Source organism: Thunnus albacares, chromosome 8 (genome assembly GCF_914725855.1).
Source record: "Thunnus albacares chromosome 8, fThuAlb1.1, whole genome shotgun sequence".
Classification (NCBI taxonomy): domain Eukaryota; kingdom Metazoa; phylum Chordata; class Actinopteri; order Scombriformes; family Scombridae; genus Thunnus; species Thunnus albacares.
Window position 1 is genome coordinate 14,827,139 of NC_058113.1, and position 56,468 is coordinate 14,883,606.

Here is a 56,468-nt window from a genome sequence, read left to right on the forward strand (position 1 = left end):
AATGGTTCTTAGATGTCACTCTGACAGAGGTAGAAAAATAAACAAGTGTTAATGTAAAAGGTTTTAACTTTTTTTTCCCTAACAAAAGGCCTCACATATTGATGTTAAAAGTGTTTCATACTAATTTATAAGAATAGATATGTAAAGTTAAAAACTGAGCCAGGATACTGTGTCTCTTAACCGTCATTGCGGTTTCACTTCTCCTTTTAATATTTTAACTTTAAATATAATACCTCAAATATACTTTAAATATAATAAATTACCCCCAGTCGTCCAAGAATATTGGTGTCATTCTTAAAACTGCTTCCATTTCTTGGATATTATATTAGGATTGCAAAGCATTTAGATTTGATTTCCTGATACAGAAACAAGAATGCACATGGAAATACAGTAAGATACTCTGACAGAGAAATACTAGAGAAGACATATTGTTATGACAGATACAGATAGACATGATAAAAACCATAATATCTTTGAGCATGGGTGTAATCTTTGTATCTAAGTAGGCCTATCTTATTACTGGCATTTCTGTTATAAGGAACTTGATTCTTGTCTTTGGAAGAAAGAAAGACAGAGAGAAAGATCTTCAGACACTGAAAACTCTGAAAACTCCCTTTTCTTTGGCCTTTACTTTATTCTCTCTGTTTACTTACTACCACACTAGTACTTGATGGTGTTGTTACTGAAATTTTTAATTGCTTTTAAGATTCTTTAGTAATTTGAGTACCTGCATGTGTTCACTATAGCTACACGTAGTCAAATTAAAGTTGTAAGCATATGAGAGATATTATCTTGACTATCATTATATATGAAATATATGTTTAATGTGGTTATATGTAAAATAAACTACATGTAATATAAAGAAAATATATTTTTTTCTTTATTTGAACTAATCAAATTCAAAACACATATTCAAAGTACACTAACATATGAACATGTATAACATCAAAAAGAAAGAAAAGAATTAAAAGAAAGGAAAGGGATTAAATGATAACATTAGACAAATAAACATTCAATAGAAATAAAATAATGTATAGGTATAGATATTTTTTTTTAAGGGTTAAAGATTGATATTCAAGAATTTTATAGTTTTTTTTTGTTTGGGTGTTTTTTTTAAATTTTGCAACTTCAGTGTTGTAATACAGCTGAATATCATTAAGACAGAGAATAAAGTTGGGTTTTCTATTTGTCCATTTTTCATGCATATAGAATTTGCTAAAAATTACAAACAGTTGAATAAAAAAAAAAACAACAAAAAAACATTATTGTCTGATTTATATTCAAAATAAATTAAAATACTACTGCCATACAGCATGACCTTTTGAGCAGCTATACATATATATAGATATACACACCATTTGCATACACACCACACAACCATTTTTTGTACATATATATATATATGTGTGTGTGTGTGTGTGTGTGTATGTGTGTGTGTGTGTGTGTGTGTGTGTGTGTGTATGTGTGTATACAATACATAGGCGTTGTCTCAATAATCCAGACTACAGAGATTGGTTTGACCGATGAGCACCCTGAACAAACACAAAGCATATGCGTCACCAGAAAATACCTTTAAAAATGACACATTATAACAATAATAAAAAAGCCGATAAATCTAAAAGCAACATCCAGGTAACTCCCAAGCTCTCCAAAGATCAAAAAACATACTACTATATCATGAATCTTACAGTGTTATCAAACATTAAATACTTTCTATCAAAAAGTCAAAATGAGATGTAAATTGAGGACAAAAGTTGAAGACAAAATATTTTATTTATTTTTAAAATATTTTAACTTCATCTCAGGAAGCGGATCTGACGTTGTTTCTGAACGCCGTTCCAATGACGTAAGGTGTCTCGGAATAAACAATCATGGCGGACTCTGAAGAAGCTGTATCTCCTGTGTATTTAGTAATTAGCAACATTCCAGCCGCTTTTCGTTCAGCGGACCTCAGAAACTATTTCAGTCAGTTCATAGAAAGCGGCGGTTTTAAGTGTTTCCACTATCGACACCGGCCGGAGGTTCTCAGGGAGTCCGAGGGCCAAAACTCGGTGTGTGATGACAGCGAGGAGAGCAGCTCCAGACCCCCGGAGAGCGACCGAGTAACGGCTAATAGCAGCTCCAGACCCCCGGAGAGCGACCGAGTAACGGCAGACAGCAGCTCCAGACCCCCGGAGAGCGACCGAGTAATGGCAGACAGCAGCTCCGTGAAGAAGCAGCAGCAGGCGGTGAAAACGGGCTGTTGTGTGATCTCAGTTCAGGCTAAAGACGCCGACAGATTCATCAGGATGTATTCGGGGAACCACTGGATTGACTCGAAGGGCAGCTGGCTGTCCAGACGTTGTGTTATCAAAAGAGTAAAAGTTTCACATGAAAATGGTTAGTAGAGACACATCCTGCCTTAACTTAGACCCGTAGTAGATTCAACATTCAAGATTTCTTTATTGTCATTTCTGAGTAACCTTTCAAATACATTGAAATGAAATTCTGTTTCTCCCGGACAAACCCCCCCCCCCCCAAAAAAAAACATAAACAAAAAAAGCGTGCACTTGTAGCATAGCCGATTTAATTACACTGAACTCTTCAAGAAAAAAAAAAACTTAGTAAATATATTAAGAAAGTTTCAGAAACAAAAAGTGAAGGAACTATATAACTACATGCAGGTACACAAAAGTATAAAAGCCTTAAAATAGCAGCAAAGGTAAACATGAGTTAGTGCAGTTTGCAGCAAGGCATCTTACTGTTGTGAAAATGACTGATGCAGTATGGAGATATTGCACTTAAAGTCCATTGTTAGATCACATCGCTCCACGGTTTGTCTGGACTATTTTCTTGCGCCTCAGCCTGTTATCAGAGCCCAGTTTGTCATTTCCCTGATTCACAGAATTTGCAATCAAATGAAATAGGGAAGAGCAAATAAATCTTCACTGTCTATTACTGAAGCTGTCATCAGCAAATGTTTATTGCATTTACATGATAAATAAGTTGAGCAGTAACTTAATGATAAAAATCACACTTCTGTCATCTTCAGTCAGAAAACTAATTGAGTCATAGATTAGTTGTTGAGGTACTTTTCCTGAATGGGAACCTCTCAGTTATATAAAGAGCTACACTCTTTCTAATCTAATGCAGAAGCAATTTTTTGGCTTCTAGGAGAGTTGTTGTATGTTGACTTGTATTTTGCCTTGATGTGGGTGTTGCATTGTATGTTGTTGCTGTAATTTTATTGTGTTTTCTCTTGTTAAAGTGTAATATCATTGCATTGTCATGTCTTTGTGCATCTTCAGATGAGGAGCCATTCCCCTATAAGACAAAGTATGAGCAGCGGCACCGCTCGTCCTTAACGGAGCATTTCACAGAGACGGACCTCAAAAGCTTATCTGAGCTGAATCCACCTGCTCTGATGCGGAATGGAAACGTGGGAACACCAGTGAAAGTGTTCCTCCAGCTCATCCAGTCCTGTCGCCTGCCTCCTCGCCTCATCCGGAAGTTGGGCCTCACGTTCCCCAAGACCAGTTCCAACCGTCGTTACGGCAACGTGCATTTCCAGTATAAGGATTCTTACATGTTTCCAGCCACAGAGGAGACTGTGCTAACAGCTGCCGGGCATGAAATATCAGGGCCGGGCACTTTAGCGGCACCATCCTCAGGACGGAGGTTGCTGGTTGATCACACAGAAACAACAGAGACTGATGAGCCACGGAAAGAAGAAGAGGAGGAGGATGCACAGTCAAATGCAGATGATGTAGGTTTAAACCCATCAATATTTAATAATTTGTCAAATACAAATGCTTTTTTATTGTCAATATGTGATATAAGACTGGCTGAATTGTCATGATCTACCCTGCACATATGGTTTTCCAATTATTCATGTTGTCGGTTGTAGGATGATGATCGCTGTGAGGAGTGGGAGCGCCATGAAGCTTTGCATGATGATGTAACGAGCCAGGAGCGAAGTAAAGAGAGGCTGTATGAAGAAGAGATTGAGCTGAAGTGGGAAAAGGGCGGCTCAGGTCTGGTGTTCTACACGGACGCCCAGTACTGGCAGGAAGAGGAAGGAGGTAACTAAAATGATAAAAACATTAACCCTGCAGTTTTCCACATCTTCCAGACCTTTTGCTGAAATACATACATGAAAAATCACATCACATTTTATAAGTTATCTTACTGATGGTCATTTTTTGCTGGCGTTGTCAAGCATTTCAGAAATAATTTTGGTCGTAATCTGACACGGTAAACTGCTGGCACAGTTCTTTATGATCAAAATAGTTAAATAACTGAAATGAAAATCAGCAGTACTCATGAAAAACTGGAGTTGACCACTAATACTTCAAATAAAGTGTTTGTGTCACAAAGTATTGATTATGTTTATGTCTCTTTCTGTTCTTATTTCAGATTTTGATGAACAAACGGCAGATGATTGGGATGTTGACATGAGCGTTTACTATGATAAAGGTATCTCAAGTTACTGTTATTCAATTGTGATGACCTGCGTTGACCAAGAGAACCAAATAGTACATTTGCAAACCTATAAAATTGTTCTTGTATAGTCAGATTTACTTCAACCCAGCTTTCCCTCACACAGATGGAGGTGACATGGATTCCCGTGACTATGTGCGAATGCGGTATGAAAAGAGGCTGAGGGAGGGTCTTGAAGATGGATCAGGACACAATCAGACTATCGGCAGCTTTGAGAGGTTCACCAAGGTAAAGAGGTTGCCACAGCCCATATTTTTACCCCATTTTTTTGCTCTACAGTCTGTACAACCAATTCTTTCATACATTTTCCTGGGTTAGGGTTTTGGCCGTCGAGTGATGGAGAAGCAGGGCTGGAAGGACGGTGAAGGCTTGGGGAACAGTCAGATTGGGATTCCTGAAGCCCTGGAGAATGAGGGCCAACATCCAAACTGCAAACGGGGGTTTGGGTGAGTATAAACATGAAAACAAAATTGACAAAATATATTTGCATGTTTTGGTATATGATTTAGCTGACATGTTATTTAGTGCTTTCCTTATATTTTGGTACATTTCTTTGTTTTGCAGGTATCATGGAGAGAAATTGCTCTTACATCCTGGAAAAAAGGCCAGGCCAGATTTCCATATAACTACAGTGTATGATAAACCCAAAGACATAGATGAAGGTGACACCTTACTCAGACGTCAACCAAACACCAGCATGAAGTACAGAGGCTGGCAGCCAGGTGGCACCATTGGACCACGAAGATGACTAATTCAATTATTATTTTGTATATATATATACTTTTTAAATGACTCATTTTCTGACTTTGCTATTAAAACATTTTTACATCATTCAATCCACTTGTGCTGAGTTTTCCTTTTTGTATACAGAACCAGTCAAAGGTTTGGACACACCTACTCACTCAAGGGTTTTTCTTTATTTATTACTATTTTCTACATTGTAGAACAATCAAACCCATAAAATAATACATATAAAATTATGTAGTAAACAAAAGTGTTAAACAAAAATATGTGGCGCCACACAGAATTTAAGAACTGCTTTTATTTTGACACCTCGGTTACGTGACCCGGATGTAGTTAGCCCGTTAGCTAGCAACCGTTGTGCGCATGCAAACATAAAGGCGGCAGATGGTAATTAAACAATACTTAAATTGCTAAATATAAAGTCTTAACATCGTAAGTGAAAATATCGCTGTTATTAGTTTGATTTATTTTTGTCACGTAGACTTTTAACCAAGTGACGTTAACTTATCTGAGTATTAAGTTATTGGACATTCAAATATGAACTTAAGCTAACCGCACAAATATCGTGGCGAACATTTTTTTAGTAGTAACAGAGAGGCTGAAGTTGGCTACAAACATTTCATTGCCATTATCTGACACTGGTGTGATCCTGCCAGGTGACTTCCCCTCTGGATGCTGATATCCTGCACAGGACAGCACATGTGGCCCCTCTGACATCCAGGTCCCATCTCATGTGAACCCTCTCAGCACTGAAACCATGTCCAGTCAGACAGGAGGCACTCCCCCCTCACTACGTTTCGGCCAGGTGGTCATTGGACCCCCAGGCTCAGGTAAAACCACTTACTGCCAAGGTATGCAGGAGTTCCTGACTCACCTTGGACGCAAGGTGGTTGTGGTGAACATGGACCCAGCCAATGAAGGACTGCCATATCCCTGTGCAGTAGATATCTCAGAGTTGGTCACTTTGGATGATGTCATGGAAAATCTGAAGCTTGGGCCCAATGGTGGGCTCCTCTACTGTATGGAGTACGTTGAAGCCAATCTGGACTGGTTAGAAAACAAGCTGAAACAGCACAGTGACTGTTACTTCTTGTTTGACTGTCCTGGACAGGTGGAGCTCTACACCCACCAGAGTTCAGTGAAGAACATATTCTCACAGCTGGGAAAGTGGAATTTCAGGGTGAGCGTCTTCGGCATTCAGAAATGGGGAAAGATCTAATTTCATCTAAGCATGAAAAACCGATGCCAAGTTTGCACCACACATATTGTTTTGATATGTCAGAGCTTACAATTGTATACATTCATGTGTATTATATCTGGGAAGCAACTTCACATAAAAGCAGATTTGTTTCATCATGTATATAGGCAACAACATTTAAATAGTGTGATCAATGATTTAAATTAACATTAAATTGCACTTATGTCTCTGATGACTGCCGTTACTTGAACTTTCTCTCCTTGTTTAGCTGGCAGCAGTGCACCTCGTGGACTCTCATTACTGCGCTGACCCAGCCAAGTTCATCTCTGTGCTGTGTACCTCCCTGTCCACCATGCTACATGTGGAGCTTCCTCACGTCAACGTCCTCTCCAAGATGGACTTGATTGAGCAGTACGGCAAACTGGGTAAGATGAGGGCTGGTTGATTTACTTGAAACACAACAATATACAATACACAAAACTATTACATTCACAAGCTATATGTATAAATAGTGAATTGTACACTTAATTTCTATCTTTCATTATAACATTTTGTTCATTTCCTGTCTTTATTCTTGGACAGCGTTCAACCTTGACTTCTACACAGAAGTCATGGACCTGAACTATCTTCTTGATCACCTGGCTGCGGACCCCTTCTTTAAAAAATTCCGCCATCTAAATGAAAAGTTGGCAGAAGTCATACAAGATTACAGCCTCGTCTCCTTTGTGTCTCTCAATGTACAGGTATCACTGTTTGCTGTTTTGACACATTTCTTGCTACATATTACAGAAAATGACCCACTATGATTCAGACTTAATGTATTATGTACTGCTGGTGGTACATTATAGCCACAAGGACCTAATATTAGTATGAATTTACGGAACAACGTTATGCCTCAGTAAACTAAAAGGAAGCATCACTGGGGATTTCCTAATTGAAAAAGGGCTTAAGCTACTTTGAGGAGAGTTGTGCATGGCTGTCAGCAACCATCTGTATTTAAATTAATAGAACTAATGTAATGTAATACATTTTGGTTATATTATATACCAGCTTGTAGTTATTACAGGTATATAATGTAACTTATTATTCCTAATGTTCCTGCATAAATGTGCATGCATGCTCTGGGGCCTTTTTGTGACACAAAAAAGAAAAGCATAGATTTTTATAATATATTTTTTTTTATCCGACTGTCTTAAGAAAACTGTCCTTGTGTTGTTGTTTTTATTCCACTAATTACAGAGGGAAAAATGTATATAAGAAAGGTACGTTAAATTGATGCATTCACAAATGGCACAAAAGGCTGTATTTAAGATAGATTAAGATAATTGTAATGATTATCTAAATGAGAGCAGAGTAGTAAGTAAACTGTGTGCAGGAGCATTAACACATCATATTGCATGACTTGGCTTCATAAAAAAACCCCTGCCATTTTAGAGTGGGTTATTGCTCAGTGACTACCAAATTTTGTCTGCTCTGAGCTATATGCAGAAATCACAGATCTAATGTAGCCCGACTAGCTTCATCAAACATCGCTCTGTCATACACAAAAATGAAGCCTTGAAGTCTCCGTCACTTAATTACTGAAACCTTGAGTTTGTCTAATGTTATATTTATTTTCTGCGGAGTTATCCGAGGCTGCTGAGAGGTGTTGATGTTGATCTGAGTAGAACTGGCCCCCGAAAATGTTAAACACCAGGCTCCCTTCCAAAAATGACTGACAACACACCACATATATTTCATCTTTTCAACAGATGAATCGCTTTTAGCATTTGAAATTCAACGCTCAATCAATTTTCTGCAGATGGATAGGACTTTTAAAATAGAGTGGGCTGTCTGCACACTCCCTGGCATTACTCCTTTATAGAGAATGATTTGCTCTTGTGTGCGTCCAGAGACAGGAGTCTAGACCTCTGTGCCATCACTTCATATGGGTCTAGTAATTTATACAAATAGCAGGTTGGCACTCTTGTTTCATCATGGTGAAAACGCAGCGTTGGTTCATTTCTATGTTTTCTGCACCCTCTAAGTTAAGCAGCCACTAGTTACCTTGGTTACCAGTGGTATTTAGCACACCAAATTTTAAAAAAAGCTTGACCTTGAGAAAGACAAGATGCTAAACTCTGAGCATTTGAGACTGATGAAGTTTGGGATTTTGTGGCTTTGTTTGCATGTGTAGCTTATCTCAGAATACCAAACACTGATAAACAAAAACCAAGGCTGAAATGGCAGGATTACTACATTTCCAAGGTTTCAGAATCTTTTCGAGGACGATGCCTTAATACAGTAGATCCAAATACAATCGTCTCCAAACAGTATAAAGTTATAGAGGTTTTGTTAGCAAGTGTTTTGGTATTAGGTATTTTCAGTGAAAACCCCCTGATCAAATGCTTCTGTTTTCTGTCTCCAGGACAAAGAGAGCATGATTCAGGTCTTACGAGCAGTAGACAAGGCAAACGGCTACTGCTTTGGAGACCTGGAGGAGAGGAATCTGCAGGCCATGATGTCAGCTGCTGTGGGGGCAGACTTCCAGTTCAACTCGTATCCTTTTCCTCATCACTCTGGTGACTCACTGTGACTCATCTGGTTTAAAATCAAACCTTTAGACCAAAGATTTAAGGGACTCGGCTTACAAAATGAAGGCTCTGGTTTTTTATAATGGCAACATTATGCCAACTGTAACCCAAATCATGCACTATACATTTTAAAAATGTGTTATTTTCTTGTGTTTCCCTTGACATTTCACCCTCCAGTACTCTTGGAGTTCAAGAGCGGTATGTTGAAACCAGCGGAAGGACTGTGGAGGAGGAAATGATGGACCAGTAAATTGAAACGCCCAAATAAGGGCCAACATCCATAATAATAAGGACAGAAGCTGGTCGTCTTTTTAGCACCAGTATATCAGGAGAGTCTTGGCAACATCCATCTCACTTGGCCTGAATTGTGAGCCGCTCTACAAAAGCGGTGGAGAGACAGGAACTAAATTTGGGTTCTGTGGATCCTTAAGGTTTACACCACACCTCATAAAAAATTACAATGAGGACGACTGAAGGGAGCAAACGCTGAGCTTTCTTTCAGAGAAATCAAAGAGTGATGTGATTAATCCTGCTTTTTCACTGCTGTCGACACATTTTATTAAAATGCATCAAATGTAAAAGCCCCGGTTTAGTTTTTGTTTGAGTGCATTAGATGTTTGAGCCACCCGTACTGTTGAGGAAAGCCGGGCGCAGCTCTTTATTCATGCTGAACGAATTAACTGAAAATATAAAATGTTTGTTGCTACTTATTTTAAATAGTAGTCTATGAATTAAGTCTTTGTTTTTCAGTGTTTCAGTTCTATAACTTGATGAATAACATCATAGCAGAGATAAAACAGAAGACTTGGACTTTCCTCGTGCATACCCTCCTTCCGTGTGCATATATTAGTGAGGAGGGTGTCTGACAGAAGGATACAGAGAACAAACAACATTTTTCCCTTGATATACTGTGGAATATAATGGAAGTTGACAGTCGGCAGTGCCTCTGAGATGCAAGTGCAATTGGTGAATTTGTGTGTGTGTGTGTGTGATGGAGGAATAAATATTAAAATGAATACATCTTTTATGTTAAAGAAGAAACAAAATAATCTTACTGTGCAACCATATTAGTTTTAAAAATGTCTTGAAAGACTGATATCCTCGTTTTGTTATTGTAACCGAGCTTTTTCAAGGCTTTAAATAAAAAACTACTTATTTTGCAACATGTAGCGTGGTGTGTAATCATAGAGTAATTTGTCAGAAAGGTAAGGTGACTCAAACGCATCACATCAGAAGTAGTAATGACTTTGGCAAAGAGCGAGTCCTTGTGTGTTGGGTCCATTCTTTTCTTTTTTTTTTTTTTTGTCCAGCAGATGGCACATGTGCTTGCAAATCCTCCTCCCAGATCCGCAGAAATCTGCTCCAACTCTTCCCTGCAGCCAGAGCAGAAAAATTAAGTCAGGCGGGGAGAGGAAGCCACATTAAATCTGTGTTTCTGCACAACTGGCCCTGTGTCTGGTCTCTGGGATGGAAGACCCTCTGTCTTTTTCTAAAAGCAACTAAAACTCTCTCTCTACTTTGGAGATCACTCATTTCTACTGCTGTTATTGTCTTCCTTTCTTTACAGTGAAACCCAGTTTAAATCGTCTGCTTTTTAAATCCAAAGCAAATAATGACTACACACACACACACACACACGCACACGCACAGAACACACATTTTAAAATTGAGGCTTCGTGTGCGTGCGTGCGCTTCTCGTGCCAGACTAAAATAATTGGTGATCCACTTTGCGAGCTCGCACTGATGTGGGAAATGACATTAAACCTGAGTGTTATGATGTGGCTGTGAAATTATATGTGGACAGCTTCTTGCCTCGCAAACCTCTCTGAGCTCTCCGTGCATTAGGGGGGTGTGTCAGGCAGAATGTTAAATTGTGATCCGATGTTTGTACATGTGATCAAGTATGACTTCTCACTGGTACTTCCTGCCTCCCCCCCTCTCTCTATAAGCCCCCTAGAGGTAGATGTGTGTGCATGTGTGTGTGTGTGTGTGTGTGTGCGTGTATTGGAGAGAGAAGAGAGACAGTTTCTGTGTGTGTGTGTGTGTGTGTGAGAGAGAGAGAGAGTGTGTGTGTATCAAGAGTGAGAAAAGAAACCGAAAGACAGATTTCGCACCACTTGCGCTCTAAATTTGAAATAAACACCCAGAACTATTAAACGCCTCATAAACCTTTCTATGCCTTTGCATTTCACCCTTTTAAATAATAAAAAAAACTCTGTATTGCACACACACACACACACACACACACTTCTCATTACCATCCCACCCCTGCTCAATGCTGTGCACACACCCTGAGCGTTTTGCGGATGCCAAAAATGTCTGCTTCATTTGACTGAAGGGAGGGGACAAATGCTCCATTTTCCTAATTGTTGTGAGACTTTGAAACTATCCATGCATCCTCTGTCTGGTAGATAAAGTCTGGGGTTTTTTTTGTTTTGTTTTGTTTCTTTTCTTTTTTTTTTTTTTGTACAGCGTAGTTCAATGTTATAGGGTGAGAGAGCTGGAGCCTGCGCCCATCCCCCCACACTCAGCCGAGGAGTGTTTCTGCTGGAGTGAGAGACAGACAGAGAGGAGAGGGGGTGGTAGAGGAGAGCAGGCAGGCAGGCAGGCAGAGGGGAGGGAATAAGAGGGAATGTGCATTGGTAGTCTCGTTTGCTGCAAGGCTTCCTCCTTCTGCTCTGGAAAAACCTGTGTGTGTGTTGCCTTTGCTTGCCTAAATACCTCTGAGAATCACTGGTGGGAAATAACTTAATGCACCAGGTCATTTTTTTTTAGCTGGATGCATTCATAGATATGGCTTTTAGTGTTCTTTTATTCTGTTTTTTCTCTCCAATTAAGTGTGTGGCAAGTCAAGCTAAATGAACTCAGACAGCAAATAGTCCCCCTCCCTCCCCTCTCTTTCATTTAATTCTCATCTTGCAATGTGCGCTGCACAGCTCTTTACACATGTGTGCACACAGACACTTTGAAATTTATATATTTCATGAATTAATTGGTTTCCCTTTTGCACAGCTCACTCAATAAATTCACCATGCATATATTTTTTTATAATGCACATCCTCTTGGGTGGTTTATTTATTTATAAATGCATTGTTTTGATATGTTGGTAACACAACATTTATGAGTTGTGTGAACATTAGACTCCTCGTGTGGAGAAAATATTCCACCTATAGGGGGAAAAAAGACAATGTGATGTTGTAAGATAGAAGAATCCAGTCCGTGTTGTGAAGGGGATCCGGTCCATGCTTTGCGGCCATCTGTGCGGCTCAGTAAAATGGCTGTATCTAGCGGAGCCTCGTGTTGGTTGGGCTCGCTCCCTGCCTCTACCCGGGCTCACTAACACAACTCCCACAACAATTTCTGTCGCTTTTTTTACGCATTGTATGGAGCCTCCATCATCTCTCTAACCCATTTACGGAACCGGAACCGGGGGGATGGCAGCCGGGTTCGGTCCGGTTTGAGGGGGTGGGAATGAATCGGCACAAGGATAAATGGTTATAAACAATTATTTATATTCAATGCTAGCTTTTGATTGTGACTGACTCGCCGAGAGAGGGAGAGAGGAGGTGGGGGGGGGTAATATCATGGCCGCTCAGGTCGCCACTCTTAACACTAGCCCGCCTTCCGAACTCAAAAAGCCGGATCGAGACCCCAAGGAGGAGTCGGTACCGGGGGAGAAGCAGGCGGACAAAAAGCAGCCCGGTTTGGACAGCGGGTCGCCGGGCCGGGGGGAGCCGCAGGACGGGACCGACGGTGGAAATGCAGGGGGAGGAGGGGAGCCTGAGATGAAGAACGGGAATGGGAACCCGCCCAGGGCTAACAATAATAACCAGAATGACTCTGTCGGACCGGAGGGGAATAACCACCCCGGGTTGGTGCACCACCACGGCCCCGCTTTCCCTCCACCTTCGTACGGATACAGCCAGCACTACGGTCGGGCCCCTTTTCATCAACATGGCGGACAACAAAGCCCTGGCATGGCAGCTGCTGCGGGTCCGGCCGTGCAGTCGAGCAACATGATGGACCCGTATCAACCTAACTCACACGAACATGGCTTTTCAAACCACCAGTTTAACAATTACAACCCATTCCCGAACAGGACTCCCTATCCCGGGCAAACATACGCCATGAACTCCCCTCGCAGTACCCCGGCGCCGACAGCTGGGGGGCAGCCTGCTAAGCAGCAGCAGCAGCCACCACCACCGGCGGCGGCGGGAGGACCCACGGCGATGGCTGGATCTTACAGTAACCAGAGATATAACATTGGAAACCCTCAACCTACATCCACGCCGACACTCAACAAGCTCCTCACCTCCCCCAGCTCGACGCGGGGATATCCAAACTACCCGTCCGGCGACTACAGCAACCAAGAGGGAGCCAGTAAAGACATGGGTAGCAGCGGCCAGTATGGAGGGAGCAATCCGGGCTGGCAACAAAGAAGCCATCACCCGTCGCCTATGAGCCCGGGAGGTGCCGGGCAGCCGCTAGTTAGAAACCAGGTAAAAATCACTTTATAACAGGAGCATCATGTGGGCTTTTCTCACGTCTCCTTCCCTCCTCCTAGCTACTTCACAACGAAGCAGGCCAGCCATTGTCTGCTAGTAGTTCGCAAAGACTCTAAAATGGCTGCCTCTCGTGTGTATGTGTGTTTTTCTGTCTTCCTTTTACACTTAACCGTTAAATAACGGCCGTTTTCAACATATTTATGGAGGCGTGTAGCGACACATGAGAGCCGTTTGAAGATGGAAGTTGTTGAAACGACGTTAACGTTAAGGACGTTCAGGGAGAGCCAAGAAGGCCCGACTTTGAAAAACGGGGCGAAAATGCACACCGACGAGCAACGGCTCATTTTTCACTCCCGATAGCTTTCCTACACGTTTTAAACGTTAAATTTACACTGTATTCTGTTTCTATGTATAAATAACAGTATATAAAAGGCGGCATGTTCTCACACATTAGCTTGTGATAGTCGCTTATACGTTCACGTTGTATTGTTTTCTTGCCCGATAAGCTATAATTGTGTGGCTATGACGGGAAGGGATGTGTTGCATGCCGAATTAGCCTCACGGTTAGTTAATTCTCTTATATCCCTCCAGTTTAAAATACCATAAGATGTAATGTAAGGACGTAAAAGATTACATTTTGATCATATAATGCTTAAATGAGAACCCTTTTGCTAAAAAGGCTGCTGGGCTTCCCCCACACATGCTGCCTGTAAACAAGTCAGCTCGGCCATATGAGTGAGTGGCTGCAGCCCGCAGATTGCAGTTTGCACTGGGATTTGAATTGTGGAGGTAAAAATCCTGCTGTCAAAGCCAGGAGATAGTTGGTCTTGGGTTGACATGCTAGCTGAAATCTGATTGGCTCCTCATCCGCTGCTCATGGCCATTTATAATTACATGTGATGCAAGGCAACAGTTGCTGATAAGAACACACAGCATTAACTCATCACAGGGTCACCAGAGGTATTGCTGCTCGCTTCACTCCTCTTTTCTGCTCCAGTTTTCTCCACCAACTCAACATATAGTGTTGGAGATACTGGGACATACTTGGATAATGTGTGGTTTTGTAATTTATTTAATATTGTCTATACTGAGGGGAGGGGGGGGACTCAAATTACCAGCTGTGTGTTTTAGCATATATGCAACATGGGTTAAATTACTGCCAGAACCAGGCCTTTCTCATACTTTGTAGCTTGATGATTTAAAAAATGTACCTCCATGATAACTGTAGCTTGATGATTTAAAAAATGTATCTCCATGATAACCGCAGTCTGTATAATTGTATATGACAGCTCAAGTGCCATGTGTTGTTTTTATCTAATCCAAAACACATTAACAGCATTATAATTAATGTTCACAACAACAGTGTTTACTACATCTGCTGTCCTATTAATTATCTAGATTTACATACCACCTAATTTGTTACCCTTGATATTCCTTAGATAAAAGAAATACAGACTCATAGACACTCTGTTCTATTTTTTAACTTGTTACACAGCAGCAAAAGACAAATTTGAGCTCAGCGTGTGAGGATGTGTGCGGTGTTGATTCTGTGTCTGGCATGCCACACAAGTTTTGACTGTGTGACTGCAAAGAATTCCCCCCCAATCCTCCCCCCAAGCCAATCAGAAGGCAGTCCACCATCTCTCACCCACCAAGGGAGTTTCCTCTCTGTCTTATGCAGATTAGCCATGTGCTGCTCTTATTTATTTCACTTAATTATCCTGGATCTGCAAAATGTCATGTAAGGCATTTTGCATGCTATTTGTGAAAGACTGTTAAGCTGAGGAGGCTCTTTCCCAGCAAAGTGCACATCTGGGAATTCACTTGATGTAATGAAAGGGGATACTTTTGTTGAAATTATCATACAATTCCTGATATTTTAGTGCCAAATAGTTTTGATGGAGGTGAGGGGAATAATTGTATTCTAAATGTAAGGTATGAGCGTAACGCAACATTAAGTTGGAGACATTTTTGGATTTAGACATAGTATCTGAAGATTGGTTGTAATAACTGTTGGGATATATAGACCAGTAGGCTCTTGTACATTTTTCACTCTCTCTGGCTGTTGTGAAAGTACTTCCTTCATTTCTGGTGTCATTCATCCAGAGCCAAACTGCCTTCTCCGGGAGAAAAAAAATCTACTTGGACCAGGCTCAAAACAGGAGCACAGCTGGGATATGTTTAAGATTGGGCAGACTGCCCTCCATTTGAAAGTAGATATATATAGCTCTGTTGACTTCCGAAACTATGGCAAAGTGAGGTGAAAAAAATCAGAGTAATGACCGTGGGAAACAAGGTGAAAAAACACAATTTCCTCATTCACTGAAGTTTGTTTTACACTTTTAGCTTTGCAGAAGTTTAACACTGCAGCCAAGCATTTTATGGACTTAAATTATATAAGATCAAGTAAAGATGTTAATCACACCATTTGTAATTATCCACATTTCACATGTGTTATTTGGTTGTTTAATTGGTGTATTATTTGTGTTTTTCACTTTGTTCAGCCACCTGGTCCCATGGACCCAATGGTAAAAATGAGAGGTCAACCATATGGAGCAGGCAGTCCTTATGGTCAGCAATCGCAGCAAGGGCCTCCCACAGGTCCGCAGCAGGGGCCCGGTTACCCTGGCCAGGGATATGGCCCTCCGACTCCCCAGCGATACCCAGTGGGAATGCAAGGACGCACTCCTGGAGGCATGGGTGGCATGCCGTATGGTCCACAGGTACATCACAGCATAATATTCATAAATTACTACTCAGTTTATGCATTTCATCCTCTATCAGTGCTTTTTTTCAGTTGTGTTCAAAGTGCTTGTGTATTCTGTCTAGATGGGATCTTATGGACAGCAGGGACCAGGAGGATATGGCTCTCAGGGCCAGACACCGTATTACGGACAGCCTGGTCAAGCTCCTCACCCAGGCCAGCAGCAAACCCCCTACTCTCAGCCCCCAGCAGGACAACCGGGTGGCCAGACACCTTACCCAGGGCAGCCTCACCCACCGCAGACTTCTGCCCCACACACGCAAGGAGGAGCCCCCTATCAGCAGCCCCACATGCCCCCACAGTCCCAGGGGCCACTGCCAGGCCCATCCCAAGGGCCCCCACAGCCTCAGCCTCCTTATTCCCAAACCTCAGCCCCACAGTCTGGCCAGTCTCCCTACGCCCAGCAGCAGGGCCCTCCCAGTCAGGCCCCGCCGCCAAGTTCCCAGGCTCCCCCTGGATCACAGGGCCAGTCTAACTACCCAGGATCCACACAGGGGCCTCAACAGCCCCCCTCACAGCAACAGCAGGCACAGTCCCAACCTCCACAGCAGCCACCGGGACACAGCCAGCACCCACAGGGCCAGCCGGCAGCGTACCCGCAGAACCCTCAGCAGCAGCAGCAGCAGCAGCAGCAGCAGCAGCAACAGCAGCAGCAGCAGCAGCAGCAGCAGCAGCAAACACAACAGTCACCTTATCAGCGCTTTCCTCCTCCTCCACAACAGCAGGTACCACCCTCAGTCTGGGATCATATTCATCACACTTAATTATCTTTCTCTGTGTGTACTCACATGCGTGCTTCCCTGTATCTCTGGCAGCACACTTAAGCTTGTGTTCTGTTGTCTTTTAGGAGGTATCCCAGGACTCTTTTCAGTCCAACGCCCCGCCATCCACTCAGCCTAAAAGTGGCCCAGAGGACAGCCAAGGCCGCCCCTCCAGCCTTCCGGTCAGTTATGCTTGTTATATCACTGCTGGAACACGGAAAGCCTTTTTTACTCTGTGTTTTCGCTTTCTCCCCAATGTAGTTTCTATTTGTACCTTGAGGTTTTTATTACAGGACATATTTATTTTACTGCTTATCAAAAAATATGAGGCTCATTGCATTTAGAAATCCCTTTTGTGCTGCTTTGAGTGCCAGTTATTAATGTTGTAAAAGCTTGTACCGTGGCTGCCGTGCTTTCTGTCCCTTGACGACTTTCGACTTAATGTGCTGCTGTACATTAGTGGCTGTTAAGACAGCTGTGTGGCTGATGCTTGTGGAAAAGCTGCTGTGTAAATCAGTACATCTGAGATGAATACAAGGGAGTTTGTTTATGTATTAAAATCACATGGCAAGGCTGCTGCTACATGCTGACTCAGCTGGCATCCTACAAACCCTGGTAACCATGGCAACCCCCAGCACTAATGCGCACTCCTTTTTTTTTTTTTTCTTTGAAAAAGATAAATAAGGACAAAGGCCTCTGGGTCTGTGTGTGTGTAGTATCAGTATGTGTGCCACTCATATCTAAACACCAGCGTGGGTATTGCAACATGCTAATACTACAGCCAGTATATGAATTAAACAATGATAATAAAAACCGAAAAATGTATAATTAATCTGTTTTTAAATGTAAATGCTGTACTAGAGCTGATTCTTCTGAAGTCACAAATTGTCTTTTTTTCTATTTTTCATTAAAAAAAAAAATTGTGTCTGTTAACTCTGCCTTTGCTCTTCTTGTATGTGTTTTCAGGACCTGTCAGGGTCCATCGATGACCTGCCCACAGGTGCAGAGGGTGCCCTGAGTCCTGGTGTGAGCACGCCAGGTGTGTCGAGCAGCCAGGGCGAGCAGAGCAACCCGGCTCAGTCGCCCTTCTCCCCTCACACCTCTCCCCACCTGCCAGGCATCCGAGGGCCTTCGCCTTCCCCAGCTGGCTCCCCTGCCAGCGCCAGCACGCCCCGCACAGGACCGCTGTCACCCGCCAACATGCCAGGTGGGCCGATCCCTCACACGCTGAAATGAAACATAAGATCAGTAACAAACTTTGTAATTTAGGCACCATAATGTCAAACTACTGACCATTATTTCTTCAATCATTTGATGTTTTTTCAGTATTTTGCCATATTATTTTTGCTTTTTGTCATGACAATTTTCTTGCATTGATTATTGTATTACAAGGAAAACAAACCACAAATCAACTTAAATTCTTAACTGAAACCACATTGCCCTGATTTTAAATTCTCTCATAAGTAGCTGTAACCCTAGAAAAAACATAGTTCCACATCGAGCAGATACTATTTATACAGTATATTTTGTTTTTTCTTGTTTCAACACTTTCTTATGACTTATTTCTTTCTCAAATTGTATCTTACAAAAGTTTTGACATTGTAACATGGTTTTATGTTAGGCAGGATGTATTTTTGCTAGCCACGTTTTCTAGTTTTGTCAGCAAAATACATCTTAAGAAAGGACTTCTTAATATTTTCTACCTGTCAAAGACCTGGTAGGATTCTTTGATATTCTGGGTTCAACTTTGTTGATCATTCAGTTGAAAATGGAAATTCTTAGGCCTTAAATGGTTTAACCACAGTAGCTAAAAGCACGACTCTTCTTTCAAACTAATCAATACTTCACCCAGTCATGATATATCACTATTGTACCTTGACACTAACTTGACTTGAATACTCATCTGTAGGGACCCAGATGCCTCCTAGGCCATCGAGTGTGCAGTCAGATGGGAGCCTACACCCTGCAATGAGTCAGTCTCCTATGGCCCAGGACAGAGGTATGCTGCAGCCTAAAAGCAAAGTGTTCATAGAGATTAACACGTCAAGACTGTTTGCTGTAGCATCTGAGTCTGAGCACCGTCTCCCTCTCTCACCTTGTTTCAGGGTTTATGCAGAGAAACCCTCAGATGCCCCCGTATGGCTCCCCTCAGTCAGCCTCTGCACTGTCACCACGCCAGTCCTCAGGGGGACAGATGCATCCTGGGATGGGCCAATATCAGCAGAACAACTCCATGGGTGGCTACGGACAGCAGGGAGGACAATATGGCCCTCAAGGTGTGTGTAGTTGTGGGTTGGCACTGTTGGTGTTTGACTTGATGAGAGAACTTTGTTCTGTCTGGAAATTCTGTTGTGATTTTGTAAAAAGATTCATTGTAATGGTGGATATTTTTGAGCTTTCAGGTTTGATTTATAAAAGTTTTCTTGATTCACTATCTATTTATGAAGTTTTCTCATGTACATTTCCCATTAGACAGACCTATGGAATATATCTCCTAGCCTCATAGGAATACCATGCTACCGCTGGTCCCTCCCTCTGACTCTGTTGCTGCTATTAATAGCTGTGAAGCAGAGAGTCAGCTGATGTAGCAGAGCCTCCTGTCAGTAGAGCTGAGACTGTGACGAAGGCTTGTTGCTCAGGGTGCATAGCTCTCACTGCTAGCACACTGTAGGGGAAAAGTCTGCCTCTCACACAGCTTTTAACAAAAAGACTGTTATAGTTATAACAAAATGCTTTTACTTTTGAACTCACAAATAATATGTTGCAATGAGGATTTTTCCAGACTAGTGTATAGTTATAGCCAAGTGATTACTGATTTTTTTTTTATTTTTTATTTTTTATTTTTTTTTGATAATTTGTTGATATAATATCATCCTCAGGTTATCCTCGGCAACCTGGCTATGGCAACATGCCCAATGCCAACTACCCCGGGCCAGGCATGGGCCCAATGAACCCCATGGCAGGCCAGGGTGGGGGGCCACCATATGCTGGCATGCCTCCAGGAAGAATGCCTCCGAATCAAATGGGGGCACGTCCCTATGGCCCCAATATGGGCCCCAACATGGGTCCCAACATGACCCCTAATATGCCTCCTAACATGGGCAATATGCCACCCCAGGTAGGCTCAGGGATGTGTCCTCCTCCAGGCATGAACAGGAAGCCCCAGGACCCCGCAGCCATGCAGCACCCTGCCACTAATTCCATGCACAACAGGTTGGTTTATGATGGATCCTCTTATTCACCTTGCAAGACTTCTCATTGGCTTCTCACTTGGGCTTAAATATGAGATGGCAGTGCCATACTTTGTCACTTGTGAATACTAGACGCTCATTTATGCTCTTCATGTTTTCCTCCATCCAGGATGCCTGGTTACCCCAACATGTCTCCAAGCATGATGGGCTCTGGCCCACCCTATGGCCCTCCTATGAACAACATGCCTGGAATGATGAACACTCAAGGTGGATCACCTTATCCCATGGGTCCAAATATGGCCAATAACTCAAGTGGTAAGTTGTACAGAGATGACTACACCTAGCTTTAGTGTTTCTTTAATGTGGCTATTTCACAGCTCGAGAAATGATTTTATTCTAATCTCTATGCTTGTGTGTCTAGGTATGGCCCCGAGTCCAGAGATGAACAATAAGATGAATAACAAAGTAGATGGGGGTGGAACACCCAAACCAGAGCCCAAATCTAAGGTAACTTTGACTACTATATGTTGTAATAAACGTATTTTTCAAAGTCTAAACATCACAAACATGCAAAAATTTTTCCCATGTTTCAAAGTTGGACTCTCATTTCTCTTGTACAAAACAGAAGTCCAATTCTTCGACCACAACCAATGAAAAGATAATGCGCCTGTATGAGTTAGGCCCTGAGCCGGACAGGAAGATGTGGGTGGACCGTTATTTGGCCTTCATTGAAGAGAAAGCCATGGGCATGACCAACCTTCCTGCTGTAGGACGCAAACCCCTCGACCTCTTCCGGCTGTATATGTCGGTTAAAGAGATCGGAGGCATGACACAGGTTAATATGGCATTTCTAAACAATACTGCATTATTACTGCAAATTACATTTATTTCTTGCCCCTTTATTGAATCGGTTTTCTAATTGCCTCATTGTGCGTCTCTCAGGTGAATAAGAATAAGAAGTGGCGTGATCTGGCCACTAGCCTGAATGTGGGTACATCCAGCAGTGCTGCCAGTTCTTTGAAGAAGCAGTACATCCAGTGTTTGTACGCCTTTGAGTGCAAAATCGAGCGCGGTGAGGACCCTCCTCCTGAGATTTTTACAGACAACAAAAAGAACCAAGCTGCTAAGGTCCAGCCACCCTCTCCAGGTAAGAGCCATACTCATGCAATCTTTTCAAACAAACACGTTTCAGTCCAGTTCTGATTCAGAAGCCCACATCCATGCACTTCAAAACCAACAAAAATACTGAACTCGCTGTGTTTCTTTGTCATTAATGTCATGTACCATCTCTGTCTGTTCTTCTCTTATTTCAAACTGAAGCGTCCCTCTGCTCCACAGCTGGGTCAGGCTCTCTGCAGGGTCCCCAGACACCCCAGTCCACCAGCAGCTCCATGGCTGAGGGAGGAGACTTAAAACCTCCTACTCCGGCCTCCACTCCTCACACCCAGATGCCCCCCATGCCACCAGGGTCTAGGTGACTCTCGTTTAACACCTCTGCAAAATTTTACCAATTGATTGTAGCTTCTCAAAGACATTACAATTCGAGAAACTAATTTCTTTTTGCATTTTCTTCTGTCTCTCCCATTTATCTCCTTATTTCCCCTGCCCCCCTTTGCTTCTCTTCTAGGAGCAGCGTTAACCTGCAGGACCCCTTCTCTGAAGGTAGTGACCCCGCTTTCCCCAGGAAGAACATGACACCCAACTCCGCCTATCAGTCTGGCATGAACACCCCAGACATGCAAGGGCGCATGGGCACCTACGAACCCAACAAGGACCCATTTGGTAACATGCGGAAAGGTGGGCACACTGAATGGACAAAAGCTCAACTACGTTATCCTAGAAACAAGGACGTCCTTTATTAACTGCTCAGTTAATTAGTTCTAAATGGACTTTATTTTATTTCTGAATCCATTTCCAGTTGGGGAGCAGTTTCTACCTGCCAACCAGGGCCCTAACAGCGGGGTGGGTGACCAACAGCAGCAGCAACCGCCACAACAACAACAGCAGCAGCAGCAGCAGCAGCCTCCATTCAACAGAGGACCGCCTGGGGCCATAGGCACGATGCCAATGGGGCCCAGACAGCAGTATCCTTACGGACCAGGCTACGACAGGAGGTAAGAATTATTGAATGGTAGATGGTGTTTTTCAAGGTCATTGAACACTACTGATCATAATCAGCAGCTATCTTTATGATCTGTCAAACCTCAAAGTCCCGATACAGGTCAGAAAAAGTATGTCTGCTAAATCATTTTCAGGACTGAAATTGTTTACATTTGATCAAATTTTAAGAGAGGGTGGATGGACTTCTTACACACTTAGCTTAAATTATGCTTTCTACAATCTACTGTCATGGGTTTGATGCGGAAACAGGAACAAAATACAATCTTCAAATTCAGTTGAACATCTCAAAAAGGTGCAACTTTTAAAAAGGAAGATGTGGTTGGACTGTGGTGCACGTGTGACTGGTGTTGTCTCTGCCCATCCTGTGAGTTAAAAAACAGTCATAGTCAAAACAATAGTCAGTCAAAAATAATTTCTTATTCATGCACATGGCTGTGCATTTATTTATTTATTCATTTAATTAAAAACAATGTTGCCCACTGACATAAGATAACTTGTCTTTGTGACAACAGAAGGGTCACGATTAACAAAAAAAGTTTTAAAATTAAAACTTCTGGTCTAGATTGAAAATTCAGGACAAAATATTTGACTGTACTTGTAAGAACTCGTTAGATCTTGTTCTAAGTTCTGCCTTGTGTTTCCAGTTTTTCAAACTAGAACTTTTCAGATATTCATCTTTGTGCGCTGTTTGGTAGGTGAGTGTGACGAGAGCGGGTCAGTTGTGGGGCAGACAACGATGGAAAAAGTGATGCTAATACAGATTTTATTTTACATCTAGATGTGATGACTGGTAAACATCAGTATTGTTAAATTACTAGAAGAGCTCCTCCCACAGTAAGAGGTTGACAGAACGGAACAGAGAGAGAACAAAAGACCGGCTTCAGACCAGCTCCCACCCTGCTTACCAGGTCTCCAGTGCTGGGTACATCCGTCAGAGAAGGCGGCTGCTGGTCCGGATAGCTCTCTGCTCCACACAGTTGTTAAAACAGCCCGCTGCTTGATTCTCTCCTGAATTTGTAGATGGACGGGTGATGATGAAAAGTCTGGTGGAGAACCAACTGCCATTTCTAAGGGTTTTTCTAAATAAATATATAAATAAAATATAATATATCCTATAAATAAAATATAGCAAAGCAGCGTTCTTGCACTGTTCTGCTACTTTGTGGGAAAAATGGCTCACTACTAGAAATGTTACATGATTTAGAAAATATCAACGCTACTGAAATGTTACTGGGAATTGCAACACTGTGCACACAAGCTACAGTTTTCTCAGGCAAATGTGAAACAAGGCAGCAAAACAGGCGGCAGATATTGTGAATCAGAATACACGCTTATATCTAAACACTTGTCCTGCATTATTAATTGCAGTGTTTGTCATGTTGCAAACCAGCTGTTGCATTCCTTCCCCCTGAGAGTACCTGGAACTTGGATTTGGTACCAACTCCTGAGCAGTGTCGAAATTTAGGTTGAGAAACTCGCCCCAAAAGCAGACAGAGTATAGTAGAAACAGAACCTGCAACAGTGGCTACATCTTAAGTTATGGATCGTTTGTTAAGTAGTTTTCTTCTCACTGGCCAGTTCTTGTACAAACAGTGCTGACACCAACATGGCTCCCAATAATACTCTGCCTGATGTTTTTCTGAGTGCCACTAATAGCACTAATTTTGTTTGGCAATTTCTTACATTTTTTAAGTCTCTTGTGCTACTATTACATTATGAAACTCAATGTCTTAAATAGGTCCTTTTTTTAAAAAAAAAAAGAAGTTGCCTGCTTGTACATGACTGGTAGCAGTCACAGGGTATTTTGGCAAGTAGCTGACATTAAACTGACATCCCAAGTATTTGTGTTCAAGTTGTAATCTTAATACATCATCCTTTTTTGATGAGCTTTTGCATCATTTTTATGTCTGTGTGTGAAAACATATCCTGTGTATTGTTCTGATTTTCCCAGATCGGAGCAAGGAATGGGCCCAGAAGGCAACATGGGATCCGGTGCTCCTCAGCCAAACCCTATGATGCCTGCCAATGCCGACACGGGGATGTATTCGCCAAATCGCTTCCCACCACAGCAGCCACGGTCAGTTCACATAGCACTTATTTGCCAAGCTTCTTAGGCTTAAAGCTCCTGTCACTGGAAACTGATCATTCTTCATATGAAACAATTGTATTGCTTTTGTGAGTCCTAACGTGTGTTGGAATATATTTTAAATAATGTGCGAGTCTTAGAAGGTTCAGAAATGCAGGAAATAGATGAGAGTTTTTCAGTGTTAAAAGACTACATATTTGATCCAGTTGTAGACAAAATCTAGTTAAAATTATTCTGATTTTTATTATTTTGACTAATATTCATCAGAACATGTTCACATCAGGAATTTTGTTGCCATCCTGCTTGGATAAAAATATTTACCCCAAATTTTACATGATTTCCACAGCTCTTTGGTTTGGCCTTATTGCGTGTGGATGCAGTGATGTAAGCACAGACAGAGTCGTGTTGCTTTAAGTGTACTTTGAATTTGAAATATGTAAATCCCATTTTAATTGTCTGAGGCGGGTATTGTTTCCCAACTATTAAGTAGTACAATTCACAAAAAGGGCAATGTATTTATTTTCAAAATTCACATTTGTACTTGGTATTCAATACAAGTTTGGGGGGAAAATAATGAACCATATTTGTACAATGGACACAGATATGATGGAGGTTTAGTATAATATAATTGAGGTGAAGCTGTAAACAAAAAGACATACTTACAACTGGATGTCTTTTATCGATTGAGCGTTTTTTGGTCGTAAATTCATCAAAACCCGCCATAATGCTGATTATATGTCTGTCTGTACATGTGTAACAGTGGACCAAGACTTAATCTGGTAAGTGAGAGATGCACAATATTTTCATGGTCAAACTGACGAGGCATAATGTTTGCAGGCTTGATTCCTATGGTAATCAGTATCCTGGACAGGGAACGCCCCCTACTGGCTCCTACCCAAATCAGCAGCCTGGAATGTACCCGCAGCAACAACAGGTAAATGATCAATCTGCACTACAATAATTCATTATTCTCAATACACTGGGATCAGACAACATCAGAGTTTTACTTTGTACTGTTTTAGTATATTTCTGTTCTCTTTGACAGAGCTGCTATCATATAGTAGATTTGTTTTTTTTCATTATTGTGAACCCATGTACTCATTTTAATATCTCTCCTGAACTCTTATGTGTAGAGTTACAAGCGTCCTGTGGAAGGGGGTTACCCTCCATCAAAACGTCATGAGGCTGAGTACAGTGGGCCCTTCCCTGGTGGACAACAACCACCGCAGCAGCAACAGCAAGGAGGCGCCTCTGCACCCTCTTCAGGACAGCAGGAGTCATACAATCAATACGCCGGCAGTGGGCCCTTCCCTGGCTCTGATCGCCGTCCCCCTGGCCCAGGCAATCAGTTCCCCTTCCCCTTTGGTCGTGAACGGATGCAGGGAGCAACAGGGCCCAATGCTCAGCCCACCATGCCCCCTCAGATGATGCAGTCAGGCCCGGAGGGTCCTCAGGGAGGCATGTGGCAGGGACCGCGAGACATGAACTATCAGAACTACCCTAGCCGGCAGGGTGGCCCTGGGGGCCCACCCCAGGGACCCAGTTACCCTGGCATGAACCGCTCAGAGGAGATGATGTCATCAGAGCAGCGCATGAATCACGATGGCCAGTGGGCAGGTCAGATGGGCCCGCGGCAGCCTCCTTATGGTCCAGCGGGGCCTGGTCAACCTATGCCTCGTTCCGTACAGTCCAACTACCAGCCCCCTCAGGGTGTGCAGAACCACATTCCACAGGTGTCCAGCCCAGCCTCCATGCCCCGCCCCTTGGAAAGCAGGACATCACCCAGTAAATCTCCCTATATGCACGGAGTAATGAAGATGCAGAAGGCTGGCCCTCCAGTGCCTGCATCACACATAGTGCCCCCTCCAGTGCAGTCACCTCTAATAAGGCGAGACATGCCTTTTCCCCTGGGCTCTGTAGAAGCTACCCATCCTGTCCTGAAACCACGCCGGAGACTCACCGTGAAAGATATTGGTATGACTCTAAACCAGAAATATCAGAATCATTATTATTATATTATTGACAGCACTGCCTAGTGTTGCATAGTCCACCTCTATTGGCCTCAGTTCTAAGTTGTTTCTCAGAGAATACTTTGGTACGAATTTTATTTTTTTTTGTCTTAACGTCTTAGGAACACCGGAGGCCTGGAGAGTCATGATGTCATTAAAGTCTGGTCTATTGGCTGAGAGTACGTGGGCCTTAGATACCATCAACATTCTCCTGTATGATGACAGCAGTATTTCCACCTTTGATCTCAACACGGTGAGACTTAACAAAGTGCCCTTAATGATGGTTTATAATGGCACACTCTGCTTGGTGGTCGTGTCTAACATTTTCTATATTTCTGCTCTTTCTTTAGTTGCCCGGCCTATTAGAGTTGGTGGTTGAGTATTTCAGACGCTGCCTCATTGAAATCTTCGGCATCCTGCGGGAGTATGAGGTGGGGGACCCTGGCCAGAGGACACTACTTGATCCTGATGCCTTGAAACGAGACTTCGACAGCACGGAGGAAGAGGAACCACGGGCCGAGGACATGGATCAGGAGGAAGATGATGAGGAGGAAGAGGAGGAACGGGAAGCGGAGAGGCCAGCTCACGTGAAAGAGGAGGAAGTCCAAGAGCAGTGCTCTGAGTCTCGGGGTCGAGATGAAAAGGCAGAAGATGAAGACAGGAAGAGCAAGGGCACTTCATCTGAACAGACGGGTTCATCGCAATCCTTACCTGCCCATGAGAGACCCAAACAGGCCAGCAAGTTTGACAAGTTTCCCTTAAAGGTGGTACGAAAGAAAGACCCATTTGTGGCTGGCCAGGCCAATAATCACGGTAAACTGCAGGAGTTTGACAGTGGTTTACTGCATTGGAGTGCTGGAGGGGGAGACTCAACAGAGCACATTCAGACCCACTTCGAACCCCACAAGGACTTCTTGGAACCACGAGAACGAATACCTGTGCCCCCAATGTTGCTGAGGAGACGAGTCCCAGAAGAAGATTTACGGGAATATTGTTTCCCAACAGAGGAGGAGAAAAGGAAGAATCAGGATGAAGAAGAAGGGCCAAAAGAGACACCTTCCTCAGAGAAATCAGCAGCAACAGCAGCCGTGTCAGAGAAGGCCAGCTCCTCACCCGACACCGAGGAGAAGAGGAAAACAGATTCTGAGACAAAGACAGTTGAGAAAGGTGCTAAAAGTCACCAGGAGAATAACAGACCCATTCCTTCCTTTGGCAGTGCTTCAACCCAGCAAGCACAGCCGACCAGCACCATCCTGGAGGATGAGCCTCACAGTAAAGATGAAGGGCCGCTCATTGCTCTGGCCAACTGGCAGGATTCTTTAGCCAGGCGCTGCATCTGTATCTCCAACATTGTCCGCAGTCTCTCCTTTGTTCCAGGCAATGACCACGAGATGTCCAAACATCCAGGGCTGCTACTTCTGCTGGGACGCCTGATCCTGCTCCACCACAGGCACCCTGAGCGCAAACAGGCGCCACTCACCTACGAGAAAGACGAGGATTCAGATGAAGGAGTGGGCCAAAGGGATGAATGGTGGTGGGACTGCTTGGAGCTCCTGAGGGAGAACACACTGGTCACTTTGGCGAACATCTCAGGCCAACTGGACCTCTCCATCTACCCTGAGAGCATCTGCTTGCCTCTGTTGGACGGTCTCCTTCACTGGGCTGTCTGCCCCTCAGCAGAAGCCCAGGACCCATTCCCCACCCTGGGCCCCCACAGTGCTTTGTCACCTCAGAGACTGGTCCTGGAGACGCTAAGCAAGCTAAGCATCCAAGACAACAATGTGGACCTCATCTTGGCCACTCCACCATTCAGTCGGTTGGAGAAGCTATACGGGAACCTCGTACGGCTAATCGGAGACAGGAAGGTTGCAGTCTGCAGGGAGATGGCCGTGGTCCTACTGGCCAACCTCGCCCAGGGTGATACCATGGCAGCCCGAGCAATCGCTGTTCAGAAGGGCAGTGTGGGCAACTTGCTGGGCTTCCTGGAGGATAGTCTCGCAGCCACACAGCTCCAGCAGAGCCAGAGCTCTCTACTACACCTACAGGGGATGCACTTCGAGCCCACAAGCCCGGACATGATGCGGCGAGCTGCCCGGGCTCTGCACGCCTTAGCCAAGGTGGAGGACAACCACTCAGAGTTCACACTACATGAGTCCCGACTCCTCGACCTTTCAGTGTCTCCCCTAATGAACTCGCTGGTTTCTCATGTTATCTGTGATGTACTCTTTTTGATTGGCCAGTCATGACAGCTGTAGGGAGCCGTGGCTCCACTTTTCAGGGGTTTCATCCCCATCCCCTCTTCCCTGGTAACCTGGCTTGTGTGTGCAACAGGGCAAGGAAAGTTCAAGTGACTGTCTTTAATTTATGAAAATCCTTCGGATTCCATTCTCTGAGCCCTCCCCAGGCCGTCCTTGCTCGAGGAGGGTAATCGCAGAGCTGTGGTGGATTACAAACCAGAGAGATGCCCATAAAGTGACACTACTTGCAACATGAATGCCAACTGGATGACACAGAGCAGAGCACCGCAGTTGGGAGACTGTTCTGCACTTGGGGGAAAGTACTTTTTAATAAAGATAAATAAATGAATAAATAAATAAATAGCTGAAAAACAAAAACTGTAACCAAAGTTGCTGTCTCGTTTACAGTGAGTTTGGGAGACACAGTGTGCCCTAGCTCTCCCCTGGAGGGTACAATGAGTCTGTAACTGGTTGACGTTCAGAGGTGAAGCAGACTGACAAGTGGCCTACTGGTTATAGTTGCTGTAGTTGGATTATCACCAGTCAGCCCGACAGTAGACTAAATGCTGTCAATAGTAACCTTCACCGGGGAGGCCTGTGCAGTGTGCAGTAGATTGTAGGACATTTTCTGTACCGTACTGCTCTTGAGTGTAAGCATTCTGTAACACACGTTTCACACAGAAGCTGACGATGCAGCTCTTCTAGAGTTTTGAGGTCATTTTAGTTTGGTGTTAAACAGAAAATGGCTTTCTTCCCCAAAGTATCAAGAACCTACAACACCCTTACCTCCTCTTATCCCTTGATTGTATGAATACCCTTATGAAAAGAAATCACCTCTTAGGACTGGTTTTCAACTTCAAATACAGCTTTGCTGTGGTGTATATATAATGTTGTACATTACACTTCCTTTCTCTGTGTCTGTCTCTGTCTGTGTCACTATTCTCACACTTGTTATTGGTGAGGGATGGAGGCTGACATGTGAGTTTGGTCTGTGACCTCCAGTCCCTGCTGATTAGACCCACTCCTCTGGTCGCTCCACAGCTCCGTAGTACGGCAGACACGGCTCAAACCTGTTATCTCCTGGTACAACAAAAATAAACTAGATGAAGTACACATTTGACAATTTTTCTCCAGTCATGGATTCTGCATATTTGTATTTCAGACTATGTAGCTAAGACAACATGTAAATTCCTCCCTTTCCCTTTTTTGGCTCAATGAATATCATTTATTCAGTATGAAATCTTTATACTATATGTTCCACGTGGTAAGAATAAATGTACATTAAATCTTCGTAAGCTGTTTGATGGTTTTGTTCTTCTGGAATAATTATCTCTTCTGGACAAACAAATCAACAAACGTGTGAATTCTCACAAGATTAGGTTCAACATAATTTCTGAGATATGTGCATCTTCACCTCAAGAAACCTGAAGGAAACATGGTCCTATTCAGTGGACTTAATGTTCATATGGAATTCATTGTGTTTGCAAAAACCTTTATTACAGTTTCTATGTTTCAGTAAAACAATGCGTAAATGTTACCTTTAACTTACACCATCAGTGAGTTTTACACATTTTAACAGGCTTTATATTAGGGCTGAATGATTTTGAAAAAAATGTATAATTGCAATTATTTTGACTGATACTGCAATTGCAGTATGATTTGGGATGTTAGAGGGAATGATAATTGTTCCATCATTGTTCTCATTTCAATTGAAGAACATATGAAAATGATTATGGTATGACTTTTGCAGGGATCTGTACCAAACAAAGATGTTAAATCTTTATAATATGATATGTAGACCAGGAGCCTCCCTGCAGCACAATATTTAATTCAAAATGGTATTTTGACTCACAGTTTGCCTTTATCAAATATTGCACCTCCTGTGATTTGAAAATTACAGGCCATATTGTGATAAAATTTCAATTTTTGGTTCAGCCCTACTTCATAACATGGACTGAAGGCTTTTTTCTCTTTGCATACATTTATCGCATTATGCTCCAACAAAGTTCAGTTTACACCTTCACAGGGGGCGAACACAAATAACTTAATATACATTTTCACTTATTATATACACATGTAATGTGTATCAGTATCACGAAACGTGAAACGAAAAAAACACTTTTAAATCAACATTTATGAGATTCAGATTACCTACAAATGGTCAAATGTTCACCTTAATTCCGAGCCAATCAAATGTAAAATACTAAGATTATAAAGCCAGAATAGTGTTTTCACTGAAGCTTGAATGAGGAATAAAACCATGAGTCCGTGAGACGGTGTGGAGCACAGCCTGCTGGAGGACAGGAAGATGGTCACGTGGTCGCGAACAGCGTGGTCAGAGCAGACGGACAGGTAATACTGTGGCATTCATGTGGTGTCGGAATAATCGGAAAAATGAGTTCCCATCTGGGTTCATTCACGTGAACGCCCCTTCAAGTCGGAAAGTCGGCGAAAATTTTGGTAAACGACTTGCCGAAAGTTGACGTCATATACACATAAACACGGCGGACGAAAGTAAATGTTTGGTTGATGGCAAGAAACTTCTTACTCACGTATTACATATCAATCTTTTGCTCACATGTAATTTGTAATATCCGTTGCTCATCAATTGCTGTCCACGTAGAGTGACCTAGATCAGTTAGAAAAGTCATTTATTATCATTAACCCTGATATGAATGTACTGGTGCAGCAACAAGTCTGGGACAAAATACAACACATCTCCTTTGTAGCGTTGTTTCCACATTATGACTGAAAAGCTAATGAACACACCGAAGTCGTAAGAGCGACTTGAACTCGATAGGGACCATCCGAGGAGCACATGAATGTAGCATAAGATTTAGGTCAATAAAAGACAAATTGGAATATGCTATTACCTTTATTACAATCCATAGTACTTTATTAAGAAAATGAAGCTTGTGTGGTGTGCAGGAGAATCGAGACAAAAGGGCACTCTTCAACCCGTGAACCATTATTTTTTAAAGAGGTTTGCGGTTACACCGGAAGTGAAAAGAGCCATTCGAAACGGTCGTCTCTGCATGGTAACCCCAGAACCGTGAAAACCCGCGAAATATCTCGCGAGAGTGATCATTTTAATCCAAACCATGATCTGTCCCCGAGCCTAACCAGTACTTTTTTGTGCCTAAATACGACTATACCTAAATCACAGCGTTGTCACATCATAAAACATAATCATGTTGTACAACGCGCTCGACGAAGAAACAACGGGTACAAATCTCGCGAGAGTCGCAAATGTAGGGTAACCATCTAGACACGACCATTCGAAACGATCCAGCAGCAGCAGCAGCAGCCTGCAGCAGGATGAGGACAAAGATTACACCTGAGCGAAAACAAACGCTGCTAGAAGACGGTTGGCTATCAAATAACATATCAATGTTTACCCTCTCTTAAATTTTTCAAACCAATGTCGATGCGGAAAACTGTAGAATCTTTCATTTACCGAGTAGTTTTTCTTAGCTAGCTATGTTTTATAGAAAATATGACGAGTCCAGTATTGACTGTCTCGTAGCAGCGAGGATGCTCAGGCCTCTCATAACAAGATTTTGTCTGTCTAATCAATGACTATGGATGTCAGAGCAGTTCTGGAGTTTGCTACAGTTACCAGGGGCCTCTCACTGTTTTTACAGGTAAGTCTTCTGCAAGTTGGCTGTTGTAAATGTGACAAATTTGCTAATCTAGCATTACCAGCTCATACTAACATTACTTTTCCCTGAACGTTTCAGTCACCTTGACAGTAATATACAGTATGTTTGTGTGGTAGACAATGAACAATGCTCTAGGGAATACATTCATAAGTTACTGCATATGCTAAGTGGCTCTAAGTGGCTGCACACCTGTGTAGTTTGTTTCTCATCAAAACTCTGCATATATAGGCAATATATTTAATAAATAACATGTTTTTCTTCAGGCTGTTTTGAATGCTGCCATCCCTGACCATGATGCCGATGCATTCAGGCCCCCACGGACAGAGGAGCCTCTCTACCTGGACTCTGCAGTGGAGTGGTTGTTGGGCGGACTCTCTCACTGGGACGCCGAGCATTTCCTCTTCATTGCCGAGAGGGGATACCTCTATGAGCACAACTTTGCTTTCTTCCCCCTTTTCCCCGTCATCCTCCGAGGCCTGGCGGAGACACTGCTGTGGCCCCTGAGCAGCTGGCTGAGTGTGCGGGGGCGTTTGCTGGTGGCTGTCGCTCTGGGGAACAGTGCCCTCTTCCTGCTGAGCGTGGTCGCCTTGCACGCGCTCAGTAGAATCGTTTTGCAGGACAGGCGTCTCGCTCTGCTCTCCAGCCTGCTCTACTGCGTCACGCCTGCAAATGTTTTCATGACTGCTGGGTACTCGGAGAGCCTGTTTGCCGCGCTCACTTTCGGTGGCCTGTTCCTCCTGGAGAAAGGTTTCACCTTCCGAGCCTGCCTGGCTCTCAGTATAGCCACTGCAGCACGATCTAACGGACTTGTTAACATAGGATTTCTGCTGTATCTTCCATCACTACACGCCATTTCCCAGATTCGTGTATATCGCACAACAACAAAAGGCCACAGTAAAGTCTTCCACTACATCTGGGTCATCATCCGGCTCCTGCTCACCTCTCTTCTGGGAACTGCAATTATTGCCCTTCCCTTCTGTGCTTTCCAGTACTATGGGTATAGGACGTTTTGTACACCATCAGTCTCCTTAGAGCGGATCCCCCCTGCACTTCTATCGCTGGCTGAACGGAAGGGCTACCGGGTCCCAGATGAAAATAGTCCTCCACCCCTTTGGTGCATGAGACCCCTTCCCCTGCTTTATTCTCACATCCAGGATGTGTACTGGGATGTGGGCTTCCTCCGTTACTTTGAACTGAGGCAGATACCAAACTTTATTCTTGCTCTACCCATGGCTACTCTCGGTGTAATGGCAGCTTATGCTTATTTCCAAGCAAATCCAGAACTGTGCCTGAGACTTGGACTTTGGGAGACAGGTGTAAATAAAGGACATGACAAACCCATACCGGGATTCTTCAACCCCAGAGTGTTTGTGTATATTGTACATTCAACAGTACTCCTGGTGTTTGGGACCTTGTGCATGCATGTGCAGGTAAGGAAATCACATTGTAAGCTTCTTGTGGAATCTGTTTTATAAAATATGTGATGAACAACTGTTAATTTCCACTCATTGCTCATTTAACTCTGCATTTTTAGGTTCTAACCAGATTCATGGCCTCCTCGTCTCCTGTGCCCTTCTGGATAAGCGCTCATCTCCTCCTCCTCAACGAGCCACTTCTTCATCGAAGGAAAACATCGACGCCCAACATACAGATGCAGACACATTCCAGAAATGGATGCAAGCATACACCTCAAAACCCCGTCATTGCACTGCTGCCACACTTTAAAACTTGTTCTCCCACCACACAGAGCATACTGGGATACTTCTTCTCTTACTGGGTGCTGGGCCTCACACTGCATTGTAACTTCTTGCCATGGACTTGAATTTAGACATTAGTCTAAGCATTAAATGCAAATTTTCTATGTAGAATTGGGCTTTATTCCAAATTATATAAATCCACATACAGGTGTTTTTACACTACATCAACAGTAGATTTTTGTTAAACCAAAGATTGGTAAATTGTTTGTTGCAATAGCATTAAAAAGAATTTGTCATGAAAATAATAGGTTATTTAAATAGCACAATTTGTCAGTCACTTGTATTTAAAAAAAGAAAAATCACTAACTTTTATTTGGGGAAAACAAATCTAAAGCCAAGTAAAGTATGAAAAATGCTGTGCCTCATATTCTTCTCATATTGCCCAGTCCTATATAGAACATTACATTTTTATGCAGATTTATTCATGCAATAGTCAAGAAGTTTTATTTGCACATCTTAGTTAAATGTCTTTGTAATTGTTTGAGAACAAACTTGTGTACAGTACAACTGAAACTTGACTGTTTACTGTATGGTTGTAAATCTTGGGAAGAACTGTGGTTGTACTGGTAAAATATATTTTTATTTCTTGCTGGAGCATTGAAATTTTAACTATTCTGTTTAATATTGCACTGCATGTTTGGAATAATTATTCCAGGTTTTATGTTGGGGCTTTTGGATGTGAATGAAAAAATAAAGTTGTTGTTTCCTCAATTTACTGAAGCATTCTTTTAAGTTCATTTAATTTTTTTATAAAGTTAATATTTTATGTGATAAATGTTAAACTGCCGTATATTGTTTTTGTAGTAAAGAACCTTTTGCATTGGCAAGACGGCCTTAAAGATTGATTCACACATAGTGTATGTACACCTGCAAGGCTTTTTCATGAGCAAAGTCATCTCTCCTCATAATGGAACAGTTCTCTCAAGGTGTATCTCCGCTGAACAGTCTAATTAGTTTTATATTTTACAGGATTACATTTCTTTGGCCTTTATTTTCAATTGATACTGTCAATATAACTAAGTCTCCATGGATCAGAAGTCAAATAATTACAACTCTGATAATGTGTTGCAATCATTAACATTCCCATGCAACAACTGACATACACACGGAGAACTGGCCTGGTAGTCAAACTCCAACTGTTAGGAAAGTTACACATTTTTTCGAGCATGTCTCAAAACATTACACATAGGCCCATATGTATATTGAAACAATTTTTGCTGGCTGTAATAATTTCTTCTGTTCATACTAGCCATTAAGACATCCCTTCCCAATATGCCTCCAATGAAAGAGATGGAGGACAAAATCAACAGTACACAAAGAGGGAACGGTACGTCAGGACATCAGACGGCAAAATATTCTACATTTGGCATGTTGTATTTGCAGGGTGTTATTATTGCTATATTCTTTACAAAAAGCAATTATGGTGTCTATCTTTAGGCTAGCATGTTTGAAATATTAGTCTATTCTTTTTGAACAATAAAATAGTAATAACAGAACTTGGACACTATAAACACCATATCTTGTACTGTCATGCAGTCTGCCTGTTCATAGTTCTGTATGACTATAGGTCTCTAGAGGAAAACTTTTTCTTTTTGGTCTATTATGAACAATTTTGCTTGTTAGAAATAAATTGTTATATTTTATTTACAGGCTTTAATAAATTAATGTGGTGAAAACATAATATTTAGGGCTGCTGATGCCAGTACAAACAGATTAGAATTGTACTGGAGCTGCTGTTTGCCACTGGTCTACAAATCATGTTAGTGTTCATTTGAGGCGTTTGCGCAGTTACAGATCTGCGATGAGTCCTGCGTGGTCACGTCCACATCCACGCTGTAACGTGCGTTGGCTGACGGAAACAAAAGGAAACGCGAACAATGGTAACCCTCGATTTGCGGAACTCTCGCAAGTCGCTTCAAAATATTCTTGTCTCGCTGTTTTATGGTGTGACAACGCTGTGGTTAAGGTCTGGTTAGGTTTAGGCACAAAACTCACTATATGAAAGATCAGGGTTGGGGTTAATAATATTGCTTGAAACATGGTGAGGGTTAAAGTTACTACCGCTTTATAAATCTCGCGAGAGTTCTCGCAAATCTAGGGTTACCATCTAGACACAACCCTGCAAGACGCTTGAGTCGGAGCTCGTCTGTTTGTGTTTAATTTTGGACAAAAACGGCGAGTTACAATAACCAAATGACTATCAATATCTGTGTTTAGCTTTAATGTAACTACCAAAGATGGTAGTTAACCTTGAGTCAACTCGGATGCGGATTCAACTTGTAAAACTCAACTACGGAGAAGAATGTCTTTACTGGTTCGCTAGCTAGCTAGCGTTAGCATTCAGGATGGGAAACATCAAAATATCAGCCCCCCTACGATGACTGAGTCGTGACATTGTTGTCTCTCGAAAAAAAAAACGCGGCGAGAAAAGAGAGTTTCGTGTGTGCCTTTAGCTACCTCCGAGACGTGTCGAGGCTGTTTACATGATGAAGAACTGCGAGTACCAGCAGATCGACCCGCGGGCGCTGGCGGTGTCGCCGTCGTCGGCACAAAACCACACCGAGAAGAAAGCGCAGCGGCCGCGGAGGAAATGGGAAGTGTTCCCGGGGAAGAACAGATTTTACTGCGATGGACGGATCATCCTGGCCAGACAGAGCGGTGTCCTCCCTCTGACACTGGGCCTTATTGTTGTCACTTGTGGCCTTTTCTTTGCATTCGAGTAAGCAACCAGAAATATCATTTTTATGTATGTATGTATGTGTGTGTGTGTGTGTGTCTGTCTGTCTGTCTGTCTGTCTGCGAGGCCTGAATGTAACTTCAAGGTCTCTGCTGATGATGTGCGTGTGGAGGTTGTCACTACATAATCCTCTATTATTTGTATTTGTTCCATGAGAACACACGTAAGGATTAAAGGTTGTGTGACAAAGCTCATCTTTTTCTTTTTCAGTTGCCCTTTCCTGGTAGACCATCTGACCGTCTTCATACCTGTGATTGGTGGGGTGCTTTTTGTGTTTGTGGTCATCTCCTTGCTGAGAACCAGCTTTACAGACCCGGGCATCCTACCTAGGGCCACCCCAGATGAGGCTGCAGACATAGAGAAGCAGATAGGTAAGGGACACCCAGGAACTGCATACTCACTGTGGGACAGATGGGGTAGAAGAGCTTTGCCATATGGGGGAACTCTTGAGAGACTGTTTGTTGTTGAACTGCAGACAGAGACCTAAGCAGCTTACACTTTGTCAGTGTTGAAGAGTGCAAAAGTCAGACATTTTTTACTTGTGTTTATTTATTTTTCCTTCCTCACTCACTCTTCACTTGATTGCTTTCTGGGTGAAATGTTTTGAACTAATGTCCCTCTAGTCTCTCAGTAAGTTTCTCCCTATGTGCTTCTCTACTTTAAGATACCTCAGGATCCTCCACGTATCGCCCTCCTCCGCGGACCAAGGAGATCCTCATCAACCAGCAGGTGGTAAAGCTTAAATACTGCTTCACTTGTAAAATGTTCCGGCCTCCTCGGACCTCCCACTGCAGCCTGTGTGACAACTGTGTCGGTAAGGATGTGGTGGGAAGTTACCATTTATTCCAACTGCACTAATTAAACTTAACAACTTAATGCCTTTGCAAGGAGGAACATACTATACTGCTTCCTAGATCAATCCACTTATCTGTGTTTTGAAACGATACACTTACCATATATAGACTGAGGACCTTTACATAAAAATGATGTTAAATTCACATGAAATGTATGATTTTGGCAGCTGTCTTTAAATGAGCATCTTTATGTAAAAAAAGAAAATCAATTTTATGCCTGTGTGTATCAGATCTGTATAGTTTGTGATTGAGTGGGTTGTCCTTACAGTATGAGGTCATCAGTTGGCAACATAAAGCAAGCAGTTGTTTCCAGTTTGTGACTGTAAAATGTCTCTTGCTAGACTGATGGGTCTGTCCTGTTAAGTGGAAAAGGAAAACCTTCATTTGATTATGTATTAATTTTAGGGTGAGGGTGATTGATTGAGAGTGAGGGTTAGTGTTTGTCAGATAATAGTAAGATAGTGCTCTTAACCAAATTTTAGTTTTAACTATGAAACAACAAAACCATGGACACATCTACGTGCTGGAGTGAGTGTATTGTATCTATAGTGAATACAGATCCATTAAAAGATGCCTGTGTTGACCCTAATTCCAATCCTGCTGACTGACTCAGAAGATCTAGTCTTTTTTCCTCTGCTTCAATGATATGAATGATTTAATGTAAACCAGTTAGCTTTTAACCTTTACTACTGCTATACCTTATGACCTCTATAAACATGTCTCTAATGTCTGCTGTGTATACTGTTTTTTCACCCTCAGAGCGATTTGATCACCACTGCCCGTGGGTGGGGAACTGTGTGGGCAAGCGCAATTACCGCTTTTTCTACAGCTTCATCATCTCTCTGTCTTTTTTGACATCTTTCATATTTGGCTGTGTCATCACACACATTACTCTGCGTAAGTATTCTCATTCAGCAAGAAGACAAATGTGCTCAGTTAGTAGCTGTCACGTAATTGTCCTGTTTTCCAAAGAAAAAAAACAAAACACATTTTTATGATTATTTTGTTTCTGCTTTGTCTGTTTTTGTTTCTTCAGGTTCTCAAGCAGGTAAAAGCCTTGTCCAAGCCATCCAGGAGAGCCCTGCCAGATATCCTTTGTACATACCGAATTTTCACATAATCAAACTATTTATGAGATTGATGAAGTCTTTTGACGGTGCTGCTGTCTCATGCCAAGAAATAACACAAGTTACATTGTTGACAAGGCATTTCCCGCTGCTCCACAGGCTTAGCTTGTGCCTAATAGGATCAGTGCTTTTAGGCAGATGGCTTTCCAGTTGTAGGTTTGCTGCCTCATGTCATTGTGTTGATGTCTCTGTGTGTTTTTCCTGAATTCAGAAAGAATACAAACATTGTTTGCTCTTTACTAGTTAGCAGCCATTACAGCATTTTTACAAATCATCATCATGTAATTTGAATCAAACATTTCATTGTCATACATTTCCAGGGAAGTTTCAGGTTTAAACAAATTAAAACTACTTGGAAGGTAACACAAAAATTCATCTAAGTATTCCTTGGAAAATGGTCTGCTGTGATGTGAAGTGTCTGTGTATGAGTTGTGGCCAAATTACACAATAACGTGGTCCTTCAAGATGTTATTCTAGCAACCATGTTGACACAGAAATATTACACATACTTATTCACCCTTGTCATAGATGTTGATCATGGCGCTCTAATTGCCATCACTCTTCAGTAATCACAGCGATGTTATCCTTCCTTGACTCTCCCTCGTGTACTGTGGTGGAGCTGGTGATTTGTTTCTTCTCCATCTGGTCTATTCTGGGCCTCTCAGGCTTCCATACTTACTTAGTAGCCTCCAACCTCACAACAAATGAAGACGTAAGTGCTCAAAGCCCAATATGAACACATTTCAATTCATACTTGTTAAATGAGTCCACTGACTGATAGCTGTCTGTCTATGGTAACTGTGCAGATTAAGGGCTCCTGGTCAAGTAAAAGGGGTGCAGAGGAGTCTGGGAACCCATACAGTTACAACAGCATTATAACCAACTGCTGTGTGACGTTATGTGGCCCTATGCCTCCAAGGTAAGTGATATCAGGAATACACATCCCATAAGGTCACGCCTCGCATGTCACACACATTCTCTAGAAATCTAGACACATGTTCCTCTATTTAGTATCAGTGGAAATACCTGAAGAACATTTCCTTGATACAGTTACAGTATTTGTTACAGCACTTTGTAATATAATTCTCTGTTATGTCCTTTAGTCTGATCGACAGAAGAGGCTTCCTGCCTCCTGATGAAGCAATCCCTGCTGCTTCCGCCTTGGAGATAGAGCTGCCTCCCTTCGCGGCCAAGAATGACACGCACATGGTAGGGTGAACCAGCTTGTGGTCCCTCCTGAGTCCTGATTGTCCCATAGCCCCTGTGTTGTTGTTAGCCTGCCCCCCCCCTCCCCCCCAGTGTGCCTTCTCCACTGTGTGTGTCCACTATTTCATCTCCAGACTTCCAGCTTCAGTCCATCAAGCAGAGTTGCCGACATGCTGAACTGTGAATCTTTGCCCAGTGTTATGAAAGTTGCATGTTTTATACGTAGTGTCTATGCAAACTAGATAGAATTGAATTTTTAATGATGAATGGCCTATTAAGTAGTCTGGAACAACATTACTAGGGCTCAGCTTACAATAGCTTTAAATTGACACATATGATAAAACCTCATGTTCATGTAGAAATGATTAAGCTTGACAATTAGCGCCGGCGTTCAACAGAAACCTCTGCTGAAGAGGTAATTTATCACCATGCAACATGCTGAAATAATACTGCTGTGTCATTTATTCTTTTAGCTTTAGAACAAAATGTCTTGGAAGTCACTTGTAACGCTGTCTGGCATCACTGAGCAGTTAAAATGCCAGAAAGCAAACACAGAGTTTTAACAGCTTGAAATTTAATCATTTGTTGCGGTCATCGTTGAGTTGCTGAGTTACCCTGTTAGACCGCTGCAGATATATTCTGACCGTTTGTGAGACAGTAAACACGTTTATTGTTGCACCTTTTTGATATCTGAAATCTTGTTTTTATGTTTGCTTATCTACATAGAAATTCAACATGTTGCTGTATCTACCTCCTTGTTAATGTACTACTGAGTTTGCTTGTATGTTATGGTGAAGGTGTATGCATACAAATTACTCAATTATTGCTTTATATTAGAACATGAAAAAGGTTTGCATAGGATTTATTTATCAGCACTTTATCACAGATTATTTGTCACATGCCTTAAATATTTTTGTCACTCAATATTGTCAATGTATCAAACTCCTTAGGTATATTATTAGTTATATTGCTTTATTTCTTTAAATCTGTGAAAGATCACCACTTTCACTTACTTTATTTTATCTAAAAAGCATAAGTGTTCTTTTATGTGTTAAATAAACATTATTTTTGTATTTTGGGATTTTGGTCTCTGTTTTAAGTTTATTTTGCTTCTTCATTTCTTCAAGTCTTCATGTGCCTGACTGCAGATATTAAGATGTTTGGCAAAGTTGTGTCTTCTGAGGTTTTTATTTATTTTTTTAAATGATATAAGTATGTAAGATTTAATGCTCAGTGTTGTACTGTATCCATTCCACCCCGCTAGGAGGAGAACTGTCAGGATTTTGCTTTGTCCTGCACAGCCTGAAAGGCACTGCTGCATGTAGACGGTTGATGGTAAGAGTAGGGTCGAACGTATAACCAATCACAACATCTCTCCGCACGGCGCTCACTGTGATTTCTTTCATACTGTAGTTTGTGTTTAGGTTTGCTGTCATTTCTTTCGCAAGTCTTTTAGAGGAATCTCGTATTTCATTTCTTGCATAATAAATCAAAGGGCAGTTGGGACAGATTTTGTGATTGGTTTGTAGTGATTGTGTGGATGGGTGCACTGCCTTACTTGTGATTGTGCATGCTTCACTTGCCACTCATTCGCCCTCTCATTAACATCTCACTCAGTACTGGATGGAGCTCGTCTTTGGAGGCTGATGATTTTTTTTTTTTTCCCTCTTGTCCTTCTCTGTAGTTAAGATGAAATGGTGTTCTCATCTGTATGGGGCTTTATTGTGCATGCACGGTGACGTGAGCAATCTGCATAAACTTTATCTCCCTTTCCACTCAGAGCCAGAAGAAACGCACAAAGAAGCAGCTTCACCACGCACATCTTTACCCTTCTTCCATATGGTCACATTCTGTTACCATTGTCTGCATCTAACCCACTTCCTCCATGCTTCTCCATATGAGTCTATTGACAACGCTGTCACCAGTGCGATCATTGCTTCCACTGTGCCGTGGATGAGCTCCAAACTAACCCCTTTAATCACATTGCAGAATTTTCCGTACATGTTTGTCCCGTTTTTTACTCTCGTGTCATTGCAGCTCTGCCTTTCACAACACAAACTGATGACGTTGCGCTTTTTCTCTGTTTTTGACGCATCTGTTTCTTCCTCTTCACGCAGTGCACTCAGAGCACCAAGGACGTGCTGGAGAGGATGGTCCACTCCTCTGACTTTCATGGCCTCTGCCCTCCTGGCACCCCAAAAACCACCCCCCTGGTCCCGGAGGTTTCCAGCAACATGGCACCCTCCGCAGAGCCTTCGCCCACAGCTGGCTGCACACGACAGCACGCCCACCAGTCCGTGGCCGGACCTTGCCCTCCGTTCACCAGAAGCAGCAAGAGGGACTCGCTGCACTCCATCAACCCGGCCTTCCGTCTGGCTTCTCCCTCACCGTCGCTTAGCCGCGTCACGCTGATCATGGGCGATGCACCTGATATTGGCTTTATTCCGCTGCCCTGAGGGCAACCAAACTTTTTTTTTTTTTTTTACAGTGGCAGTCATGCTGTGTGTTGTCATTTGGTATCTCAAGATGTCATTCTGATGAGTTGATGAAGCATTACTCAGAGGGTTTTTATGTTCTGTGAGTTATATAAACAATGTCTTACACGTACTTCAGGATGGAGGTTAAACTTAGTAACACTGGTAAGCACAATATAGAGATATTTTTTGAACACCTTTTTATTATAAGACACCCAGAACATGCCTCCTCATCCTCCACAGAACCTCAAGCCATACATCACAGCCGCAGTGTTTAATTTCCTGCTAATATCTTATGCAAACAAGTCTTTTAAATCTGGGAAGTACATCTGTGGATGCAAGAAGTGCAAAAACAAAAGTTTAGATTCACTGAACTGGCATGCTCAGGATAGTGAGCCATTTCAGGATCAATAACTGGAGAGTTAGCCTTATGTCATTTAAATCTACTTCATCCCATTGTCATCAGGTGGATCCAGTCTTTGTATGAATAATCAGAGTTTGAAGGAGAAAGTGCAGTCTTTATTTTATTTTGAATCTTTGTATATCAAATTTTTTTGCTCTAATTTGTCATCGGTTCTGCGAGTCTTGTGCGTTTCTTTTGATTGTACGAGCTGTTTCTCTTTAGAAGACTGTAATGGGAAGAGGATACATAAAAGAGATCAAACTGAAATCTGACGCATTTCCCAACATATTTTCAAATGTCTACTTTGTCGCTTTATCTCATGTTGGTTGTCAAACCCACGTATTTAATTTAAATCAAAATCACATCTGCTGCTGCCTGCTGGGGCTTGGATTGCAGTATTTATAGCTGACACATTATTTCCTATTAATGTGATCTACTGGGATGCTCCCAGTACGAGTGGGCATCTGCTTTTTCTTCGCCTCAGGGCACATAAACAGCACGTTGCCCGTCACGAGTGTATTTGTGGTCACAGGCTTGATGTATGGACTGTTCCAAGCAGAGAAATATTTTAGGAATGTTCATGAGACCTCTTTACACGCAGGGCTAGCTGTCAATTTCACGGCTGTGACCTTTTCCTGCTCTTACAGCGTGGAACCTGACCCCCTATATCCGTGACAGTGGAGTACAATTTCTCATGACAGTAAATGGCAGGAGTTAGTTTGAGCCACTAGGGGGCAGGATGCGAATAAGGATTGCAGTCTAGTCAGACAACAGCTTAGTAACTACTAGAAGAAAGGCCTTTTGATGTCTTATTTATTTTTTGTAACTGAACGTTGAAGCTGGACATAGGTTGTGAATTTGTGAAGAACGACTTCGCCATAGTCAGTAGGATCGTCCATTTACAGTCTGCATCAAGACTGTAGGTTGTGTAGACGATTACAAGCAGTGCTTGTATGAACAAACTTGTTTGTATTTTGTAGGATGTAACAGTGGAACTGTGACATTTGGTCAATAAAAATGATCGGTTTTGTTCACTTTTGCTGTTTTGTTCTGGTCTCGTTTTTTTCTCTCTATGGGGTTATTTCCACAATAGCACACACAGTAAATCAATGACAGTCATCCATTCTGACTGCTCCCTCATGGAAACAATGAAGAGATGCATGTTGACCACATGTGTTCAGACAGGCAAACATCCAGTAATGAAAAGAGCCTGTGTGAGGTGTGATCACTGGTGTGGATCACAACTAACCTAGAAAGACAGCTTAGAAATATACATGTATGTGTTTTGATTTGTCTGTGTTGCAATGAGGTGATGTAGTTAAAAAACTCTGTCAGTAAAATCAGGAAAACATGATTGAGATAAATCGTCTTGCACACCGGTCACCAGAAGAAGGATTTTGATAAAAACATTTGCTGTCTTCTCTCCGTCTGCCCTGAGATGCATTCCCACCAAATAAGATTAAGTCTTTTAGACTGTGGCTGAGAGAGCTTTTTTCCCTCGTGAATAGCCACACAAAACAGAATATCATCTTTCACATTGTCGTAAATTGTTTCCTTGGCATTGCTGCTGACATGATGTTTACTCTGTGCCCAGGGTTATACTTTTTAGGAGGCAGTTTTGCCTGTAATTATTGAAATTGAAAACTGGAGTAAAATTGCCTGAAGGCCGGCGATCACGATGGCTGGACCACGGCAGCTGAGGGAGTCTGACTTCTGTCAGTGTGTGTATGCTGGAAAGTGAGAAAGTTGCTTTAAAGTCCTTCAAAAATCACTTCTTTTGGAAGCTTAAAATAAAAAAAAGTTGTGTCTGTATGTGCCAGCTGCTGCCTCCTGTATGATTATTCACCTTTCAAATAGCATTGTTTTGAATTGTTATAATAATATGCAATAGTTCTGTTGCCTGATATCCTTTAAATGTGTGTCAAATAGCTTTATAAGGTTGTAACATTGTGTAAGATTTGGAGGCAATTTCGGTATAGTTTCCACTTTACTATAATTGTGTTTTATACATTTCAATATTATTTTAATACAGCAGGAAATACGGGGAGAAAAAAGAGAGCAAACATAAGCTGGTGATAAAGCTCAGGCTGGATTCAGACAGGATGTCATGGTTGCATAGCACAGACTGTTGCACAGCAGAACAACATATTCGTCTTGATATATGATAACTTTAATGGATTTCTTACACATTTAATGTATCTATTACCTCATTGGACTTCAAAAGACTCCTTGCTGGGGCAACCTGTATATCTTAACATGAAACAGATGGTCAGACTTTGGCTCAGGGTCTTGCAGGAAGAAAAGGCCAACGCTTCACTGCCTCAGCAGCTGTGTTGCATTTTGATCACAGCCCTAAGACTAAAAAATGGAGTGCAAAAGAAGAAGAAAAAAAAAACTAGAGAGGAGTTTGAAAATTGTGTACAAGTAACAGGTCATCTCTGTGTAGTGGAGTTTATTTGTCAGTTAAATGTGACTGCGGGTGATTATTCGCTTGCTGGAGTGCATCATGCTGGTGTGGTGTAGAGGCAGAGCAGGCCACCCAGTCAGCAAGGGGTGAGTGTCCAGTTTACTGCTGGTTTTCAGAAAAAGAGGATGTATTTAAATTAAACCCAAGGTGACTTTTTTAATATCAGAGATGGGGTTAGATCAGACAGGCTGTCTTTTTTCACACCAGCAGATGGATAATTGTTCCATTATTTTCAGTGGACATGTGCTCATTATACAGGACCAGCCCAGACAAAACCTCAGTCTCTAATGTGACACTTTTACTTGGCTGAATCCTTCTCTTTTTCTTGGAACACATGAGCAGCATACAGTAACCGAAACATCAGGGAAAGCCAGCTCTTTCACTTAAAACTAATACATTCCAGCTCTTCAAAGAAATAGTCCACTACCAATTTTACCTCCGGCTGTCATCCACTCTGATTCATCATCGTGCTCGTTCCTCTTCGAGCGAGCCACGTTTGGCCCGCTGTCATGTGTGCAGCCGTGTGTCTCACTCTCACAAGTCTTTTCCTCATCGCCTACTGGACTGACCAGAGCAGAACTGAAGTAGCTCAGTGACAAAAAAAAACAGGTGACTCACAGTCAGGGCAGTTGTCAGCATCAGTGCTGCTGTGATTTCGAGAGCTAATGGCACGTCTCTGTGCTGGGCAGTGAAGCTGGATATAATTAACCCTGTACTGAGCAGAATAAACCAGCTGCCAGCAGGCTGCAGCTGCCAGCAGGAATAGTTAGCACCACTGCCAGTGAAACATGAAACAACTGAATCCTGTGGATCACTTGCACACAGTGGTTGAAATTTCTGAATCCTAAAAGTTGAATTGTAATACTGTTTTTACGTATTTGTATTTTCTCCACAGTAGATTTATACTACAAAACTTCTCAAAGAAAAGTTTTTGCTCCTCCAGCTGTGTGTGTGTGTGTGTTTGACCTCCTAACTAGGGTCAACGTAGATCAAACTGTTGCAACTCATGCATCCGAGGCGACACTAATTGTAGATCCATGACAACTTAGTTAGTATGTCTGTGTGTATGTTTGTGGAGTTTGGTCAGTACTTATCCATATGTTTGTATACTGCTTTTCCGGGAACATCCCTGGGTGTAACATGGGTGGATTTGATTATCTGTGTGTGTTTGGGCATTGTGCCTTGTGGACAGCGTGTGTGAGAACACCTAAAAAATTCCCTGGAAGCCCTTTTTAAAGATTAAGGGTAGATCAGTTCAGTTCGTTATTTTTTTGGTTTATTTTTGTATTAGCTTTCTTGAGAGATCCACTGTATTAAAAGATTCAGAAGGCAGATCTGACAGTGCAGCTCACTGTGTGCAGGTTATCTTAGGTTGGAATAGTTTAGGCATATTTAGATTGTGTGATTATTGTGTTTTGTATCAGACTGCCGCAGCTGTTTCTGCTGTTCTACATAAACGTCTTGATCTTGATATGAAGGTATGACTCCCTTTTCTCCTGTCGTCATAATAATCATAAAAATTAATTTCTACTTTTCCAAGATACCATATCAGCCAAACTGCAAGGAGTGCAGTTGTTGGATATGTGAGTGTTTGTTCTTTTCAGTGTGCAGATTAGATACTGTGAGTGAATTTCAAAAAAACATGAGATATCCCTGGTTCTTGCAGTGGAAACGTGTTGGCATTACACGGTAAAATGGAAAGAGCTCCTCATGGAAACCTGACTATGTGCCATGGAACCGGAGCAGTGTACCAGGGTAACACAGGGTCAGCCCTTATCACAGCCATTATCATGCAGACTGTTAGATATGGCTTCAATCAATCCACTGAACAATGCTCTGCTTGCTGACAGATCATTTTTATAATATCAAGGCTCACTTTCAAGCAGATAAACTCATCGCTCTTTGTTTTTTAAAGAGACAGAAAGGCATCAAAGTGCACTTTTCTCCATAAAATAAACCATAATTTCAACATTATTCAGTGAGCATCTATCACTCACACTCACATCATGACAGTTTCTGAGCATAGAAGTCATATTAAACACACTTTGACATATATTTTAACACTGAAAATGTGCGTTCTATTGAGAGTTTACACAGCACAAGAGTGGAAAGTATCTTATTTCTATAATATTTTAAGTCAAGATAAAGTGGCATCTATTTTAGGCAATTAGATGTGAAGCATCCTGTGTCTGTTTTAGTCCTGAGGTGATTTTAAAAAATAACAACCTTTTTTGTATCTTTTGTTTATTTTAAGATACATTGTCTTAGTGGACTGTGTGGCTAAGTTAATAAAACAAATCTGTATGTTATATATTTATATTAATATATTTGATTATTTTATATTGTGCAGCTTTACAAGTTAAACCACTGAAGTTGTCTCTATAGCAGATAATTACAATGTTTGATTTTGCTTTACTCAGTAGTGGAAAGTAATTCAATACATTTACTTGAGTACAGTTTGGATGTACAGTACTGTGCAAAAGTTTTAGGTACTTTAGCTTCTTCTCTGTTATGTAATACCATCAGGGAGGATTCAGATGGGTCCCAAATTTATTTTGCAGCATCACAATGACCCCAGACATACAGCCAAACTCATAAACATCTATTTTCATAGACAAGAAGAGCAACAGATGGTGTGGCCCCCGCATAGCCCTGATCTCAGTATCATGGAGTGAGTCTGGGATTACATGAAGAGACAGAAACAACCGAGATGCCTAAATCCACAGAAGAACTGCAAGTTCTGCAAGAATGGCAAGTTCTCCAGGATGCTTGGAACATCCTTCTTGCCAAGTACCTTGAAAAACTGTGAGTAAGAGTACCGAGAACTGGTGCTGTTTGAAAGGCAAAACATGGTTACACCAAGTATGGATTTCATTTTGGTTTTCTTCTGTTTACTGAATTTTGTATGAAGTTAACTGATGAATAAAAACTATTCATGGCATTATTTTTGAAAGCATCTTCACTTTACTTTGAGTGCCCAAAACTTTTGCACAGGACAATATTTGTACTTTACATGATTATCTTAATTTTATGCTAATTTATACTTCTACTCCAATACATTTATTTGACAGCTATAGTTTCTAGTTACATTACAGATGATGAAAACCTATATTGAGCACATACAGTAAGATGCAATGCATTGTTATACAGCAAATTAAACCACCCAAAGCTTTATAAAATGGGTAAAATGGGTAAAATGAGCTCTACTGCAACCAACATTAAAATGCTGCTTACCTGTTAATACACCATTAATTATAATTCAGTCATATAATAATAAAACACTAACAAAGCCCATTTTAGTTTCACTTTATGCTTTAAATATATATTTATATATATATTTTTACTGAAGTAAAATACTAAATGCAGAACTTTTACTTGCATTTTTACCACATGGTAAAGTAAATCTGAACACTTCCACCACATTGTTTATGGAGCCATACTATAGAAATGCAAACATTGTAAGGATCTGGTTATGTACAGGTTAATGTTATGCAATAACTGATAAAGTCCAATGTACCTAAGGCACTGGGTCATGGATCAGATATATATGTAGCAATGAAATAAAAGTGAGTGGAGAAGAAGGTGGGAGGAACAGATAGATAATGGATGCTGAGTCACTGAGAGGGCATGACCAGACATATTCTCAGCTTGTTTGATTTAAAAGGCCACAGTAAACCTTTACAAGGCAAGAATGGGTTAAACGCTCCATATCTCTGCCCGTGTTTACCTATGTTACTTAAAAGAAAGTTACGTAAAGGGGAGAAAGGTAGCAAAGACACAGAGAGAGAGAGAGAGAGAGGTTTGCTCTACAGTAAAACACTACAGTTAGTCTGTGTCGGGAGGCCACAAGGCTTTGAAATGTATTGTAAAATGTTTGAGACCGTGTGGTGAATGTCGAGTGGTTTTTTGATCAGTGTCTGAGCCCCAGTCGCTACTCATAGCTCCACAGTATGTAACTCAGAACAGCTTTTGGCCATGTGTGCTACATGCCTGCTTTCAGTTACAGAGCTACATAAATCTCAGCCCTTCACCGGAGCGCTTGCGTGAATCTTTTAAACAAGCCAGGTTTGTTTTAGTTCAGTATTTAGTTTAGTTATCTTTAACAAACACCTGCCATGAGTTTGGAAATGCCTGTAAATCACAGATCATAAACCTATTAATCTAGTGTACTAGAAAGTGTAAAGTGTACTTTTTGTATTTCTTGGAACATCCAGCTGTCCCTCTCTGTCCCGCGGCATGATGGGATACAGTTTTGCCCATTCCCATAAGCCGTCCAGGAAGAGGATTTCAGAAATCTGGATGATGATTTAGAAAACGTGTTGCTAATATATTTTTATTAGTTGCTTATTTGAACGGAGGTTTAACCTGAGTGAGAGTGGCTCTGCTTTTTTAGTCAAACATGAGTCAAGCTGGTATGATCATGACCTTTACAGACCACTCTGTATCTCTGCTGTGCTTAACCCCAAAGGTGTCCAGTGAATCAACACAATTGACTGCAACGTGTTACACTCTTTATCACCCTCAGAGAGAGTTTTTTCTCTTTTCTGGCTACTGGATGAGGTTACAGGAGCAGGATTTCTGGGAATGAAATCAGAGCTTGCTGCTAAATAGGGATTCCCCCCCTCGCTTCTGGTAAATGCTGCAGAGAGTGGACGGAGCCAGCTGGCTTCCCTGGAGCTTTTAATATGCAATGTCCACACCAGGCTCATGTGTTGAGAAAATTACACAAAATATTTATTTTATAAGCTTTTACGGTTGCATTTGTTGCCTTAGTGGTTATTCAAGGACGTAGATCTGCACATTGTACACAGCTGTCAACTTGTCTCTAAGTCCCTGGAGTGTAGTTGGTAGTATTTGATCAGTGGAGAATTATACCTAGAGCGAGAACCCACAGGGAACACCAAAGCTGGGAAGTGAAGCAAACTGGGGTTTATTTTCTTTATTGTAGTATTTGACAGAGTGATTTGCAACAGGGAACCTAACTACCCTATTGGGGTGGCTGTGGGGCCTTTGCATAACATGATTTAAGCTCCAGTTAAGGAAGCTATCCAAGTTAGGACGTCCCAGACATACAGAAGGAGGTGAGGGTGTTTTATTACCACGGTCATACATTCCTCTCTTCTAACTGGGCTCCTTTGTAAGTCGGGAATAAGTCACATGTGTTGAAATATCCATGTGTGTTTTTGGCTTTAAGAAAAAGAGTGATAATTTATATGGATATAGGAGAGAATGTGTGCATGACAAACAGTCAGTTTTTACCCTCAGCTCTCTGCTCTACCTCATGAAAGCAAGTTGATTTATTGTAGAAATTGCGTTTTTATCTCAAGCGCTAAAGGAATTTCTTATCTTGCTCTGTTGTATATTTTTCTCATGTCTCTAAACCCTCAGCCACTGTTTGATTTACATTTTTCTCTTTCTATAATGCCATCAGCAGTCAACACGACCTCAGAGTCAGTACAGTCAGAGCGGCTTATATAATACATAGTCAAACACTATATTTGACCGTTGAGCTTCAGAGCACTGTAGCTATGCAATAACCTCCCTTAATCCCAAGTTACCCAAGTCAGAACTGTGGCATAATGGTGATATGAGAATAAAGCCACAGCTCTCTGGGTTGAGTACTTAGAAAAAACACAAAAACAGGATGAAAAGACAGAACTGATTCTTTATCATTAGATTATTTTCAACATGATTGATAGGAACATATTTATTACTTAAGCCAGCGTTAACATACTCTTTGTGAAATACTGTATCATCACTATTTACACGCATAAAATTAGCCTTTACATTACTGTTCAGGAGTAATTTGACCAATTTGTACATTTGAGAGCAGTGGAAAAAACCCCAAAACACCATTTTTTTAGCCTGAAATTTAATTAAATTTCCTGAAATGACCAAAAATATACAAAATATTTTAATATTTCAAATTTATTTTTGTGCAGCTGATACACATTTTATACATAGAGGGGTTAAATTTGACCCGTATTTATTACAATTCAATGACCATAATATAATGTAATGTGATTGTAAATGTTTTTCCTCCACAAATAGCGTAAAACCTAATGCATAGTCTCTCAGCTCTCTGAGAGCTTCATTAGTTTTTAGTTTTTTTTAGTTTTATTGTTTATTTCTCTACAGGGACAGTGCACAATTAAAAGTAATTGCACCAGAGTTGGCTTGTAGCTCATTTACATCTGTTGTCTCTGGGCAAGTAGGCAAAAAAACAACCACAGAACAACAATTACACTACATAAAACAGCACAGTAGAAGCCATCAGTGTGAGATATTAAATATAATGACAAATACAATAAATACAAGCAATGATTGGTGGTGACACTTTTGTGCTGACTTTAGCCAAAACTTGAGGCTGGTTTTAAACTCTGCAAAGCTCCCTGAGTCTCTAATGTTTGTGGGTATAGAATTCCACATCACCACTACTTTAACCTAGAAAACAGATTGACCAAAGTTTGCATTTTTGAACTGTGCTAGATGCTCTAGTCCTATCGACACTGCCACTGCCAGGATAGGCCAGGCATCCTCTAAGAGGATTTATTAATGACTGATGAGGTATTTATGAATTAAAAATAAATTTGTGGTTCAGATGTTTGGTATAGAGACTAATTATGAAGGGATACTGTGAAGGGTCAGAATATGAACAGTATGTAAGGGTTGGGTTTGGTTACAGTAGGTCATGATTTGATTCCAGTCTAACAATAGTAACAAAGCTTACATGAGATCAACAGCAAAAAGTGTATATATATTTGGTATTTTTTCATTTCACTGCTCAGTTCTGAACAATGCAGAGAGCTGGTGTATGATGGCACTTGAATATATAGTGTGTTTTGGTGTGTTTATTTTTTCAATGAGTGCACTGCTCTGTTCTTCCAAGCACTACTGTAATCAATCAAGCAGGCAGCGAAGGCAGTCTGACGTCAGCAGCACGGCTGCTTGCGTAACCTTGTTCCACAGTCCCATAGATTTGTCAGCAGGAGCAAATGGTGAAAAGTAAACCGAACTCTTATCGCGGGTTCTCTCTATCGCAGGTAGGCCCTGATGTCCAGGCTGACTGGTCAACTCAACCTGGTTGTATATACAGACTGCTGCCAAAGCAGACTGTGCTTGAAAAGCAACAAAATCAAACTGGTTTTGTTAATGTTGGCTGACATAACTGCAAAATCAAAGACATGCAATGTAGTGTCAGACATGCAATGTAATAACAGCCGCTGTATCACTATTTCAGCTATGTCAGTACTGTCCAAAGCTAAACATGACGCACACTCTAATAATAGCAAAGGCTTCAAGTATAATGTGCGCCCGGAGGCGACTGAGGGAAGTCTTTTCGGGGGCAAATAATTCACTTAGATTGTAGGAGCCCTGACAGACTCATAAGAGAAGAGCATCACAACTCAGTCACTGTGACAGACAGAGCTTTATCTGTCTTCGCACAATTGATCATTGTGACTCTTGCTTGTTGTTTGGCAACATCGATTTTCAGGGACATCAGCGGACTGATGTCCACTGAGAGAGGCCCGTTCCACCACATCGTTCCTCTTCCTCTTGCTGCCAACGAGGCAAAGACACATAAAGATATTTGGCAAGAAGAAGAACAACAACAACAAAAATCACTGTGACATCTTTTATCCAACACAAATACAGAGGTGACAAACCACAAAATGTCTTTCATTTAAGGTTTTCTAGTGTTCACGACTGCCAGATTGTTTCCTAATGTTTGATCATGGATAGGACTGGAACACACACGTGTCTAATGCATCATTTGCTTAAGGTGTGTTTAAATACTGGCTATCTCACCACACCTACTAGACTCACAGTCTCAGTTGTCATGGCTCCAACAGGATGTCAGTTCAGGCATAAACAGAGGATCCAATGACAATGATATAACGTCACAAAAATACTACAAGAAAAATAAAAGGGCATCAAACACCTATGTGATTGATGTTCTTGTCTCTCTTTCTCTCCCTTCTGTGTGTATGTTTTCCTTGTCTCTCTTCCTTCTGCGTGTGTGAATGGCGTGACGTAAGTTCTCCTGTTTTCCAAGTCTCCATGGTGAGAGGAGGTCCTATCTGTTTGAAGTTCCTCGATGCCCTTCTGACCAGATTCTCCGTAAATGTTATCTATTTATCTATATGTTGTCATCCTGTTCATAAAGTAATTTTACTATATTGGTCTGTTCTGCACACACAACATCTATTTCCTGACTGTCCTTGGAAATATATATATTTATATATACATATATATATATATATATATATATATATGTACTTTTCAGCAGGCTTTTTGTCTAAATCATTTTTTTCTTTCACTGCATGACTGTCTTGACTTTACATCCAACCGATTGCCTCGGACATGGGACTGTGAGGGGAACCTGAGAATGTCAAGTGGCTTGACATTTATCTGCCGTCATTGTTCCTCTCTTCCCCGAGTGTTTCACATTCAGGTAAAAGCTGGCCTTCTCTCGCAGGATGCACAGCTGCCACACTGCAGGTTATTTATAGCCAGATGACGCAGATGTCTCACATCGGCACCTGGCAGGACCCTCAGCTGGAGACACCTCTGCCCAGCTGCCCAACGACCGTGGATGCTGTTGCCACGGAAACAGCATTATGTTGACATCAAAAGATTTGAGGTTATCTTCCGTAGAGACTGACTCCACGCTTCGCCCACGACCCTGACCTATCTGAGGCTCGTGAGACACTGTCAACCTCCAGCTGGGAGTGTGTGAACCGAACATGCTCTTACAAACACACACACACACACACCGCACACACACGCAGATATGTTTGGGGAAAATATTATGATGTGCGTGCCTAAGTGCGTAAGTGCATGTGTTTCCATTTGTCTGCTGCATCACAAGAAACCCACACAGGTCAATCATGAAGTGAACTTTACTCTCTGGTAAACATTTTACAGGTGCACTAACATGCTGTGTAAACATGTAGACATGAGCGGTTAGAGATTTTGACATGACATATGATATGTTTGGGTCATATTAAAAGAGGAAATTACCAAGGGTTTCACGTGTATTGTTCACTGGCAAATAACATACTAGCAGAATCTAAAGGCCTTCTCACCACTCAAGGAGTAACGTCTGCTATTGTGAGTAATGTCTGCCATTGTATGAGGTGCTTCATTAAGGGATCTTTACTGCATTTACTGGATTACACACCGGATTTTTACACAGTCCACTCCTGTAAGAATTGATGCAAATAAGACTGCAGGATTTAAGATATTCAGAGGAGTGAAATAAACAGGAAGGCATCTGACAGCTATCTGAAATCAGGCCTCCTCTCACTACAATACATTTGTATCCCTCAGGAGACGCAATACATACAGTACATGGCATACAAAGCCAACAAATGTTCTATCCACACCAGAGGAATGCCTCTATATCAGCACCAAAACAAATAAAAAAACACCCTGTGCTGTAGATAAGGAAGCAGGATAGAAAGAAATGGCAGGAAGGTATCTGGAAACATTAATGGAAAGCTGAAAAGGGCATCGCAGGTTATCGAAGCCCTTTCATAAACCCCTGCACAATCACAAGCAAAGTAAATGAACGATTGTTCATGTGGTTGTCGGCTTTAATTTTCCATCGGTTGAATAAACAAGCAAGTCAAAGGTACCAGCTCGCCACTTTAAACACAGACGAACAGATCAGCAAGCAAGATTTTACAGTTTTAATTGCCTGCTATCATAGTTTAAATACTGACAAGTGACTTCTGGATTTCAGTGAAGTAGATGATGAATTGCCAGGATGCTTTATGGAGTCTGTTTTATGCATCAGACTGCACATGAGCTCTTTTAAATCATTAACAGGCTCGAAAATCACATGCATTCGTGTTGCATGTTTGCTAGTAGTTTTGTTGGGCACAGTCCACACAACAGACTCTTTTATAAACTGTGATGTTGGCGTAGGTGATTATAGAGACACGTGAATGAGGAAGACTACATTTTAATAGGGATTGTTAAAACAAGAGCCATGTAGTTTTGCTTTGATGTTTGAAATGTTATATATTTTATTCAAAGATCCCCTCCAGACATGTTTTAGGACATATAAAAGTCATCTGCTTGGAATAATAAATAGTTTCTGATGTGTTTTGTTCAGTTTTGTTTTGTTTTGTTCAGTTACCTTGTTAGAAATCCTTAAAATGACATCTTCTCCTTCACCCTCACTGAAATATCCAGAAGTTATAAATATGCAAATATGTTTCATTTCAAAAGTTTAACTGTCGAACACAAGATGCCTCCTACTTTGCTGTAAAGTTCATTCTCAGTTTTTGTGCATTGGAGGCTTCAAGTTCCCACATCACGCTTGTGTAGGTTGATTATTGGCCCTCGATTGGCTCTAAACTGGTTGTAATGTCACAAATACTGCTTGTATGTACACCACCTTTAACTCAGATTTATGGTGAGCACAGAGAAACTTTACACGTTCAGCAGATGAATGTGAAAACAGCTTCTAGTGTGAAACTCTGCACATACATCATTCTGCACAGTGAAGCTCAAACATCCAAAGCGAAGGAACAGGAAGAGTGGAGGGGGACTTTAAAAAAGGGGAGAAAAAAAAAGAAAAAAGTCAGTAAAAGAAACAAAAGGTGTTAAAAAATAAAAACTTCTGCTAAAATTTCCTCTAATATCTTTAATATTTGCCTTATACTTGTGAATTACTGGACACAGAAAGATGGACTGGTTCAGGTCTAATTCAAATGAAACAGCAACAGAAAAAAGAAAAAACTTTTTGGTTGAAAAAAATCAGGTACAACTGGCAATGAAGGGTTTGCTCGTTCGGTTTGTTTTAATGTCTCACAGGTCAAGAAGGCAGAGAAACTGAGGTTGTGACTGGGAAGTTAAATCTTCAGATTCAGATTATATAAACTGGTCAAAGTGATTAGTAGCCGTTGCTGAAGTGCTCTCCAGTAAAACCCTTTTCTCATCTCGTGTAGTGTCAGCAGTGGAGGCCCGCAGTCAGTGACTGTCGATGTTGAGCGTCTATACGTCTGTATGATCATGAAACAGGGTGTTGCTGAAAAAAAATAACATCCTGCAGGCTCTGCAAACATTCCCTGTGCAAATAAAGAAATACACCAGAAGGAAG

At 41.8% G+C, this 56,468-nt stretch overlaps 5 protein-coding genes across 8 annotated transcripts; all 5 read left to right on the plus strand.

The window, feature by feature from the left end:
- Window positions 1–1,829: 1,829 nt before the first annotated feature.
- On the plus strand, window positions 1,830–5,307 carry gpatch3 (G patch domain containing 3). Its single transcript, XM_044359065.1, has 7 exons — window positions 1,830–2,379; window positions 3,288–3,745; window positions 3,887–4,061; window positions 4,396–4,455; window positions 4,586–4,707; window positions 4,798–4,925; window positions 5,044–5,307. Exons 1-7 carry the CDS (start codon window positions 1,872–1,874, stop codon window positions 5,225–5,227), a joined length of 1,635 nt encoding a protein of 544 aa, XP_044215000.1. The 5' UTR covers window positions 1,830–1,871; the 3' UTR covers window positions 5,228–5,307.
- A 199-nt stretch (window positions 5,308–5,506) lies between these two features.
- gpn2 (GPN-loop GTPase 2) lies at window positions 5,507–10,157 on the plus strand. Its single transcript, XM_044359947.1, has 6 exons — window positions 5,507–5,610; window positions 5,880–6,403; window positions 6,690–6,846; window positions 7,004–7,164; window positions 8,829–8,959; window positions 9,172–10,157. The coding sequence occupies exons 2-6, from the start codon at window positions 5,981–5,983 to the stop codon at window positions 9,242–9,244; spliced, it is 945 nt and encodes a 314-aa protein (XP_044215882.1). The 5' UTR covers window positions 5,507–5,610; window positions 5,880–5,980; the 3' UTR covers window positions 9,245–10,157.
- Window positions 10,158–12,247: 2,090 nt separating this feature from the next.
- Window positions 12,248–29,958, plus strand: arid1aa (AT rich interactive domain 1Aa (SWI-like)). Of its 3 annotated transcripts, none has more exons than XM_044359209.1 (20): window positions 12,248–13,493; window positions 16,004–16,222; window positions 16,329–16,988; window positions 17,111–17,206; window positions 17,991–18,231; window positions 18,934–19,023; window positions 19,130–19,300; window positions 19,904–20,237; window positions 20,385–20,530; window positions 20,637–20,722; window positions 20,841–21,050; window positions 21,158–21,362; window positions 21,536–21,689; window positions 21,843–22,012; window positions 22,134–22,329; window positions 24,288–24,413; window positions 25,260–25,356; window positions 25,556–26,396; window positions 26,554–26,684; window positions 26,782–29,958. In XM_044359209.1, exons 1-20 carry the CDS (start codon window positions 12,579–12,581, stop codon window positions 28,675–28,677), a joined length of 6,984 nt encoding a protein of 2,327 aa, XP_044215144.1. In that variant the 5' UTR covers window positions 12,248–12,578; the 3' UTR covers window positions 28,678–29,958. The 3 variants fall into 3 exon arrangements, with proteins under 3 accessions (XP_044215144.1, XP_044215145.1, XP_044215147.1); XM_044359210.1 differs by having other exon boundaries at window positions 21,849–22,012; XM_044359212.1 differs by having other exon boundaries at window positions 21,554–21,689.
- A 1,723-nt stretch (window positions 29,959–31,681) lies between these two features.
- pigv (phosphatidylinositol glycan anchor biosynthesis, class V) lies at window positions 31,682–34,802 on the plus strand. Its single transcript, XM_044359213.1, has 3 exons — window positions 31,682–32,312; window positions 32,594–33,760; window positions 33,865–34,802. Exons 1-3 carry the CDS (start codon window positions 32,244–32,246, stop codon window positions 34,150–34,152), a joined length of 1,524 nt encoding a protein of 507 aa, XP_044215148.1. The 5' UTR covers window positions 31,682–32,243; the 3' UTR covers window positions 34,153–34,802.
- A 1,144-nt stretch (window positions 34,803–35,946) lies between these two features.
- Window positions 35,947–43,927, plus strand: zdhhc18a (zinc finger DHHC-type palmitoyltransferase 18a). Of its 2 annotated transcripts, XM_044359215.1 has the most exons (10): window positions 36,098–36,806; window positions 37,035–37,195; window positions 37,489–37,638; window positions 38,438–38,575; window positions 38,715–38,766; window positions 39,415–39,517; window positions 39,612–39,724; window positions 39,909–40,014; window positions 41,276–41,346; window positions 42,129–42,197. In XM_044359215.1, exons 1-9 carry the CDS (start codon window positions 36,571–36,573, stop codon window positions 41,315–41,317), a joined length of 1,101 nt encoding a protein of 366 aa, XP_044215150.1. In that variant the 5' UTR covers window positions 36,098–36,570; the 3' UTR covers window positions 41,318–41,346; window positions 42,129–42,197. The 2 variants fall into 2 exon arrangements, with proteins under 2 accessions (XP_044215149.1, XP_044215150.1); XM_044359214.1 differs by lacking the exon at window positions 41,276–41,346 and having other exon boundaries at window positions 35,947–36,806; window positions 42,129–43,927.
- Window positions 43,928–56,468: the final 12,541 nt, after the last annotated feature.

Coding starts and splice junctions, on each gene's coding strand:
- gpatch3 (XM_044359065.1), top strand. CDS start 1,872: ATGGCGGACTCTGAAGAAGCTGTATCTCCTGTGTATTTAGTAATTAGC. Junction 3,746..3,886: donor CACAGTCAAATGCAGATGAT/GTAGGTTTAAAC, acceptor TGTCGGTTGTAG/GATGATGATCGCTGTGAGGA. Junction 4,708..4,797: donor GCTTTGAGAGGTTCACCAAG/GTAAAGAGGTTG, acceptor TTCCTGGGTTAG/GGTTTTGGCCGTCGAGTGAT.
- pigv (XM_044359213.1), top strand. CDS start 32,244: ATGACTATGGATGTCAGAGCAGTTCTGGAGTTTGCTACAGTTACCAGG. Junction 32,313..32,593: donor GCCTCTCACTGTTTTTACAG/GTAAGTCTTCTG, acceptor GTTTTTCTTCAG/GCTGTTTTGAATGCTGCCAT. Junction 33,761..33,864: donor CCTTGTGCATGCATGTGCAG/GTAAGGAAATCA, acceptor CTGCATTTTTAG/GTTCTAACCAGATTCATGGC.
- zdhhc18a (XM_044359214.1), top strand. CDS start 36,571: ATGATGAAGAACTGCGAGTACCAGCAGATCGACCCGCGGGCGCTGGCG. Junction 38,767..39,414: donor ATCCAGGAGAGCCCTGCCAG/ATATCCTTTGTA, acceptor TCCCTCGTGTAC/TGTGGTGGAGCTGGTGATTT. Junction 39,725..39,908: donor TGTGGCCCTATGCCTCCAAG/GTAAGTGATATC, acceptor TATGTCCTTTAG/TCTGATCGACAGAAGAGGCT.
- arid1aa (XM_044359209.1), top strand. CDS start 12,579: ATGGCCGCTCAGGTCGCCACTCTTAACACTAGCCCGCCTTCCGAACTC. Junction 21,051..21,157: donor AGATCGGAGGCATGACACAG/GTTAATATGGCA, acceptor TGCGTCTCTCAG/GTGAATAAGAATAAGAAGTG. Junction 24,414..25,259: donor TTCCCACCACAGCAGCCACG/GTCAGTTCACAT, acceptor TAATGTTTGCAG/GCTTGATTCCTATGGTAATC.
- gpn2 (XM_044359947.1), top strand. CDS start 5,981: ATGTCCAGTCAGACAGGAGGCACTCCCCCCTCACTACGTTTCGGCCAG. Junction 6,404..6,689: donor TGGGAAAGTGGAATTTCAGG/GTGAGCGTCTTC, acceptor CTCCTTGTTTAG/CTGGCAGCAGTGCACCTCGT. Junction 8,960..9,171: donor GCAGACTTCCAGTTCAACTC/GTATCCTTTTCC, acceptor TTCACCCTCCAG/TACTCTTGGAGTTCAAGAGC.